The 72089-nt window shown below is 44.7% G+C and overlaps 3 protein-coding genes across 6 annotated transcripts in view; all 3 read left to right on the forward strand.

Annotated features, from left to right (window-relative positions):
- Nucleotides 1-5452, forward strand: part of thumpd3 (THUMP domain containing 3) — an 8749-nt gene extending 3297 nt beyond the window's left edge. For all 4 annotated transcript variants that reach the window (XM_076268167.1, XM_076268166.1, XM_076268164.1 and 1 more), the window contains 8 exons: nt 1210-1287; nt 1373-1813; nt 2595-2725; nt 2883-2952; nt 3043-3158; nt 3716-3820; nt 3994-4117; nt 4568-5452. In XM_076268167.1, coding sequence (XP_076124282.1) covers nt 1210-1287; nt 1373-1813; nt 2595-2725; nt 2883-2952; nt 3043-3158; nt 3716-3820; nt 3994-4117; nt 4568-4750 — 1248 coding nt within the window. In that variant the 3' untranslated portion in view covers nt 4751-5452. The remainder of the gene's footprint in view (nt 1-1209; nt 1288-1372; nt 1814-2594; nt 2726-2882; nt 2953-3042; nt 3159-3715; nt 3821-3993; nt 4118-4567) is intronic.
- A 491-nt stretch (nt 5453-5943) lies between these two features.
- Nucleotides 5944-18313, forward strand: LOC143103848 (prostacyclin synthase-like). Its single transcript, XM_076267691.1, has 10 exons — nt 5944-6037; nt 6689-6812; nt 7079-7254; nt 7955-8098; nt 8741-8868; nt 12643-12818; nt 14964-15120; nt 15722-15903; nt 17054-17205; nt 17900-18313. Exons 1-10 carry the CDS (start codon nt 5970-5972, stop codon nt 18057-18059), a joined length of 1467 nt encoding a protein of 488 aa, XP_076123806.1. The 5' UTR covers nt 5944-5969; the 3' UTR covers nt 18060-18313.
- Nucleotides 18314-20436: 2123 nt separating this feature from the next.
- On the forward strand, nt 20437-56431 carry LOC143104897 (potassium voltage-gated channel subfamily B member 1-like). Its single transcript, XM_076269229.1, has 2 exons — nt 20437-21009; nt 54515-56431. Exons 1-2 carry the CDS (start codon nt 20455-20457, stop codon nt 56429-56431), a joined length of 2472 nt encoding a protein of 823 aa, XP_076125344.1. The 5' UTR covers nt 20437-20454.
- Nucleotides 56432-72089: the final 15658 nt, after the last annotated feature.

Genomic DNA, 72089 nt, shown 5'->3' on the forward strand with positions numbered 1-72089 from the left:
ATATAACAATATAAAAGAATTCCGAAGTGCAGTAAGCATTGCGAAAGCTAAAAAGAAAATTCCCACCAAGTTTATGCACCGGGAACAGCTGTTTCAATCAGTTGCTGTGCTGCTCGTGTTTTGCCAAAAAATGGAGGACAACGCGATCAACCTGTGCGACATGTAGAGAGACGAGTGATAGGCCCTAATAACTTGAGGAGTTCGATGGAAGTACTTTTTTGGATTTTTGGTATATCAAACTATGGAGAAGAAAGCGGTAGGCTACGCAAACACAGACACAACTAGTTGAAGCCTGCAGTCATGTCACTGATGTAATGGCAGTCCACTCGGCTTACTGGTTTTCGAGAATGTTGCACTTCTGTTTGTCATTGTGCACGCCCTCTTTACGTTCGTCCTAATGCCTGTTAGTTGTTTGTGGATTGGCCTATATTTGGCGTTGAAAATGAAAACGACTTTAGACATAAAAAATCGATTTTACAATCGATTCAATGAACACTTATGTCTCAAAAATCGAACAGGATTTTTTCACAAAAGTGACAGCCCTAGTAGTGGTTAAGGTAACCACTATACTATGATGCCACCATGACCCATCATGAAGGTGTTGGGGTTAAGTGTCTTGCGCAAGGGCACAATGGACCCACAAACCACATGCTATCACTGCTCTGAAATAAACCTACTCTATACGTACTTGTGTTTTCCTTGGGGTGTTATAGTTGTCTTTTCCTTGGAACAAGTATGATGTGTTTTCTTAGAATGGCATTGCGGATTAAATTACAGTGTTTAACAACCATTGGACTGTGCATTGGCGTGTAAGTAGGCTATTGTGTAATCAAATCATTATGTATCGTAAATGGAAAAAAAATGGTTAGACCTGTTCCGTGTGGTTTGGTTTCCTCTCCTGTCTCCCTTGAAAATCATTTAGATTTTTCCAAGTGAATGAAAGTTTATTTATGTGTTGCCAATTTGATTTGAGATTAACAGAGTACGGAGTTTGAACCACCATGAACAATACTCTTAAAACATAGTAGTGTGTATGTGGCACATACTCAAGGATACAATATTGACTTTGGGGAAAGTAGCCAATAGTCAAAGTATTAGTTATAGAACAACTGAGTGGGCATTCAATGTTTGGGTACACCGTTTTCTCGTCCCTTCAGAGCACTTTGTGTTGCAACTAAGACTGAAATGAATGTATTATATCACTTATAGGTGCATCATTTGAAGTCAGTGGACAACCTCTTTGTTATTGTCAAGGAGTTTGACAATTACCAGTTCAAAGACTCAAAGGTAGGAAGTACATTACTTTTTTGAGTTAAAGAATCTGTGAAGTTTACATTGTGTTTGGTAAGTTTATTATGGTCACCCTTGACAGGAGGAGGCCATGTCTGACCTTCAGCAGCTGGCATCACAGTTACCCTGGGCCAACGCCTTGGAGGTCTGGAGAATGAACAACTCCCTGAAGAAACGCAGGGGACGACGGAGAGGAGGGAATGCCACAAAACCCAAGCCAGTCAAGGGAGAAGATGCTCCTGTCCCTGCCATGGGTGAAGGGGATGCAGTAGTCACGACAACCGAGAAGGTCCAGCAGGATCCAGATGCCCCTCAGGGAGAGGAAGGAGAAGGTGTCCGAGGAAGCAGTCAGGAGGAAGAGGAGCTGGAGGACGAGGCCAGTAAGCCACTCAAGTTTCGGGTCACCTGCAACCGGGCAGGTGATAAACACAGTTTCACGTCCAATGATGCTGCCAGAGACTTTGGTGGGGCAGTGCAGGAGTTTTTCCAGTGGAAGGCCGACATGACCAAGTTTGACGTGGAGGTATGACTGCAAGGAATTTCTCTTAAATTCATACATATCAGTGGTAAGAATTGATAGGGCTGGGTACATGTATTTACTTTCCTTGGGCATTGAGTGGCACCCATGTTGACAATTTGTAAATTGTACTACAAAGATATATTTGCGTCTTAGGGGAAAAAAACAAAACAAAGGGATCGATTGTATAATCCAGGACTTTTTGAGAAACTCCAAACTGCGCTCCTGCTGCCTCCATCTCAGTCTGATTCACGCACCTACATGCGACCAGACAACTCCCTAGGTGTATGGAGTGTGATTGTGCAAGTGTGCCTTCTAAACTCATGAGCCTCCCTAACACCATATTGTACAGTGTACCAGAAATATTGAATGAAGACTGAGGATACCATGTGGAATATTAAGAGGGATATATCTGCAAAAGAAACAATTGAATCATCTGTAACTGCAAATTGTTTTGTTTTTGTTAGAATAGAATGAGCCCTTCATATCTAGGGAGTTGTCCGCTTTCATGGAGACCGCCACGTTTTGCCAACATGTTTCTACAGAATAGTTTGGACAGTGGTTGCTTGTTTCATGTCATCTCACCTGGCAGTTGAAAATCATTCTACACTGTGCACATTTCTGTGAGAGGGCATCACAAACATTACTCATATTGTGATCATATTGAGCACAGTTATGCTGACAATGTAGGCATTGTCTGTCATGTCTGTTTGATTTTCTAATATTAATATTTGTCTAATATTTTTTTTCCTTCCTTGCCCATGTTTGCTCATTTGGTTCACCCCAGGTTTTGTTGAATATCCACAACAGTGAGGTGGTGATAGGCATCGCCCTGACAGAGGAGAGTCTGCACAGGAGGAACATCACCCACTTCGGCCCCACCACCCTGCGCTCCACTCTGGCCTACGGCATGCTCAGGTCACCTGCTCTCCAATGACGTCACTGCACACATGTTATGTTATGACTGTTATCATAGTGTAGAGCCTCCCGGAAGGTAAATGTAAGTGCTAGAGTGGTGTGCACTCTGCTCCCCCAAATAGCCCTCAAATGTTTGGTTTCTGTGGCCTCTACACAGGCTGTGTAAACCCCAGGTATCTGACGTCATTATTGATCCAATGTGTGGAACTGGAGCAATACCAGTGGAGGTTAGCTTGTTACCATGTTTTTTTTTTATCATTTGGAGTCTGATTCCTCTCAGCAGCTGGCCCAAATCAAATTATGTTTCATTTATTTAGGGATCCATTGAATGGCAGCATTCCTTTTTCATTGCGGGAGACAATAATGACATGGCTGTCAGTCGCACTGTCAATAACATCAATCACATTCAGAAGAAGAAACAAGATGGTGGCAGGTGAGCTTTACAGTGGATATGCATAGTCATTTGCTGTATACAGTAGATATTCCCATAAACACAAGGGCACATGGCAGTCTGACAAATTCTATCAAGGAGGCTTATTGTATGTGTGAATAAAATGTCATCTAGAGCTGCAATAATTAATCAATCAATCTACAACTATTTTGGTAATCAGTTAATCAGGTTTGTGTCATTTTTGTTTAAAGAAAATACCTGAAATTTTTTTAATTGCGGCCTTTCAAACTTCAGCTGTATTTATACTCTTCTATTACAGTAAACTTAATATATTTGGTGTGTAGACAAAACAAGGCATTTTAAGGCATGATCTCTAGCTATGTGATACACTGATCAACATTTCTTCGCCATTTTCTAAAATGTTATCGATTAAACAACTACAAGATTAATCAAGAAAATAATTGTCAAATTAATAGACTATGAAAATAATTGTTAGTTGCAGCCGTAGTGTCATCCAATTTCATTTTTTGTACATACGTGGCTTTGGTTTGTTTCTATCACATGACTTAATGGGTTTTTTTTTGTCTGAACTTGAGCAGTGCCCCAGGTTTGCCTGTGGACACTGTGCAGTGGGATTTGTGCCATCTTCCCATGAGAACCAACTCGGTGGACATCATTGTCACTGACATGCCATTTGGAAAGAGGTATTTTCCTGTGGCTTGGCCACAGCTTCCTGCTTCATAGCTCAACTCAGAATAAGCTGCTGACTTAGTCCTGAATCACACTGTATGTTTAGGGAGTTAGGCCAGTGCCGCAACACTGCATTGTTTGCGGAGTAACTTGAGGCTCTTCTAAAACATTCTTGTACTCACTGCAGGATGGGGTCAAGGAAGAAGAACTGGGACCTTTACCCATCATGTCTCAGAGAGATGGCCCGCGTGTGTAGACCCGGAACAGGGAAGGCCGTTTTGCTCACCCAAGACAAGAAATGCTTTTCAAAAGTAAGAAAGTATTTGTATCCTGCTTCTTTTTCTTGGCCAGGCTTGTTCTGACCCACCTAGTAATTTGGCCATATCATTTCTGGTCACCACACAATGATGTTTTTGTTTTTATTTCCTCCTTCAACAATACATCTGAAAATCACTGCTGGGAACAGAGCAGTCCTGTCAGTGAATCAATATTAACACAAAAGAGGCTTGTCACTACTGGGCTGATTTCCGTGAAAAAAACATGATTTTGATATGTCGCTTAGGAGCCTTATCTTTTGAGTGCAGTTTCTACTCAAAGGGAAAGAAAGACCTCCAGTCTTCTCTCCGCTGTGACACACCAAATGTAGGTTAGAATGGGCTCTGTAGGGGAAAATGTCAACAGTAAAAGAACCGAGTCAGTAAAAAGTAAAAAAAAATAGTAAAACCTCCCCCTGGATCTGCTCTGTGTGTCACCCATGGCAGGCTCTATCCCGGATGGGTGGGCTGTGGAGGAAGGTGCACACCGTCTGGGTAAATGTGGGTGGGCTCCACGCTGGAGTGTTTGTCCTGAAGCGCACGGCCTCAGAATACGGCACGACACCCGAAGATGTCCGACCCCCTCGGGAAGCCCCTGAAGCGCCAAACAACAACAAAGAGGAGCAGTGACCAGACCAGTGACCCTTGCAATTCAAAAGCATTTTAAAGTCTAGAATAACCAAGTTTACTCTTTTACAGAGAGTTGCCAATGTGATGTTGATTTATGAGTGTTTGTGTACAAGGTATGCTCAGTACCCTGTGTTTTTAGTCACAGTTAAGTCAAAGAGTCGCTTCCTTTTCTCAGGATCCTGGCATACCATATCATACTTGGAGTATACAGGATATAGGATCAAAAAGGATTTTTCTGGTCTTTGTGTGCTTTAACGTCACTATTGTTTATAGTTGAAAGTGGAAAACAGCTGTTCAAATATAAGCCACAGCACAGATATCTTTGTGATTGGGCTTCAGGTGTTACAAAAAGCATTGTAAGTTTTTTATCAGGTTTGAAAATGTCTGGCTGAATATCTTGTCTTGTCTTGACTTGGCTATCAGCATACTTTTATGTATTTCTTTACCATAAGCACAAAAAGAAAAAAAACTTGAGTGCACAACTGAAGTTTCTTGGGTTTGTTATATAGAAGATTACATTTGTTATTTCTTTAAAACCATTTGTGTCCATTGTTCTTATGGACACTGGGTTATAAAGTATTTCTGTTGAGAGTTGGTGGTGACAGTTGACACTCCTTTATAAATGCTCATGTTATTGACTGGAAACTTGTACTGTGGTATTTTCAATGCTCAATCTAAAATAAAGTTCATTGTTCATTCAGAGATTGGGTTTCATTGTTTATTTATAATATAATTTCAATAACGACCTACAGCTGTGCAATACTTTTTGAAGACCATGTTATTTAGGATGCAAATGTCCTCTTACATCCTCAGGTGGTTTAAAGAATCTGAAAATGCATTTAGTAACTAAGTGTGTTTACTACTATAATTTACCCTCTGATATATAGTCACTTGGGGGGGGGGGGGGGTCACCATATAGAAAGAATATAAATATCTAGAAAGAGTACATCTGTCGATTTGTGTAAACGGTGTATTATAAGTGTATCAAACAGAGTAATCATCTCAACATGATACAACAGGTCTTATTTATTAAATTATATTTAATATAATCAATCTAGTAGCCTACTCCGGGCTGAGCATCATCCACTGATCTATAAAGAAGTGGCATCATCTCACGCATCTACGATGACGTAGGTCTTGTGCTGCTGCATTTAAAAAGCGACACTCAAAGCCAGCCTTCACTACCACGCGCGGTCTATTTGTTGCTACAGTGAACACGATGATCTGGACTGTACTGCTTCTCGTAAATGGAATTCTCTTCTTTCTTTTGCTTTCAACCAGATCGAGGTGAGTCGGAGTGTTTAATTGTTTGCTTTCTGTGTTTCTTTTCTGACTATTCTATTTTTATATTAGCAGACAACTCTTTTCATCTTTTTTTCTCTATAGATACTTGCAGGTCATTGGTTCATTTTAAGAATGTTTTATTAAATATTATTCAATTGTACGCTATAGCTACTAAACACAAATGTATAGACTAGGCTATATTATAAAATTTAAATATTCAAAAAACACTCTTAAGTCAGTGTAGCCTACCTCTCCACAAATCAAAACTGAAATATGTGTAAATTAATTTTTTGTAGCCTAATTAAGTGGGGTTCTGAGTTATGCCTCTGCGTTTCTGCATGTATGCGCGCGCGTACGTGCAGAATAGAGTCTGGATTTAAACATCTATGAGGTTGGAGGCAGACTACCTTAGACGGTAGACAAACTGTAAACTGACGAAGAGGACATTACTTCAGCCCTGACGCGACCATGAGTAACACGTCTGGTCCCTTGTTATATCGGAAGTCTGCCTCATCCTTCTATAAACACTGCCTTTTAGGAAATTGTCGTGTGATTGATTCTAACAATATGTCATCTCAAACTCAGTGGAAAGCTTTTACAGAAATGTTATATGATATGTTAACGGGCAATCGGCTCATTCTTTTTGTCATGCAGGTCAAAGAGAGAGCCCCCCTTAGATAAAGGTTGTATTCCATGGTTGGGACATGCCCTGGAATTTGGGAAAGATGCTGCTAAGTTTTTAACACGCATGAAGAAGAAACATGGTGACATTTTTACAGTAAGGATGTGAATTATATAATTTATATTGATCATAATAGACATATAGCACTTCATTTTTAGTAAAATGATGTGTGTTTGTATGTATTTTCCCCTTTCATTTGTTTATTTTGTGTCAGGCATATGATGTGACATGAATATAATGTACCAGAAGACACTGCACTGTGACTGTCGTCCTGTTAATCTCTTAAAATGGACACTGTAACGGTGACTATTGACTCTGTGTTAACCTGTCATCCTCTGTGTGCCATGGATCTGTTGTTGCAGGTGCGAGTGGCAGGGCACTACGTCACCGTCCTGTTGGACCCACACTCGTACGACGCCGTCCTCCAGGACTCTGGATCTCTGGACTTCTCCCGCTATGCCCAGGTGTTGATGGACAGAATCTTTAAGCTGCGTCTCCCCAGCCACAACCCTGCAGTGGAGAGAGCCATCATGAAGCAGTATGTCTTAAGTTGTTTTAACTTTGCGCATGACCAGTTCTCTTTAGGGTAACTGTGTATGGGTGATGGAGGGCCACACTGAGCAAAGAGTAAATCCAAACTGATTGTAGGAAGGGGCCTTTATAACTCTTTTCATGCCGAAGGGCATGTCCAGTATGACTGCTTCTACTGTCATAATATTCATATGGATATGTAGTAATAATTCAGTCCTACTCTTGGATGTGATTTTCTTTTTCATGCAGTGCTAGTGTGATAAGGGTCACTGTTCAGAGATATTTGTATATTTGATTTATGAAAGCAATTTAAAAGAATGTTTGTATAGCTTATTCTAAAACATTGTGATTATTTTTCAGTTAAAGCATCTTTGATAGACACCATAAAGTAGTATATAGTACATGACTCTGCTGTACATAAATGCTGTTACACTCGAGAGTCATTTTGCACGTAAAGTACACTTTACATCAAAAAGCACTTTGTGCAACTTTGCAGCATGAAACATTGGAGGTCACTTGAGAAACCAGGTGATATTTTGGATTTCACAACAGCTATAAATCCTGTACTTGGTAATAACTGTGCTAGAATGACTCCCCGGTAACATCCTGTCACCTAAATCAGTGTGTTTGACTGAGTTTGTGTAAAGGTAATGTTCGTGGAGGCTCCGCACCTCTCCTGACCCCTGGCCTTTTTTTTATGCTCACAGACACTTCCAGGGCAAGAATCTCACTTGCCTGAGCAGCACCATGCACAGCAACCTCCACACTTTGCTGACATCTGAGATGCCTCACAACCAGACGAACTGGAAGAGCAGCGGGCTGTTCAACTTCTGCTATGGTCTTTTATTCCGGTATGCATCTCCAGTGTTATCTATGGCATACACTCAGGCCTTTTGAAGGCAGTAGCCACCCGTAAACAATTTACGCATGGACCTTTTTTCCATCAGTCACTGTTTGTAAATAAACCGCCACACAGGGAGGAAAGGAATGTGGCATGACCTCTAAGAGCAGCGTTATAAGGAAAAGCCATTTCGTTTTTTTACGTCATGTGAGATCATGACATGGGCGGCACACACGCAGGTGCACTATACACACACACACAAACACACACACACACACACACACACACACACACACACACACACAAAGGCATACACACAAACACATAGGGACAATGGTGGATGGTCACACCCACAACTCTGGTGCCTGGTTTGTTGTGAATAGTACAATAAGTTCTCCAGTGCTTTATGAATGTTTTATATTTGTGATTTGTGACTACATATATTTTGCCACTGACCACAGACCATGTTTGATGGTAGGGTAAAGCAACTTGAGGTAAACCATCAAAGGCAATGAGTAGCATAGACATGCCTGTGTTTGCTATGTCTTCATTATCTGGACAGGGCATCGGGGTTACTGGTATCCATCATCTTGATAACTACTGTGACCTACAGTCCTCAGGCACAGCGGATGTTAATTCTCTTTGTGCACAGGGCGGGATACCTCACGCTTTTTGGAGGGGAGCAAAACAACAATGGCACAGATGCCAAGCAGATCTACAAAGAGTACCGGAAATTTGATGGCCTCCTGACGAAAATGGCAAGGACCACTTTGAATTCAGGTTTGCCATGTTTTTTTTATGTATACAGTTTCTCAAACAAGAACTTGAGCCTAGCTCCTCATTCAGATACAATGCCTCTGATTGGCAGTAGTGCTAGTCCAAATTGTCAGGTCAAACTGATGCAATAGTAACACCAACCATTGAAATGTTTGCCAGTGACTTTGTATGTACGACTTTATGAATGAATTTGCTTCTGAATCATCACATTGTAAAGTCATTTTATAGATGAATTTGATTAAAGATCGGCTATGTCTCATAACGCACTGCTTTCTAATGGATGGGTGTGAGGGAAGTTACATCATTCTGACATCACAATGGCGGGGTGATGTAGCATTTACAAATAAAAAAAATGCCGGATTGCATCCAAGGCGTGCCATCATAACATCAGCCAGCCATTATGTCACTAGAGAAAGTGTTTTTGTGTTTTCTTTTGTTACCTAGCTGTTGCTATAGTGACCTCAATGAGTCTTGTGTTACATGGCAGACTATCCACTAGCTGTTAGTATGTCACCTCTCACCTGTCTCAACAAGAGACTGTCAACTCATTACACAATCAGTGCTGTTCCAGTGATCCAAGCCTAGTAGTTATTCACCTGTGCACTCTAGTGCGTTCTGCTCCACTTCCCCTCCTCCTTCCTTCATGTGGGGATTCACTCGCTCTCCAAAACATTCTCCCTCTTACCTCCCCGTGCGTCACCTGTGTCTGGGGAATTCAATGTCTAATGAGTCGAGTGAGGCTCTGTCTCACTTTCTCTCAGTCACACACACACACACACACACACACACACACAAACACGCACACGTGCACACACACAAACACGCACGCGTGCACACACACACACACACACACACACACACACACACACACACATGAGCTAGCCCCACCTCCCACCCACTCTAAGCCCCTGTCTTATCTATCTGACATTTTTCCACTCAGGTGACAACACAATTCACCTGTCAGTCAGTGTCTCTCGTTCTACCTCCCCTGGCGCCTCTCCCTTCACCCCCCCCCCCCTCTCTTTTCTCCTCCCTTGCTCTGAGAGGTCCTCATTGTGCGCCTGTGTGTTCTGGTGTGTGTCTGGGCGTGTGTGCTACAGCAGGGTACCCGCGGAGTCTTAAAAGTATTAAAAAGTATTACATTTCATTTTCCTAAATTAAGGCCTTAAAAAGTATTGAATTTCACCTCAAAGTCTGGAATTTTTTCACGGAGGTCTTAATTTTTCAAATGATCAGTAGATTTAGTCTAATATCCTCACGTAGCATAAATCACAAGGATTAAAGTTCTCCATCGTACGACGGATTTCCGTCAGTTTGATTTTAGAAATGTCATATTTGAGATCGATGCAGATCCGGTGAGAAAAAAAAGGAGGGGGGGGTCTATCACCTTTTCTTTTCCTTTTTTTAAGGCAACTACAAATATTAGGTCCGATGAATGAATGTGTGTGATGGTAAATGTTTAAAGACCTAATAGTGTTCTTGAGAACTTTCTGTGTCTCAAGAAGATAAGTCAGCCATGAGTTTCGCTTTGTTTATGTTGTAGCTCTACACGCTTGTCTCATTGGCCTGGGGCGGTTGCTTAAAAAAAAAGAACACGTCTGGAGGACGGTCTAAAAGATGGATTACAGTGACAATCGAGACAGATGATGAGGTTGCCCAATCCGTTTAACTTTTTTGGATATGCTTTTGTGAGCTCTATGTGCGAATTCGGAGGCTGTGTTCTTTCCATGCATCAATGTAGGCAATTTCTTACTATCGCGAACTCTTGTCAGGGGAGGTCATTCATTTTGGGTGTCACCTATGACTTGAACAGATAGCGTGCTATGCCACCCGATGTAGGCTACTATTATTGTTACAGTTTTTAATAAATGCAACTAACATTATGTGTAAAGCGACGCAATATAATCCGTAGCCTATGCCTCCCGTCTGTTATGACATGTAGCCTACAACAATGTTTTTCACAATTTCCGACGGAAGGTTTTGACTGAGCGTGTTCAGTTCAGAGCGTGAACAGTTCGCGACATTATTATTTTATGTTAAGTAAGGGGGTCAGTCGTGTTTATGACGTACAGACAGCCTTGTAGCCTATTTTGCTTAGGCCTCACTTTTAACGACAGTAGGTTGTGAGCGTATGTTGACAAAAAATAACCATGCAATTAAAATAGTCAACTTAAAATTTTGCTATTATTAATGTATAGCACAAAACCATAACCAGTAGGCCTACCAGAACCTCGCATATTAGCGTCATGATTTGTGTACGTTTATCTATGGCTGACCGTTTTTGCGCTAAGTAGGCTACGCATGTTCTTTCGTAGCGCAACACGACCTGTCCCTCACCATATCGCAACCTCTTGTCAACCTTATACAATCTGTTGCTGAAGACAAAAGCGCCCTCTCCAGATTGTCGTTATCAGATGCGCAGACCTCCTGCATGAGCACAGTATTGCTGCTCATTGGAAAACTGAGTTGTCTGTAAAACTCGAAATTACCATGTTTTCATTAAATGCGGATGAGGCAACAAATGGAAATATGAACAGTATCTAGACTGTTCTGATTCATTACTTTGATGAGGAAATGTGAAGTCTTGCAAACTTGATTTTATAGATTTTACTTGGTGTTGAATTGCATATTAAGAAAAAAAAATCTCCCCTTTAAATACTTCTGGTCTGAAGTAATTAAATAAGAGTTTAAGTTAAAGCCTTACAATATTGCTGCAGTAGAAAAGAACAGCAATGGCTAATCAGCAATGGTCAGGGATGGTATTGAAATATTGTTTTGTTCATCAGGAAAACTCAATCTCAATCAAGAACACTCTCAATTCGCCTTATTCACATGGCGGCCATTGGCGGCTAAAACGAGGCTACAGGGTATCACAAACCATAGGATTGTTATGTTCTATGCATTCACCTGTAGGTGGCATTAATTATATAGTAACTTAAGAGTACCCTGTAGCCTCGTTTTGGTGTTTATTTGGTGCTTTACTTTGCTGTTTGCATGTTTTTGTACATTAAAAACCAATAGGTCGCGACCGCAAAAGGGGTGCTATCTCTATAGGTAGATATGAACAACGTATGACTTATGGCCTGAAAAAAGTTTTTTTTTTCACTTTAATCCCTGAAATCAACTAGGTTCTATTCCGTGTAAATTTGTCCATGAAGCAGGACATTCAGTCACGTTACTACCACGACAAATCTTTGCGTTGTCACTGCACTGCTGTCATGTTCATGTTGGCATGTTCAAACACTTGTAAATAGTAATTATTTGAGGTTTAAAGGAACCATATGTAAGAAATGTATTTCAATTAATCATAAAATGGCCCTGATATGTCACTAGACATTAAGAAATCATGTTCATTTCAAATACTTATATCACTGACAACAGTAGTCCGGCCAGGATATTACCATTTAAAAAGTGAAGTTGCAGCCCTCAACTGATGTTGATGTTGTGTTTTGTCATGTCATGTTGTGTTTTGGCCTGATGCGCCACCCTCTACCTATCTACTAATCACAAAGTCAGTAGTGTTTTGGCATCCAGGTTGGCAACCTCGAGTCAGGGGGGGAGGAGGAGGGGATACACCGCTCTACAGTAATTTGAAAGTGATTGCAGTACCAGTTTTGGCCACAATCTTACATATGGTTCCTTTAATCTTACCTTTAATATTATTTATTCTATCCGAATGGGTGCGATGTAGGTATTAAATTTCATCTGAAGTGGTATTAAAAAGGTCTTAAAAAGTCTTAAATTTAGGTCTGACAATTCTGGGGGTACCCTGTACAGGAGAGAAGCGGGTGGCCGGTGGGACGCGTGAGCGGCTGTGGGAGCTGCTGTGTCCGGCGAGCCTCGGCGAGAGTTCCAGCCCGTGGCTGCGACACTACCTCCAGCACCTGCAGGAGGGCGGCGCCGACGCCGACACCAAGACCAGAGCCATGCTGCTCCAGCTGTGGGCCACACAGGTGAGACACACACACACACACACACACATAGACACACACACACATAGACAGACATCCATACAGACGCACTCAAGCTGTCATCATACACCCCCGTCATGCTTGTCGTACACCCATGCCTACACACATGCCCGTCCTTGCCTCGCCATCACTTCCATGAATTGTGTGCACAACAAGCTATTTTTAAACCAAGCTCTGGCATCTACATCTCTGCCATAAGTCACTACAAAGAGCCTGCAGCCAAATGCCAGCTGTTATTGTTTTTTTTGCGGACAATGCGCTGCAATGTGATTGTCCCACGCCCTCAGCGGCGAGGGCCTGGACCTGGGCACGGGCCAGCGTCAACACGACGCTCTCCAACACAAGCACCCGAGTGTCACCAGAGCTCTCCGCAGGTGACGCATTAACGGAGTTTAGACTTGACAGGCTGATATGGGTTAGCCTTGCTTTCACGGTTCAGGGAGTTCCCTCAAAACAAAGAATGTGTTAATCTGATTTACAAGGGGAACGTGGGTGTACTCCTACAATATCATTGTGTTGATTCTAATGTCATGTAAAAGGTTCTTTTAGAATACTGAGGCCTGAGCATATCAGATGTTGCGCAGTTGTGGGTAGACCTGCCCAAACAAGGCAAATATGTTCAGTCTGTGTGTATCAGTCCCCTACTTGTGCTAATGCAAAGCTGACACTGACAGTTCCAATAGACTTATCAAGTATAGGATAGGCGGCAGCAGAATCTTGCACACTTGCAGATGTATATTTGTACAGATCAAGCAATAGGTTGTTTACTTCAAATATAGGTAGAGAAACGCTCTTCCCATCTCAACCACATGAGTGCGCCAGAGGTTCACTGGCAGCTGGCCACAATCCTCCAATGCAATGCAACATAACAAAGAAAACAGATGTTGGTGAAATTACATAAAGCTGTGATTTCTAGCTCCTATAAGTACAGCTCACTGGCACTGTCACTGCTGCAGTGTCATTATGCGGGACGACTTGAGTTCATCTCCACATGAATAAGCACAGTTCTGTTTATGGAATGTGCCGATGAGAATGAGATAAGCAGCTTGGTGGTGACGTTTTAAAGCCATTCCAAATGGGTTTCTGTGGTTGCGGTTAGAGTTTTTAAAGGCAGTTTGATACTTCTAAGGTATGTCACTGGGTACAGAGGAACATTAGAGATGTGGGTCCTGGCAACGTCTTTTAGCCCTTTCTGTATACATGCTTTTGGAACCATCAACTGACCTGAATGAAGTGTAGTTTCCACTCTCTTACCTTTGTATAAACTCTTCTGAATACATGCCACGTGTCCCATGACGAGATTCAACCACAGTCTAGTTGTACTGCATCGGGCTGATGTCGTGTCCTCTCAGGGCTCAAACACTCTTGTGAGCTCCTTTAGTCTTTATACAAAGTCCTCCAGAATGCCCCCCTTTGGTTCTCCTTTTTTAGTAAGCCCTTCAGGACTTCCTTTTGCTAAGCTAAACAGAACATGGCTGTGTATTATGAGAACGGGCAAGAGCCATTTTGAGGACACATACCATCACTGCATTTGTCATGCTGCTCTTCCGCTCTATGGCTCCACTCTGTGTGATTTACAGGTGTTGCTGTGAGCCAGTGGGCTCAGTCGGACCTAATAATGCAAACATCACTAAAAAATGAAGTAATGTTAGCGTACAGTTCCTTGTTCCACACTCGAAAAGCTGTTTATGGAGGTGGGATACTGTGACAGAGAAGCTGATGTTGCTATAGCCCGCAGCTTGTATACTTTTGTAGTATTTATCTGTGAGCCCCCCTTTCAGAATTCTCCGTATTTACTTAAAGGCTAAATAAATCACTGCAATGCAGTCAACAGATCTGAAGGAGACACTTGTTAGAGCACGTAGGCTGGGACGAAAATGGGATTGGATACTGTGAGTGTTGGTTGTACTGTGTTTATTATTAGTTATATTACGGCATACTTTATCTCTGATCATGCTCCTCTATGGCAAACAGACACACACCTTAAACGTGATACACCCTCAAACACGAATATATGAAGTCAGTGGGTGTGAGGACTGATTTGACTGATTACACTGTTTTGGTAGATGACGCAGCGCAACAGTGTGTATGATGTGTTGATAATGTAAAATGCCAATCTGTTGCCAGGGTAACGTGGGACCTGCAGCGTTTTGGCTCCTGGCATTTCTGCTTAGTACTCCAGAGGCCATGAAGGCAGTGAGGACGGAGTTCAGCAGGGTCTCGCTGACCACAGACACAGCACAGGCCCCAGCTCTGGACCCCAGACAGCCAACCCCTGTGTTCGGTAAGACCGAAGTTAAAAAAAAAAAACATGTAAATGTCTAAAAGTGTATATTTCTTTCTGTAGCCTAATGATGACCATCCTTTTGTCTTTGCTATTGGGAAAGTGGAAAACAAATATTTTGGTTAAAACTAAGAGAGAAAGAAAAAGTGGTTGCACTGTTCCTTTACTGTTTTACTTTTTCAGCAGTGGTAATGAGCTTGCTGAAAAAGACCTACGCAGAAGAGGCATGGCAATGGCTCCAAATGAACAAATCACTTAAGACATTGCAATTTTAGATTCCCATCTAAAAACAACTGCAGTGAAGCCTCATTTCATTCAAACCTTTCTTATGTGTATCTATTATACATTTGACTGGATGTTCAGCATGCACATACCCATACAGAGAGAGAGAGAGAAAGTACAGGTTAATCAATATCTATACCTGACCAGTGGAATACACTGTATTTGGACACATGACCTGGCCTGATGCACTCCCTCTTTGTTCAGAGTAACAATAAGAAATCATCTGCAGTGAATCTGTCACTGCGGCTCTGCTATGATATCCAGCGTGCCTCCCTAGTAGTGCCTTCGTAACTCAAACTCTGTCTTTTTTTCTCTCCAGATAGTGCCCTTGAGGAGGCATTACGTCTCACTGCTGCCCCCTTCATCACCAGGGAGGTACTGCAGAACAAGACTCTGTGCATGGCCGACGGACAGGAGTATGACCTCAGGCAGGGCGACCGCGTGTGTCTCTTCCCCTTCATCAGCCCACAGATGGACCCTGAAATCTACCACGAGCCCGAGGTTTGTCCCAACTCTCTCACCGTCCATCACCTGCATGGCTCAACACAGCCCTTAATTGCAATCTAAAGTGTTTCTGGTCAGGTGTGGAGAGTGTTGATGACTGCTAGATAATAAAAAATAGAATAATAAAAATAGGCGTATAGGTGATAGTCTGATAGTACACTCAAAGGAGAGAAAGACAGAGAGACATCACAACTAATCTTGCTGGTGTCATTCTGCTGCTTAAATTATGGTTCTGATTATTTGCAACACAAGGGAATGTGTTTAGTACAGATGTCCCTGTGACATCAAAAGATTGAAAAATGTTTGCATGAATTTTAGACTGAATCAAATGCGCTAATTATCAACTGAAAATAACAATAATCAGTCAGTGGATAATCATATATGTCTAAGGACATGTCCTTTGTGTCCCCACTGTTAGTTGCAACCTTTCCAAACTATTCAGCCGTCCTTAAGGTCAGGCCACTGCCGTACTTGCCTAATGTTCCCTGATAAAAGGTTTGAAACAGGCTCAAGTGTTGAAAGCCTATTGTGTCTGCACTCAGCCTACCTCCATGGTATTTCTGGCTGTTTGATGCCAATGAAGAAGCCTGTAAGTGGATTGCCTTCTTATATAAAAGAAGGGTGGCGTACTCTCTCTCTCTCCCTGGCTCTCTCGATTACACACCGGCACACAGGCACACACACAGTCACACACATACACACACACCACACACACACACACACACACACACACACACACACACACACACACACAGATACACACAGATATACAGGTATTTAAATTCACCCCAGATTACACATGGAAAGGTTTAACCTACTGACAAGCGCAATGGAAACACAGCTAAGTAGCGTGGGAAGGTGGTTGGAGGAGGACAGGGCTATCAGATGTGTCCTCAGGATTGTCACCAAAAATCGCATTTGGGGGACCTGGGGTCAAATTGGACCTGTCCACTGCCCATTCATATAGCCAAATAGCCAAAATGTAAAAACAAGAAGTGTCACACATCAGAAAAGCATGGAACCATAGTGTTATTAGGGTGGACTACTGTCTTGATATCTATCTCCCCTGGTGTATAGAACAGCATGATGGAAAATGTGATTAGTTGAAACCTGCAGTTGTAACCGGATCTTGTTTTTCCGAACACAGAAATTCCTGTATGACAGATTCCTGAATGCGGACGGGACTCCGAAAAGGCTGTTTTACAAAGGTGGCCAGAGGCTGAAGTACTACACCATGCCCTGGGGAGCAGGCAGCAACGCGTGCGTGGGAAAGCCTTTCGCTATAGATGCCATTAGACAGTGAGTACCCCATCAGGAGCTTATGCAGGAAATTCCCTTGTGGAAGTGACACACACACACACACACACACACACACACACTCATAGAGACAAATCACCTATACTGTACAGTCATCCTATATAGAGCAGACAGGAAAGCACTAACTTAAGCCCTGACAATGCAATTCCTGCATTATAGAAGATGAGTCCAGGCTATTTAAAGCAATGGAGGCCCATTTTTAGCCCCTTGCAGGCTTCCCTTTCTTTTCTCTCCATCTTAAGCTTCAGATGGCACACATTTTACCTTGTGCTTGGTCTCGTCATTATGAAAAGAACTGCTATTATTATAACTAATTATGCACTCTAATTTGAAAGATATTACTCATTATGGTCTCCGAGTGAGGTTTGAGTTAGTGAGACTGCTTTGTTGGTGCAGAGGTCAGTATTTCCATTTTAAAGCTGACCTAAACATTTCTCCAAATCAAGTAGAACAGAAAGCGTTCATTCCATGTTTTAAGACGGCCCAAAACCTTAAACTCCTGGCTTCACCAGCCTTTGGAGACTATATATAGATAGATTATATTAGTCTTTTCTGCTGGAGGACCTTAAAACACTCAACACTGGACATTAGTCTGTGTTAGTGTCTGTCTGAAAACTGGATGTAAAATTGTGAATTCTGACCCTTGATTTCCACCACTCTTCCATGCCTACTGTAGGTTTGTCTACTTGGTGCTGACTCATCTGGAAGTGGAGCTGTGTGAACCAGAGGCTGGGCTGCCAGCAGTGAACACCAGTCGTTATGGATTTGGAATGGTGCAGCCTGAAGGGGACATGTTCATCAGATACAGACAGAGAGTTTGCCACAATATCTTATAATGTATTGCTTATTATTTATTATGATAACAGTGTTTTTTGTTTATGAAGTACCACTTCTATAGAATTATTTGATATATTTTACAAATATAGTAATGTATAAGTAATATGTATCTGTACAGTATGCATAAAATGAGATATATATTTATGTTGAATTAGAATAAATTCAAAATGTATTGTTGCACAACTTTTTTATGACTTTGTACCATATGTATATTAATTTAATTTTGTATTCAGTAAAGTAAAGCTTTTAAAAATAGTGCTGACTGAGAGTCTTGTGTTTTCTTTATTTAAAAAGTCAGCCTCTGCTTTCCCCAGCAGCAAAACAAATGCAATAGTTTGTTGCATTTGTATGACTGTTCAGTCTAACAGAGGACTCTATTGTTATACCAGCATAGGTGTATTAAATATATAGGCATCATGTCCTCTAAACTCCTCTCATGTCCTTGAATTTCCCATTGGGGCTCAAAAAAGTATCTATCTATCTATCTAAAGAGAAATGCATTTGAGTCTTGTGAGTTACACACAGGAGTAACAGTGCGCCACTGTATTTCATAGCTTATGTGCTGCCAGTGTCTGCACATGCTCCCCTTGTGTTGTTGCCTTCACTGCCTGATCTGTAGTTCCTATTCCAGCTGCTGTACAATGTAAACTATGAGAGTGGCAACTGCGCAATGCTTTTCCACAACATAAACTCAGCCAGGACTTTTAAAAGGGCACAGCAATGGTATGCCTTGTGCAAATGTTGTGCAGTGTTTTTGTTGTACCAGAGAAATGGAAATGTTCGAATGATGCTCAGTAGTGTTGCAGATACTCAGTGTTGTACCTTACAATACTCATGCAGTCGACGTCTTGGGAACATGCCTTTCTTGGCAAATAAAACAGACACGACAATGCGGTTTTAGATGATTCAATCTCAACAGACAGTCGAGGGCACTATGAAAGCGAATACACCAGGCTGGTGGTGGTCTGTCTGATGGATTTTATGCAGCTTCGGCCCAGCCCCTAAATTCTGATAGGGTTCTGGAGGGACTAACACGTCGGCAGCATGCTAGAGCCAGTTGGTGGAGCAGCGCGAAATCATCCCGTTCTGCAGAACCGCGCTAGAGCGTCGCCTGTCACGCTCAGGCACAGTCACCCAAATCAGGTGAAGAAAATTGCGTGAATTTTCTGCGTACTTGTTGATCTTCACCCAGCCGAAGCAGGCAGGAATGGACAGTAGAATCTACCGACTCCACGTCTCTGGTGAAATATGCCAACCACAGACGCAGGCTAATCACGAGAGTGGCACCATTTAAGAGAGGGAGAGGGGTGTATCAAGTAAAACCACAGGCGGCTGTTTGTCTATTTAAACCAATTTGGGCGCCTTTTGGACTGGATCTTACCAGGAAGATATGTAAGTATCCGAATGCGCCGATGATAAGTTTAATAGTGTTAATGTAAGCAATGTCTTTCACTTATTGATTGAGATCCTATGGGAATTAATAGAGGGTATTTCTTTGACGCGCGTATAGTTACAGTAGCCAAGTCTCAGTTGTTTCATGTTTTTTTTTACATATAATTTTGCAGACTTTAAAAGAGGATTTTTGTCTATCAGGTTGCAGGGGTCAGACATAATGTAGCCTACGCTCCCAAAAATATGATTATGAGTACAAAAGTCTATTCTAGAGAAAAGCAAAATGGTAGTGGGCTATTGCACATCTCGAGGAGTCGTGGTATAGCCTACTCTTTCACACAATAAACTTAGCTACGAAACGTGTGACCACTGTAGCTTATTATTATCATGGCTATGTTTATCGAATTCGCCGTTTTATATTAGCAGGCTATTCGCAGACCTTCCTTTAGGCTACTGTTGATTAATTGTGTCTTTGAAGAGAGTAGATAGATAAAATAATAATTCAGTATCGCAATCGAATGGCCAAATATGCCAAACAAGTGACAAATGGCATTCAATAACTTTATGGAAGGAACAGTTTGACAGTAAGAGGGGAAACTGATGGACAGACAGAGAGGTGGTTTCAGCACTGACTCACTGGACAGCGCTCGAGACAAGAACCGTTTTATGCCAATGCTTCCTCATTCAGTTAGTCAATAGGGTAAGCCTGCTGTGCTTCTTAGAGCAGATCTCTTTGGCCTTTCTAGTTAATTGGATAAACCATTTAGGCTACTAATGAGGGTGAGATGTTCGCTGACAATGGCTTGTCACATGAATATCCACTATCCACTCTATCATCAGGAGTAAATTATGATCTTTTCTCCTTTTCGTCCCGCAGGTGCAAATATGGATGAAAGCAAATCCTAATGTAGGCGCCACTGAAGCTTGGTCGGTGTTGTCTTCTCAGAGAAGAGTCTCCCAAGTGTTAATCATTCTCATTTTAAGTACAGAACTGAAGTGAGAATGAATCAAACTGGCTCCCGCTCCACCTCCTCACTGCCGCCGGAGCCGGTGGAAATCATCCGGAGCAAAGCAGCTTCCCGCCGAGTGAGACTGAATGTAGGAGGACTCCTGCACGAGGTGTTATGGAGAACGCTAGACAGGTTACCCCGCACGAGGCTAGGGAAATTGCAAGACTGCAACACACACGATTCAATAATTGAAATATGCGATGACTACAGCCTGGATGACAACGAATACTTCTTCGACAGGCACCCTGGAGCTTTCACTTCAATCCTTAACTTTTACCGGACGGGGAAGTTGCACATGATGGAGGAGATGTGCGCTTTGTCTTTTAGCCAGGAACTAGACTTTTGGGGGATTGACGAAATCTACCTGGAGTCTTGCTGCCAAGCACGATACCATCAGAAAAAAGAACAGATGAACGAGGAACTCAAGCGAGAAGCAGAGACTCTGAGGGACAGAGAGGGCGATGAATTTGACAACACATGCTGCTCCGAGAAGAGGAGGAAACTTTGGGACCTCTTAGAGAAGCCGAGCTCATCACTCGCAGCAAAGGTAAATAAAGGGTATACAGCCATTTCAAGCCCATAGCTTATGCCCTTCGTTTGTTAATGGGTTTATTTTCTGACACTGAAACAAGGCTCCATGGGATCATGGCGCCGCCATCTCCCTTTAATTGGATGAGGCTTGGATATTTGGTACACGAGCCAATTCAAATCTGTCTAGGTTGAGGCAGTTGTGGCCTTGTAATAGGTTGTATAATGAGAGGTTTATGTGAATGGTGACCCAAAATCTGTAGGCCTATGGAGTGGGCAATAGACCCAATATCCAACAGTACATAAAAACAACCCACATCATGTGGTAGATTTTGTTTAACAAGTTGCTGATAATCACTCTCACCATACAGTATACACATCCCCATTGGTTAAACAAGTAAGTGATGGTAATGATTAAGGAAGAATTGCAATTTTCTATGCAAACATACAGTATATCACCAGGCAGAACTAATCTGATTCAAATGCTATTCTCTTAGGTTTGTAGCATATTTATTATCTGTAGAAGCCATTTGAATTTTAAATGAACCTTTACATACCAGAGCAAATTCACTCTGAGACTGACAGACCACTTATATTAAGAACACATAGCGCTGCTACACAGTGTTGGACTGATGAAAGGGACATGCATGCCACAACAAAATGTTGTCATGATTCACAAACAGCTAGGGCAACATTTGAACTGCTGCGTAGCACCATGCAAATATGTTAAAGGCAAGACACATTCTAGAGTAGCCTTAGTGCAACAATGCAGTGACGAGGGTGCTACGTAATGAACTTATGCCCGTAATGAGATCTCATTGCAGACATTGGAATAATTGCAAATGTAAACAATCATCAGAGTGGCTTGAAATGGGAGGCCAAATGAGAGCTGGAGTGTCTGAAAATTCAAGTAGCTGTAACAGGCTCTAACAGTAATGGAGGGCCCATCACAAGTCACAAGATGTTTAACAATGAGCTTCAGTGCAATCAAATGCTTGTACAACTGCCATGGCTTAGAGACTAAAGAGAAAGACCGAGAGGGAGAGAGAGAGAGGGAGCAAAAGAGACACACCTACACACACACACACACACACACACACACACACACACACTTATCCAGCAGAAGTGTTTGACAGTAAGAGTGAGAGAGTGCAGAAGAGGGAGAAGCAGAAAAACAAGGCAAGATGAGCGAATGAGGGAGAGAGGGAGGGAGGGAGGGAGAGAGAGAGAGAGAGAGCATGAGATTTATCATCGGTGATGGATGAGGCTCAGTCCTCCTCAGGCTCCACAGCCTTTTACATGGAACATGAGCAGCACGCTTTACCCAAAGCAGCACGGAACCAAGTCTCTTGTTTCTCCTGTGCGCAGCCATATGTTCTCTCCTCCTGAAGTCATTTTAAACATGGTCTCATCTCTCTTTTTCTCTCCCTCCCTCTCTCTCTCTATCTATCTCTTTCTCTCTCTCCTCCTTCCCCACACAGCCCTGTGTATGACTCAAGACATTCTCAGGCACAATCTGTCGGGGTGTTACTTGGTGCCAAAGGGCTGTTCGGGGGTTGCATGAATCCCAGCTGAACTTGTGATTCGATCAGCACTCTTGCTGTGTAATTAGAGACCGTTTGTTGTTCCGGGGATGAAAAAAAAAAAAAACACAGGATGAACATCTCCTTTGGTAGTACCACCCACCCTGTGGAAAAAAAGAACAGCCGGGCGCCCATGCACTGAAGAGATTCACCGTCTGGTGGTTTATGTCATCAGCTTTAAGAGGTGAAGATTGGGAGGCTGGTGAGATGGGGAGGTATAGGAAAGCAGGATCTGTGATGGGAGAGCGCCACCGCTCTCTGCCGTGCCATTCAGGTGACTAATAGGGCCCTAGCGGCATGTTTTCTCGGCATAATCGCACGGAGGAACAATAAAAGTGTCACCGCTTGTTTTAAAGGCTGACGGTGGCCGCCAGCTTGTTTTTCCCGTGCTTAATTGAAGGGTGGCATCGCCAAAATAGGTTTCTCCCATACACAGATTCCATTGCATTCATATTTCAGCGCCAATGAATTTTTAATTGCACATTAATAATGCTTGACTTTATGCCTGGCAAGGGAAGGTGCACGCCGGCATATCCATAACTCCAGATGTCAGCCCCTCCACCCAGGCCCTCCAGAGTTATCACCTCCCCAAAAATACATTTCCAGGGAGGCAGGGACCTCAGCAAAGGGGTGATTTTTCACCATCACACAACCTGCTCCTGCTCCTGCTCCTTGTACACCATGCACAGCCATGAGGTTGTGCTCAGTGACGTGGAGTTGTAGCGCTGCGTTTTCTAGGATAATATGCTGGTCATCTTCAATTATTCAACAATGAGAAATATGCCACCCTTGGAAACCCAAACAAATATCTGAGACTATACATCCATCAATTATAAATGAGGCATTTTATATGACATATGTAATGGTTAGGTCTCAACAAAGAGCACTCTTTTGCTTTGCTTTTTTTAACAAATCCCACCAAGCTGAGTTAAATCGACTTCAGCAGCCCTACCTCTAGACTTGTGATCTTTCTTAAGGAATGGAGACGTCAGCTCTTTCTTTGGAGACCTCCTGCTTCCAATTGGCCGGAATCACAGGGCCATTACATTAGGCTAATACAAACTCCACTCAGCCATGTATTCCTCTAATGTGCTGCGATCAGCAAACAAACAAGCCTTGGAGAGTACGCTCACACTCAGGTGACACTATAGAGTGCTGTCCGTGCCATTGATTTTACATTTTCAATTGCCACAGAGAGGATCAAGCACTCTTCTTGGATACTGTGTCATACTCATCCGTCAGAGCAGCATATAATCACACACACACACACACACACACACACACATACCTATCCACTACCTCCTGCCGACTTTCTAAACATACGCTAGCAGGAGGACAGGGCTAACATTTCACAGACATCTTAGACTCTTGATCTCAGAGCAACAAATCCACAATAGAAATAAGTTGAGTCTTTCTCTGTCCTCTCAAAGTCAAGTGCTGGAATCTAAAACCACTGCATGGCTGGCTCAGAGATGGTCTCCATGCCGACGGGAGCGATGCTTAACACTCTCAGCCCATCCGCAGTACGCTAACACTCATCACTCAGCTGCCAATCATGGGCTTAAGCCGATCACCGCCCAATCAGATCAATACCAATCAGCCACCCATGTCCAAAAGACTGTCAGCAGTGACATGCCCCCTAGGAACTGTACATAGAATCATGTCATCACACTCAAAACAAAGCCGAGCTGTTGAGGAAGTGATCAGACCGTTCCACAAATCTGAATTGAGATTATATTTTCTCTCCACTGCCTTGTGACTTCAGAGTCATTTTAAGCTGCCAGAAATCAATGGCAATAGCATTATAAGATCTAAGGCAAGTCAGGTCAAGCAAGGACGAGGGCCTGTGATAGTGCATTAGCAGGGTTTCTCTTGGGGACTCTGGCACGTTCCCTGTTGCTGAACCAAAACTCCACTCAGCGGCCATAACTCCGGGAATATTTCCCATGTTAAAATCCCACACAGACACTGACCCAGGGGGTCAGGGAATGGCTAAGTCTCTTTTGCCCTCCCAAGTCCCTGAGAAAACCACTGTGTCCTGGTGTTTGTGCTTGTGTGTCCTGGTGTTTGTGTGTATGCGTGTGAGTGTGTGTGTGCGTGTGTGTTTGTGTGTGTGTGTGTGTGTGTGTGTGTGCAGTGCATGCTGTATGTGCATGTGACTATGTGCTGTTTAGCTGAAGTGCCTCTCCAATAGCAATCAATCTACTGCACACTGCGGCTTCCTCTGCCAGACTGATTCAATGCACATATATCACAGAGAGGAGCGCTCCATTTGGCAAATGGTGGGAGGAAGGGGCTGTGCCTGTGTGTGTCTCTCTCTCTCTCTTTCTCTCTCTTTCTTTCTGTCACTCTCTCACCTTTATACCCTGCATGAACACATTCGCTCTATCTAGTCCTTTCCCATGCTGATTTATCATAACCAAATTACTTTTTAATCTGGAATTGGAACCTACAATGAAATGAAAAGATTATTTATTCCATCAAACTTTATTCAGTGTGCTTCCTATATGAACTCCATGTAAATATGTAGCTTTCCCAATCCTCTCTGGGGAAATACAAACATGCCAAACATTTGAATTTAAACTCTCTTTATATCGTCATACTAAAGCTTTTAATCAGCAAAGTAATTAAATTAATTCAATTATATGTTTAATTTGAGTAAAACAACTGAACATCTGGTTTTAGATATATAAAATGTCGAGTCATAATTCATGCTTCATGTCTTTAATATTATTGATTACATCAATGCACTGACTCTATTTCTAACCATAGGTGTATGTAGGCTGGAGTTGCTAAAAACTGCCGTTAGATCAACTAGTCAATACTTCCAATCTTCCTCTCTCGGTAGGGCGCTGAAATAAGGATTAAGTTGTTTGTGATGCTGCCAGAATTTGCTCCTTGTGTCACATTTGCTAAGCCTAAATTATTTCTTTCCACACTTCAAAGGCCCTTTAATCCAGAGTAGGAAAAGATATATCAGAAGCTTTCACAGACTTTCAACACACTGTCCCTTGACACATTTTGTCCAAAAGAAGAATTGATGTGTAGTTCTCCCAAGAAAGATGTTTAGTTGTGTGTGGAAAAAATACATTTCCATATATTGTATTGTATTTTTTTTAATCTTACAGTATGCTAGAAAGGCTCTTGCTGTGGAGTGATATTTCAGACTAGAGAAACAGAGAAGGCCAATGGCCACTCAGTTCATGCGCTCTATAAATGACTTCCCTCATTGATGCTGGTGCTCTGTTACAAACGTTACTATTCCCAATGCAGTCCTTGAGGTGGCATTAGACCTTTCCCCTGATCTGGATCAGATGTACTGTACTTATTAATAAGTAAATATTGGTATTCCTCACCAGTGTCACAAGCAAATGACCCTTCTGCCTGTATTGATAGGAGAGTGTTATTAATTATTAGTTATATCAGTTATTATTGCCTCTTGTCATGGTGTTAAAAAACTGAAGTCATGACCTGTGGTCTGGATGTATAGTTGTTGAATTTGTGTTCAACGAAGCGCATTTATTTACCCTTCCCCTCAGGTTTCTATCTTTAAGGGTATTTTGATTTGGTATAAATCTGCCTTTAATGTGTGCAAGTAAGCTAGAATTTGTGTGAAAATATAAACAGGTAATGATGATAAATATTGTGGTTTGACTTCAAAGTTAATCTAATTTGACCACAGGGGCAGTGTGTGGAGTTCTCAGGCGCAGCGCACACACAGCGGCTTGCCTGGGGCTGCTTGACCTGTTCGATTTCATGCAGAAGTGGGCGGCCCTGGCAGCGGAGCCTGTTCCATTTGCTCCGTGTTGCTAGGGAGACAGGTGATTTCCATAAGCTCATTACTTTAAGGGAGGAGCTCAGACAAACAGAGCTAAATGACAGGACTCCACCAGCCGCTCAGGCATGAGCCTGTCACCTGATGACCCCTCCTGCTCCCTCCCATGAGCTGGGCACACACATGAGTGCCTCCAAAACACACTCACACATGCAAGCACACATGCACATCCTCGCTGTTGAAGATTCCCCATCTCTTCATATTTCTCTCTCTCCCTGTTAAAGATTCCCCATCTCTTTATCTTTTTCTCTCTCCCTGTTAAAGATTCCCCATCTCTTCATCTTTCACTCTCTCCCTGCCTCTGTCTCTCTCTTTCTCGCTGCCTCCCTCGCTGTTTCTTGCTCACACAAACGCACACACACACCTCAGATAGATGCTGTCAGAGAGTTAGTGACACATGCTTCCTGCAGAGCAAAGGGGGGTTGGAAACTCGGCACTTGGTAGCGATGTGACAGACATCCCAAGCACTGTCTAGGATTTACAGTCTGTGTTAGAGATGTGGTGGCAACTTGATGTTGAGCACCTTGACTGAAATTGGAGGTGGAACTCAGATGGCAGTAATCATCACCACTCGCCCAGGTGTGTGTGTATATATGTGTGTGTGTGTGAAGGTCAGAGAAGGCACCCCATTCTCTTTAGTTGCTGGTTTAAGGGGCGAGAGGTCACACATGGTGAAAGCAACGTGAGAACTCAGAGGGCGCCCGCTCGTTATTCAGCGAGCTGCAGACACCTGGAGCTGCGGTCATCACTCAGCAGCAGCCAGTGGGAGCGAGCGCAGCTGGCGGCCAGGAGAGTGGGACAGGACCCAGTGGTGCACTTAGGACTCCGCCTTCACTCTCTGACAGGCTGTCTGGAGGGGCTCACCTGGCTCGGAAAAACACATCTGAAAATGGAGCAGAAAAAAATTGATCACAAGTATTGGTTCGATGTGTGTTGAACTGCTCTAAAAGCAGCAGTGTAGTTTATAAAGAATGAAGCAGCACCTCATCTCAGCACCAGTTCATGTTTGAGCAGTCACATAAATTCCTGAAATCATGTCTATGGGAAGAGGCTAATGTCACCATGTCTTGCTTGTCATCTCAGCCTCTTTATTGACGTCCATCAGGTCAGAAATCTACTGACGTCCATCTATCTCAAAAATATGCCTGCAAATGCCGACCTATGTGCATCATACAGAAGGACCACAGGAGTTTCTCTGCATATTAATGGAAATGATTTGTTTATAATTGCCTCCCTAATTGCCTCCCTCCCTAAAAAAAAAAATATATGTATATATATTGTAACGATTTGATAGCGACACACACAGTTGTCCAATCAAAAGGTTTATTAGCTGAGAACGAGAGCAGGGACACAGACATACCAAGACCCCATTACATAGGAAACACAAGGTAAGTCAATAAAACAAGCACGATACACGAACAGGGTAGTCACATACAATACACCGGGTAATATACATGAGGTACAATGTAAAGAAAGACTACACAAGCTAACACATACATGACATGGTAAACGCAATTACACTCACTAAAACCGACATTACACAAACCAGCATTCACACACATTGCATTCTGGGAGGCTAGCACTCAGTCCAAACGACACCGACTTTACAATATATAAGGGATAATGCCCAACGAGATGTCCATTTATATATGGAACGGCGATTAAACTTTTTTTTACCAGATCTACTTTATAGGTGTAGTATATCACTTTTTAAACAACATATTATTAATATATATATAATTGGCTCCCTAATCATAACAAGGCTGTCAGTGATTTGTTTCCATAAAGCACATGGAATGTAACCCACTTGTCATCTGTCCCTGTGTCACTGGAACAACACCAACAGCCGCCATCATGCATTATTCATGGACACAGTGGACACCCAGAGCTCTGCTCCGCTCTGTCCTCTCATGGCGGTCATCCCATACCACTGACGACAGACAGTAGACTTCACTGCTGTGCATTTCTTTTGTCCAGCACTGTGCATAGAATATTCTCAATGGACACTTTGTACTCTTGAGAATGAGCCCTATGGAGGGCAATGGAGTCCTAGAGCCCCTCTGCTCTGTCAGTGAGCTCAGCTGATGCTTTGAAAGGCCTACTAGTAAGACATGAGACAACTCAGTCTGCTGAGATTGCAGTCGCGGGGTTAATCCAACCCCTCAGCGAGACAGATTCCACCCCCAAGACTCAAGGACAAGCTGGCAAGCACGCCGGCGATTTGAAGAAAGGCTCCCTCATGTGGGGCAGCCGTGGCCTACTGGTTAGCGCTTCGGACTTGTAACCGGAGGGTTGCCGGTTCGACCCCCGACCAGTAGGCACGGCTGAAGTGCCCTTGAGCAAGGCACCTAACCCCTCACTGCCCTCTGAGCGCCGCTGTTGTTGCAGGCAGCTCACTGCGCCGGGATTAGTGTGTGCTTCACTTGGGATGAACGCAGAGAATTTCCCACACGGCATTTCCTGCAAAAGAGTATATATACTTATATACTTATACTATCTGAGGCTGCTCTCCCACTCAGTAGTGGTGGGCAGCAGTAGTGGTCAGTCAGGGGGTTAATAAACGCCACAGGGGCGCTGGGCTCCACTCGCTCCACTCTCAGTTCTGCACCTCCGCCCATGAAGGTCACACGCAGTGTACGGTTGCAGCGGAGGCTGAGCGCACAGCCATGTGAGAGCCGCGACTCTGTCGCCACTCGCCTCCTCTCCACCGCTCCATTAACTCCATTCTGAGGGCCTGAAATCACAAATAAAGCACATGGCAGCCCTGTCCTGGCCCAGGGTTTACGGCTTCTGCCACCGGGCTGCCAGGCTGCCAGAGGTAATTACCTGAAAGAGGATACAGCGGGACAACACCGGCGAGCTCTCCACACGAGCAGTCAACAACGCCTTCGATTAATAAAAGATCGCTTGAACTAATGTTGCCCCGAGTCGTCTACCTGCATGCCGCCATAGTAACTCAAGCATTAAGTAAAGCAATGACCAGCAAGTGGAATCGTTTAATCAGAGCGGTGGCAAAGCACAGCGGCGTGCTGGTTGGACGCTAGGGTGTCCCAGCAGGCCTGCGAGCTGGTGAAAGTGCAAAATGATCCGAGATCACCAAGAGCTATTCTAGTGTCCCTCATGCGTTCAGAGCACTCCAGCTTTTGTTAATCGGTCCTTTTCATCTTTATTTCATTATTTCACGAAAATAATTAAAGGATTAATTTTGCATTAAAGAATACTCTTTTGTCACCCCATGTGTTTGGGAGTGAGAGCACACAATGCCAACATTCCTTTCATTCTTTGAGGATGGTTCATAACAAATGAACCTGAGCCTCAAACAAATGAGCATGATAGGGCAAGTGAGATGTATTCACCTGCATGTCTGTGAGCTCCTGATTGACAGCCGAGGCAGGGCGGAGAGAGGACCCAGCCAGGAGGCTCAGACACAAGCAGGTGGAGACGCAGCATGGACCGCACCTCCTCCTGTTCCGAAGAGGCCTTTTCACATCGATCAGTCATCAGTTAGTCAGAAGAATCTTGCATGAAATTACAGTAATACTGCGGCAGCTTTTTAAAACTCGCCTCAGGAAACCGCAGCACAAGTGGATGATTAACTTTGACTTCTTTTTGTTTGTTTGCTTTTGGTTTTGCTCAATATTGCAGGTGCTGCCGAGTCCCAGCAGACTCACAGAGAGGCAGATGGGCTGGGTTGCTGGGTGGGAAGGTGACAGAAAGAAAACAACAGCCCTGTTGCCATCCAGATGGGGGGAGGTTTTCTTTAGGTTCTGCTGCTAGACAAACAGAGGCAGCACGCTGGGCAAACAACAGTGGCCATTTCACCAGCGCCGCCCAGTGCAGTCAAACAGGAGCAGGCCCCAGGAGACCATCTCAAATTACTATGTATAAGGCCGCCGTTGTGTGTGTATGTGTGTGTGTGTGTGTGTGTGCGCGTTGTGTGTGCGCGTTGTGTGTGTGCGCGCGCTGTGTGTGTGTGTGTGCGCGTTGTGTGTGTGCGTAGGTGTGTGTGTGTGTGTGTGTGTGCGCGCGCGCGTGCGTGCAAAAGAGAGAGAGGACCACACAGCCACCCGTGACAAATGAGGGAGCGAGCAGGCAGGCTGGCTGGAAACGGGGGCTCTTGCGTTTTAATGTGCAGTGTCTATTTTGAGGACAGACACATGTATCCCCAACATGCAGGAAAGGGGAAAAACCAAAACACAACAACTAGAGATGGCCGATAATTAGTGTGAAGCTAAATAAAACTGCAGAGAGAATGAGGCTTTTGAGAGACTATTGCTAAGCCTTGCAGCCAGAGGAATTAAGGGATGATCGTGAGGCTTTCTCATGCTGATATTGACTATTAGTGCATGTGTGTGTGTGTCTTTGATGTGGGTTTATGGGAAGGGTTCCTACAGAGGTCAGTTCAGAACCATTGCCCAAGTCCGATCCCCTGCAGGTGGGCTTGGGGTGAGCCCAAGTGTGGGTCCCATTGATCCGCTGTCTTCCCATTCACCTACACAGCCCTGAGACTGGAGCTGCGGTTGCCATAGAGATGGGAGCACATGTTTCCAAGGCGATGCCGAGCCGGCTGGAGTCGGGGAGGTGGGGATCAGTCAGTGAGGGAGCTGAACTGGATTTTTGAATCAATGTTGCCGCCCACCCACCTAGCAGCCCAGCACACCTCCTCTGAGGACCCCTCTATTCAGTCTGAGTGTGCACACCAGCCAGCCAAGCCCCAGCCAAACAGCCTACCAGCCAGGCCCAGAGGAGACCTCTGCTAAATAGACGACCGCCCAGAACAGAAGGCTCAGCCCCTGAAGCCTTGCTCAGTGCGGTCCATGTGCTAGACATTGGTGCTTGTGAACAAGACAGTGGATGTGGCTGTTGTGTGTTGTTTCTCTTGGTGGTTTGGAAGGGGGTGGGGGGGACTCCTGTTGTTTCTGCACAGGGCTATTTGGGGAGACAGAGCAGGGGAGCCATGGTAAACATTACACTGGGTGCTGCTCATCCTAATTAGGAAGAGACAGTGACGAAGACCGGAGTGAGCCAGGCGGGACCGAAAAGGTTCTCTACCTGAGAGGCTTCATCGGGCTGTGGGTGTGTTTGTTGTGACAAACTCTCCCCTGGGGTGTCTAAAATTGTCTCTCACGCAGACACGCATGTGCGTGAGCACACACACACACACTCTCACACACTTGAAGAGACACATCCAGGTTATGCTTTCACTGATTTGCACTGACAGGAGCCAAGTCTTTTGATCACGCCGAGCGTTGAGCCGCTGAACAATCACATGATTTCCCTGAGGTAGACCATCAGTCTAAAACTAAATAGCATAGAAAAGGCTGCATGGTCTCTGTTGAAGACGTAGCGGCAGCTTTTGTCTTCAGCATGACACCTTAAAGAGCACAAGAAAGGGAGTGAGCTGGTTGGAGATAGGGAGCCAGAGAAGAGAACAGGAGGGAGCCTGGCTGTTCCTTGAAGACAGCCAGCCCCGGCAGTTTGGGCCATTGTTGATTGCTGCGACAGAACCGTGACCATGGAGACGCCGAAGCAGGAGACGTTCCACAGCGGAGTGCTCTGAGTTTCCTCAGGGCCCTGTGGCAGGGAAAGCACTAGGAAAAAAAGGAAGAGAGAGAGAGAGCGAGAGATATCGACGGAGAGCGAGAAGTACATCAACTCACAGAGACAGTATATATTATGCAGAGCTAAAGCGGTGACGCTACGCGCCGGAGACGTGGAGAACCCTCTCATGTGAATCACACTGTGGGGTATTTAAATGCCGCTGTGCCGGAACACGTGTCTGCTAGATCAGGGAATGTGAGAGTGATTTTATTTCACAGACACGCGGGGTTTGAAATAATGGAATAGATGACATAGCAAAACAGAAGTCAGAAATGTCCTCCTTCGCACATACTGTCCCTCCATAACAATCACAATCCAAAGAATTGCATGACAACAATACAGTATATGCCTGGTTTATTATATAACTGGCATAAAGTGTCTCAGACATGATGCCAGTCCATTATTAGGCTTTCCTGTTTCTTAACAAATGTGATCATTCTGCCATTCACCTCAAATCTGCATAGCAATAGAGACTGTATGGGCAGCTGGGCAGTGCAGCACGATATGTGTTATCTAACAGAATGACAGACAGAAATGGTCCCTTTCACTCCCATAGAAAAGAAAAAAAAGTACTGATTGTGACTGTCTAGCTGCCTTTGTGTTCTCCAAAAAAATGAAACCAAATAGAGTTTCACTGGTGTGAGGTGGAGTAGATAATGGGCGACCTGTCCCTTTAATCTCACATGTGCTCTCTGCTGTAGTGTATTACTACAGGCCCAGTCCTAAGAGACTGCCAAATGTGTTAGTGGCAGCCATTACAAAAATGCCCCCTAGAGAAGCCTGAACACATCCCAGGGTCTGCCCCACCAATTAGCGGCTAGTGTAATGTGGTCTCTCGCCTTGATTAATGCAGCGTTTGCTTGTGTCTGCTGGTCTGCGATCTTTGATTAGGAAAGTACAGATGGTGGCCCTGGGTTGGGCTGTGTGTGCTGGAGGCTTTCTGACTGGACTGGGCTGGACTGGGGTCTGTGGTCCTCAGGCAGCCAAGTGGAGCCTATCAGCAGGGAGGCTGGTGCTTGCTCTGGCAGAGACGGGTTTGTTTTTTACACTCACCAAAAAGGTGACAATAGGAAACATCCCATAATCGAACAATGCAGGGCTTTAAAAATGTATGTCTGTGTGAAATAACAGGGGAGAATTTGTCTGTGTGTGTGAGTGGGAGAGCGAGAGCAAGAGAAAGAAAGGGCGACAAAAGAAACGAGAGAAAGCGACTTTTCTAGGTCACTGCGAGCACTGTTGCATCTGGTACAGTTTCTATTTTAAACCAAGCTCAGGGGAAATATTTCCATCTACATTTATGTTTCAAAATAGAAGTAAAATCTCTTTATCACAAAAGCTCTTAATTTAGAGGATTGTGGATGCTTTTTGAAACTACAAGGGGCTAAGACGGCCTTTTTAGCAGTGTGAGCAGATAATGACCCTGGTCAAAAGTCAATTAGATCTCTCGGGTATAGACCTCTGCTCAGCAGTGAAACCACCAATTGAGATACAGACCAAAGCCCAGCGCAGGCAGCAAAGAAACCACTCTGGACACAAGCATCTGCTGCCTAATGAAAGATAATGATCTCTTAGCACTTCTCCACCGGTGACACTCCCATTGAGTTTTCAAACAGCAATAATCTCTGCTTATACCACTTGTCAACTAGATGTTCAATTCAGTTTAAATGGAATAGAGGCAATGGCATTTATAGGCAGCTCGCCTCAATGAAATGTCTTTTCTTCTTGGTCTATTCTCGTTCTACGGGAGACGTTGTTGCTCTAGACATTTAAAGAGCAGCCGTCCGTGATGCCCCGGGAGGCCACTGGAGGCAAATGTTGATGCTCTTCTTTTTTTCCCTCCCATCGTCCTTCAGTGGTGCCTTGAGTGTCTGGCTGCAGTAAGTGGGGCTGCATTCGAGAGTCAGTCAGTGAGCTCCAGCCGGAGATAGAGATGGAGATGGAGGCAGCACGCTGCCTATCTGATGCATCCCGAGCCCTGCGGTTCCCAGCAGTCCCCAGCCTCTTCTCTGGCAGACGCGTGATGGAGAGCCTTCATCTGCTCTCCACAGGGGGTTAGAGGAGGTGTGCTGGCTGGGACCGGTTTTGAGTTAAAGGGCTTCTATAAGACCATGTGGGAGGACATTTAAGTGGGCCAGCATCAACACTGCTGTGGTTCGGTCGATATGGACAGTCTCTCCAGAGAGAAAGAAAGAAAGTGAGAGAGTGAGTGGGGGGTGAGGAAAAAGAGATTGACCAAGAGAGCAAAAAGCCCTGACGCCCTGGGGATATCTTCCCACATGGTGCCCCTTCACCATAGATCCAGTAACAGAGAAGGTCTGCACTTGCTCTCCGTTTTTTTTTATTTTTTTTATTTGACTTCAATCCCCCACACACATGACGTTTCGAGCCCTTCGGCTCTTCATCAGACTTGACTGATGAAGACCAAGTGTGGTGAAGAGCCGAAGGGCTCGAAACGTCATGTGTGTGGGGGATTGAAGTCAAATAAAATTAAAAAAACGGAGAGCAAGTGTGTGGACCTTCTCTGTTACTGGATCTTGGACTGGAAAATACGGCCCCTTCACCATAGACTCCATAGACTGCTCCAGTGCCTCCTCTCTGTCCCTTGTTCATACATTGCCCTCTCTCCCTCACGCTTCATCCCTCTCTTCTTGTGTTCATACATCGCTCTCTCTCTCTCTCACGCTTCATCCCTCTCTTCTTGTGTTCATACATCGCTCTCTCTCTCTCTCTCTCACGCTTCATCCCTCTCTTCTTGTGTTCATACATTGCTCTCTCTCTCTCACGCTTCATCCCTCTCTTCTTGTGTTCATACATTGCTCTCTCTCTCTCTCTCTCTCACGCTTCATCCCTCTCTTCTTGTGTTCATATATTGCTCTCTCTCTCTCTCTCTCTCACGCTTCATCCCTCTCTTCTTGTGTTCATACATTGCTCTCTCTCTCTCTCTCTCACGCTTCATCCCTCTCTTTCTCTCCCACGGTCTCTCGCCTGCTCTGCTCACATCTCCCTGCATATCTGCATGCCAGCTGTGCGTCCTCCCACAGTCAGGATATTCCTCTTCCTGTCTCCTCTTCCTCTCTTTTAATCTATCTGGATAATGATCAAATGGGAGTGTTCCACTGCTGACTCATGGATAGATATTACATATTACCTCCTTTGCAGACATTTCTCTTGCGATGCACACAGGTGGGAGGGAATCGTGAATCAATCTGATTTTCTTGTGTGATGGTATCATAAATGACCCAGAATCCATTGTCGGGCTCCTTGCTGCCTTTGGAATGTCATCTTCGGGGGCTTTGACGAGTGTTGAGTGGAAGAGATGGTCTCGAGAAATGGGTCACACTGTGGGTAAATTGAGCTGCGAGAGGTAAATTGAAAGGGTTAGTGATCTGCGGGGAAACTCTAGCCCCGTCCTCACTGCATTAGCCTCTGTGTGGCTTCTGATGCGTAACCCTGAGAGGACTGGGTCAGCGCAACCAACTAAGGCCTTAGAGGATAGCCTGATTGTGGGAGTGTGTTTGTGTGTGTGTGTGTGTGTGTGTGCGTGCGTGCGTGTGCGTGCGTGCGTGCGCGTGTGTGTGTGTGTGTGTGTGTGTGTGCGTGCGTGTATGTGTGTGTGTGTGTCGAAGGGGGCTGCACTGGTGACAAATCACACTGCAATTCAATTGGAGACCTTATCTGTGTCCAGGGGCCCTGAGTAAAGGTTAGGTGGATCGAGCTTCAAGTTGGTTGATTAATGAGCCTTGTTGGGGTTCCATAGGAAGCGCTCAGTCACCAAAGCCCCCAGAGTCACCTGATACTTCAACACAATGAGCTTATGATGTCTGTCACATCCAGAGTGCACTGCTTCATATACGTGTGTATATATATACTGTATGTGCTTCTGTCCGTGCTTCCCTTACAACCTTAGAAGATGCCTGAGGCCTATAAATAGCAGTGAGCCAGCAGGAGGGGGCCTTAATCAAGACTGTGATTGTGTGAGCGCTCACCAGGGGAGAGGTGAGGTAGTGCTTCGCCTCATCACAGGGAGGAGAGCTCACCCAGCGCCTGATGAACTGAGCGCACGCACGCACGCACGCACACACACACACACACACACACACACACACACACACACACATACACACACACACACCACAGCTCCGTAGAATAAGTGCACACAGCAGAATAGAATACACTGTAGGCTGGGAAGCGTAGACTTACTCAGCCCTTTTGACCACATTCATTTATCCACATCACGTCTGTGGGAGAGTAGAGAGCTCAGAGAGGATGAGAAATCAAAAGACAAGGATCGCCATTACATCTGGAGGACTGCAATGTGGAAGTGATGTATGTGGATTAAGACCACCACAGGATTTGTTTACTAATCGTTGTCTGAGTGTAGGATCTGCAGTCTAAAAGTTCAGTCCCTCCATATCACTCCTGACTTATGAACAGTATAGACTTCTCCCTATATGGAAAACACTGGCTCGGTACTTCATGTTACGCTGGGTAGAATACTTAAACAGAAACAACTGTCCTATCAAAGTAAAAGATACAGGGAGGTGGCAAGCAGTTTGTCAGGGGTGCTTAGCAACAGCAAGGAAAACAGGAGGTTGTTAAGAAGATAAGTGAATGCTGTTGTTCATAGCTTTCCATAAAACACTGGAGAGTGTTCCTGTCCGAGCACAAAGGGACAGGTTTGTAGATGTGATCGGTGTTTTGTTTTTCTCCGTTAAGGGGAGGCTGCACAGAGCTGGGTGGTGTCCCAAATGATGGCATGAGAGCTGACCGCTGGGTAGTCTGTGTGGCTGTTTGGACAGATCAGCGCTAGCCATCAGGGTGCTTGCAATGGACTTTTCTCCCCCTTTTACTGTTTGATGTTTGATTGAAACTTTTTGGACATTTGTGTCCACTTGTCTCTTTGTTGTGTGTCTTCGCTTGCACACTTGCATTGCCACGCCAATGTAGCCCTGCAATATCAACCTATCCAAGGAGAAGCGCACGGGAAAATGCTGCTAACATCACATTAGTCTCAGTCTCTGATGTTTCTCTGACCCCCCCCCCCCCCCCTCAGCGGACTGGACTGAGTGGTAAGCCTGGAGGGGGGTTGGGATGAGGGGTTTAGGCACACAGATAAGCAGCGCAAATTAAAAATCACCATGAGGGGCGCTGATTGATCCACTTCATTAAAAGCTGCCGCTGCAGCTCACTGGTCGGGAAAAGAGAGAGAATGAGAGAGAGGGAAAAAGAGAGAGGGGGGGGGGCAGAAAGAAGGAGTCTGTGATTGGAGAGTGTGGTTGTGGGAAAGGCGTGGGAAGGGAGCCCGGTGCCACAGACAGGTCAGCCTGACCATGTTTGGCCCAGGCCTGGCCGGCCAGAGAGGAGCGGAGCGGCATGCCTGAGTGACTGGCTGTTTGCACAGTGCTGGATGGATGTGGGCAGTATGCTGTGTGTCATCCTCACGCCGACATCTGTTTGGCATCCCCCTGGCTGAGCAGCGCTGCGGCGCGGAGAGGAGAGGAGAGTGCGAGGAGAGAGGCGAGAGCAGTGTGGTGGAGTGCAGGGAAGCCCCTCTCCATTCCCTTCCTCCTCTCTGTTTACAGACACGGCTGCTGACGCAAAAGCAGCCCACTGGCAGTAATGCTGATCAAAAGGTTGAGATTAAAATGTTTAATACATTTTTAGCATTTCCTGTAAATGCACTCCTCTCATTCTCCCCCAATATTACTGCATCTCTCTCTTTCTATCTATCTGTCGGTTCCTGGATTGTAAACAGCTGGAGCATATTTTGGGCTGCCAAGCACATTACACACATCGTTGTGTAATTGATGATTTCGTTCCACTTGTAAATTACACTTAGTGTCACCTCCACTTTACACAACTGATGGTGACGTACGACTTATGGACGACTGCCACTCTCTTTCCCCGAGGCAAGCCGGGCCGCAACCCTTTAGGCACATCACAGCTTACAACCCAGGAACCGACAGAGATAGATAGAAAGAAAGAGAGAAAGAGAGAGATGCAGTAATATTGGGGGAGAACGAGAGGAGTGCATTTACAGGAAATGCTAAAGATTTACTACCTTTAGCATTTCCTGTAAATTTTGATCAGCATTACTGCCAGTGGGCTGCTTTTGCGTCAGCAGCTGTGTCTGTAAACAGAGAGGAGGAGGGGAATGGAGAGGGGCTTCCCTGCACTCTCGCCTCTCTCCTCTTTCTCTCTCTCTCTCTCTCTCTCTCTCTCTCTCTCTCTCTCTCTCACTCACTCAACCTTTCTATCTGTCTCTTCTTGTCTCCATACCCCTGCTGTGGAATGACATGCAGAGAGCTGTCAGTTATGAGTTGACAGAAAAGCATTAGTGTGTGTGTGTGTGTGTGTGTGTGTGTGTGTGTGTGTGTGTGTACATTCATGCATTTGAGTGTGCTTTTCCTTCAACTCCCACCTTGGTTTTCCCTTACTCCTCAAGAATTAATTATTCAATCGAGGCCACAGCTTGACTCGAGTTGAGGAACCAAATCCCTCTCCGGGCTGGATGGCTGGCTTTTTTCTCTGGGTTTCCCAGATTTAGAGAATAGATGGAGCCAGCCGATGGACACAGGGCACTGCCCGGCCACACACACCCCCTCCAGTGACCTCAGTGGCCACACACCGCCGCCAGTGACTCCAGGGCTGGCAGGGGATGGCTTTGTATTTCCAGACATTGATGGTGCAACTCTGGACAGAGAGATGAGTCTGCATTCCTCTCTGCTGTTCCGCCCCCGACTCCTTCCCACCGGAACGGACTGATGTCATTTCCTCAGCCTGTCAGCCTCTCTTTACCATTTTTTCCCTTTCCTGTCAAAAAAGAGGAAGAAGTCGAGGAATTTCAAATCACCAAGGCAACCCTCAAAATATGCACCAAAGTAACTGCTGTCGTCTTGCTGGTATGAGCCTGAACTGTGTAAGCGCAAGCGTGCATGTGTGTGTGTGTGTGTGTGTGTGTGTGCACGTGCGCTTGTATGTGTGTGTGTGTGTGTGTGCAATGCATACATAACTAGCATGTCCTGTTCCTAGGTAACCATAATGCACTGCTATTAATTACTGCTCGTGTCAGTGGTTTCTCTCCACACAGTCTTGCGGCTTGTTTACCATCAGGGCTGTGGGGCTACATGTGGAGCGCTGTGTGCTGCTGCACTGCTGATATGACACTGCCCAGCTGCTTTTGGTCCATTTCAAAGCTATCCTGTCTGCTTTCAGGACCACACGCAGGCGCTGAAGCTCTGCTCGACTCACCTCTGACATACTCATGAGCACACATCCTATAGGATTCTATAGGCCATATATAAGGAGACTTATAATAGCAACATTTGTGGTAACTGAAAGTCTGTTTGTGCGGTTATATCTGCTGATCAAATGCTGCTGTATGCTAATGTGACACATTAGCTTTATGACTGGATTAGTTTAATCCCTCTTTTACACTACCGGTTTAATTAAGGGAGACATCTTGTTTGTGAGCGCTTGTTTGTGTGTGTGTGTGCGTAGTGAGAGGTGTATGTGTGTGTGTGTGGGGAGGTGGCTTTCATGCCAACACCTAGGCTACAATCTCCTCTCTTAAGAGCCACCACAAGCCATCTGTTCATTCATTAGATACAAAGCTGCTGAGGCGGCAGCCTCCAACCAAACAGGACGGCTAATCTGCACATCCAGGACTGCCCTTCATGGCCTTAAATATTCAGGGCTCTAGTGGCATCAGACTGACATTGCGCGACTCGTCTTGGAGCAGCAAGCATTCACCCTGCTTCTGCTTCCCCCCCCTCTGTCTTCCCCTGACACTTTCATCAATGTTATCCAAGAGAAGAAATATGGCCGTGTGTTGTGAATGGTGGACTACAGTCGTCCATTCCAGCTCTCAGCCAGGATGCAGGACATATTTTTAAAGGTTATACCGTATCCCTCTAAACTCTTTCCTGTTAAATGTCAGTTTGTAATACTGTTTGAATCCGTCTAGTCTTTTTTAAAGCATAGAAACCCCTTGGAGGACTTTGGGGAAATACTTGAAAGAGCATTTTTGTTTGTTTTCATTATAAAGCCCTCCGGGTTGGTAATTGCCAAAAAGCAGTCCACCATCAGAGGATGTCTCATCCTTCCCTGTGTTGTGCTAGGGCTGGTAATTATTTAAAAAGTAGCTTTTCAAATTTTCATTGAAAATGTTTGGAAAAATAGGTCACTTCCTAGAGATGCTGCTCCTCACGTCTGTCAACGTGAACCTGACAACGAGCACATGCGCACAGACGCAGGTACACAGCGCATAAATATAGCAGCTGTCTTACAGATGTGGTGTTGCCAGAAATGTCTGTGATGCAGCCATATGTCCTTTTATTTACTCATGTATCTGTGGCTGCTGATTTGAGCTGGAGATAGAGGCCTTAAATATAGCCCTTGCCCAGATGCAGAGCATGCAGCCGGCTGGCCATCCAGTCCCACTGACAAATCCTGGGCAGGGGCACTCTCGGACGCTCTGGCCACCGTCTACAGATGTCGTGTGAATAAATGCACAGTCAGGACGTCCGACATCCTCATGAGGCCCGGTGGAGAAACTGAATCTCTGCTCGTCTCACCCCTGCCCAGACGGATCTCTCTGTGTGGCCCGCAAGAGCAGTCAGCCGTCTCAGACGGATCCAGATCCGCAAAAGCCTTTTTTTCTCCTTTTCTATTTCAGGGTGTCTGGTAGGCGGAAGGCACTCCGATTTAGCCATAAAGCCGAGGTTCCACTGGTCCTCTCTGGTCTGCCTGCCATGAATTATTGAGTGTCCGACTGTGGTGCGGGGGGTGGACACCCCTCCCCTGCTTCCCCCTGAATCAAATAATGAAATAAGGCTCGGAATGGTGCAGGGGCTGGGGAGCTGCTGTTGTGTGGTTTTGTATGAGAAGAGGCAGAGAGAGACGGCAAGACGGCAGACACTGTCTCTCACACAGGAAAGTGAGAGCAACAAGGTGGACCAGTGTGGACAGACTGTACGACAACGTTTTGGAAGGGAAATGAGAGACGAAAGATATTGTAAGACAGGGAGATATGGAGATATCAGCCAGAGGGGGAAGGCAGCACGCGAATGCAAAAGGGAAATGTTTTTGGCCAGCGTAATGATTCTGCAGTTCAGTACGCCTGATTTAACCGAGGGCCTGGTAAATTGTATCTACCCACAGAGTGTAAAGAGAACGACCCGAGGTATTCTGCGTGCTGCACCGGATGAATGGGTAATTTTCCGTGGGAGAGGGTCATCAGCGCTCGTCGGTGGCAGCTCTGAAACTCCAGGCAGTTCTGTGCTTCTGCTTCCCACTTCTCGACATCCAAGTTTTTTTTTATTTTATTTTTTTTAAGAGTGAGCTCAGCACTTGTTAAAACGCGTTTGTTCTAGTGGTTAAAAAAGAGAGAGAGAAGCATGACAGGAAGTCTTCTAGTGAGTGGGGAAAACTAGAGACAAGTACGCTTTAGACAGAGCAACGGAGGGCTGTGGAGGCTAATCAGAGATGAAAAAGAGAGGAAGTATGGAAGAGAGGGAGTGAAAGAAAAGAGAAAAAGAGTGAGCAGAAGTGTTAAAGAGAGTGATAGACTTTCTGGAAGACTGGTGATTTCCTATTATCACCACCTGGAGTGGAGTGAGGGGTTGTCATGGTTACACTGGGAGACAGGCCCTGCACAGATAACTCAGTTTGAGTTTTCACTGTTTAGCTCAATTACTAGGACTTCCAAAGGCCACCCTACATTTTGTTGAGAGCCTGGCAGGTCATGAGGTAGCCTGCAAACAAACCAAGCTACATTTTGAGTGTGCCCCGTCGATCATCCTTGACACTCGTTTGCCGTTAATTGTAATCGTGGAAAACCACCAAAATAGAACAGAAATCGTTGTGCCTTGTATTGTTTTACATTTGCTGAAGTTATACTTTCAAGACTGGTGCTTTTTTTGGCAGTATTATCCACTTACTCGGCCTTGTATTGACCCTTAAAAAATCATTCAGAAATTCAGGACAGTCATCTGATCTTGAGAGAAGAGTTGGGGCCATATCTGCATTTGTAAGACTCAGCAATTAGTGCTGTGGGATACTCGATCTGGACGAATCCGTATGAATAGATGCTCACGAGGACTGACCCAGTGTGGCGGTCATCTTGTTTTTGACCCTCACGAAACAAGCGCCGCAAACATACCGGCAGGTCACCTGATCTAACGGGGGGAGATGAGGCCTGTCTTATGTTTCAGGAAAACAGGCCATGGGTCCGACGTCAGTGGAAGGCCCGGGGCAGGAACCCCAGGGGCATCGAGTGACACGCGCGTGTCTTTAGAAACTGGACAGGTCTGCCGCAGTGGTCAGGGACACATTAGTGAGTGTTAATTAGCTGTCGACAGAAACCAGATCAGCTGGAGACTCTTCTAGTTTTTCATGTACCGCGTCTCGTTGTCTCTGGTATCAAGCTTCACCTGCCAGCGGGGCAGGATTACGCCGACATATACCCCATCCTCCCATCCACCAGAAAAACAAGCCCTGTACAGTACAAACCACTGACAGAGAGAGGGGCAGACAGGGCCCATTCCAGAAACACACACACTGCCAGGCTCGTTTTTTAAGGCTAAACACATCTTTTGCTTAATTATTTAGTTACTAGAAAGCCCACAGGTCATGCTTGAGTGCTATAAGCTCTGTGTAATCTCTTACTTTGACCAGGCTTATGGTATGTACAACACCAAAAAGTCTGGTCTTTCAGAGCCAGATACACAGCTGATAATGAAGGTCCTCTTTGATCTTCTCGTAATCCCACACCCATCTCCTTCAAACAACACAGAGGACAGCTGGGCAATGCAAAACAAGGATGTACAGAGTGACCGCCCCCAGACAGTGGCCTGTATGAACTGTAAAGACTCCTGGGAGCGAGCTATATGCGGTCATCCATCAGTCCATACCAGTGGTCCTCATTGTTCTTGGATGTGTTGTGATTTGAGGCACATGAAGACAACGAGATAGAGTTAATGTATGCAACACTGAATTAGTCCATGGGTTAGGAGATTTTAATTAGAGGTGAAAATATGCAGGGAAGGCATTTGTTTTTAATCAGAGTGAGAAATGTATGGGAAAGCAAATCCCCTTTCTCTCATTTAACACACACATAGACACACACCCACACACACATAGATAAGGCTCCCAGGCTTACACATGCACACCCCCACACCACATTCACACAGCATCCACTGCAACTGTGCTGTACTTATTCCATGAAGTGTTTGTCTGCATCTAGCAATCTGTCTGTTTTCCTCTGTGCTAGGGGAGAGTGGGTCTGTGGATGTTGTGTCTCTGGACCCTTCAGGGCTCTCATCATCTTTCCAAGTTATAACCACCCACTCATGCCCACACCCCAACACACATTTTCCCATTGCAGATTCCATTTAACCTCCAAATACAGATCTGCGGGGCACCACAGCAATGACTCACTCCATTTTCTTCTCTGTGCTGACAAACAGCAGCCATTTGCAAAGACTTGAACTGACTTACTGACTTACAGATAGTACGATGGCCTCAGTACCCACAGGGCACGGGCACCTTGGTGTCACCACCCTCAGAGCCCTGCCGTGATTCATATGGAGGTCCTGCGGAAAGGCTGTGGCAGAGGCCTGACCCTCAACCCACTCCCCAGTGGTAGAAAGAACCTGGGGCTATTCACTTGATAGGGCCATCCATCAAAGAGACAAACACCCAGATCACCCCAGCAACCTTGAAGAGTTATGAATCCTGAGTTATACACATTGGACGTCTCCTTCACACATTTACAACACAGCTGTCATACACACACACACACAGAAACAAGTACTAGTGGGCTTTCACACACACACACACACACACACACACACACACTGTACGCACACACTGTACACACACTGAGACCCACATACACACACCAAAACACACATAGAGACACACACACACAAATCTAGGACATACCAAACTTGAAAGATGGCATTGTTTTAGATGAAAAACTGTCTGAGAGCTCCTAACAGACCATAAAGTTGGGAACAGATGTTGCAGATGTGCACCCTGACAAAGAGAAAGTTTCCTCTCAGAGGTCCTGGGAGACAGCCCGGTGGCTAACAGATGTTAGAGTTGGAGCCAGTACTGTAAACAAACAAACAGCCACACAGACAAAAACACACACACACACACAGGCTGGGCTCATGAGATACAGAGTTCTCTAACCTGCCTGTCCTTGTTAATGAGAAAGCAGGGAGCTTCAAACAACCTGACAAACATACACACACACACACACACCTGTGTGTACTTGTACCCCTCTCTGGGCCCCATCATGAGGAAGGAAACCTTTTCACCTGCAGAGGACACAGCCCCAGGTCTGAATGACAAGTTATTTATCTCTCTCTTTCTCTCTCTCTCCCACGACTCTGTCCTGACAGCACAGAGACAAACCTGCCCCAGACACACCGGCTCATGTGCCAGGGCTGCCACAGAGAGAGAGAGAGAGAGAGAGAGAGAGAGAGAGAGAGAGAGAGAGAAAAAGAAAGAAAGAGGGGGCTGTGTCATCCACATCCACAGGGCACAAAAGGCATTTCTCAGTGCATATGTCTATGTGTATGTTGTGTGTGTGTGTGTGTGTGGGTGGGTGTGTGTGTGTGTGTGTGTATGTGTGTGTGTGCGTGCGTGTGCATGTGTGCGTGTGTGTGTGTGCGTGTGTGTGTGGGATAGGGGCACACTTGTGTGCGTGGGCACCATGCTTTGTCACTACCACCCGGGATGATAGCGTAATTAATGTCAGGCCCAGCATGTGAAGGGGAGTGGGAGATTGATGGAGGAGCTCGCCGCCGGGCTATCCATTATAATGGAGACAGGAAGACATGCATTACCACAGACAGGCCTGCCACGGAAGTCAACCCTATAACATTCCACACTTCACTGGCTCCCCTTCTCCACAGGGCAGGTTACAGTAAGAGGGCATTGCTAACACTAAAACTAGCCAGCCATCTAACACTAAAACTAGCCAGCCCTCTGAAATCACAGGAGATAATGGCTAAGATTCCAAATGTGTGCTACATCAAAATTAAATCTAGGAAATGTCATGAAAATGGTAGACCTACGATGCAACAGAGAACATTACTGTTTGTTCCTGTGCCGTTTTTGTCTGTAATAGCCTTTTTAAGAACCCTGGATGATGTGCCTGTGATCCTATATGACAAGCCTATTTTATGCCTGTCAGGTTGATGAATTATTTCCCCTCTTGTGACTCTCTCCTGGCTGCCATTCTCTGTGCCTGCCGGTCTCACCCTCTCCGTCCGTCTTCCCACCAACATTCCCTTCCTTGGAGCTCAAATTCTTTCCTTCTTTTGTTGAATTTCCTGCTTCCATACATCTATCTGATCCGGGGCTGTTGAGTTTGGAACACCAAGCCTTCTAATGGCCACCAAGGGAAGGGGGACTGTTGACACAAGGGAGTGGAAAGGAGACGGAGAGAGCAGGGAGAGGGAGGAGGAAGAGGAAGATGACGTGTCAACAGTACCCTGCAAACAGTGAACTTTTCCTACAGCCTGCCACCCTGGGGCCAGCTTGTTTACATCCTTCCTTCTGCTCCAGTGCCTCACTCTCTCCCTCTCTCCCTCTCTCCCTCTCTCGCTCTCCCTCAGCATACCCACTGCAAAGGTGAGCCAGAGAGCCAGTCCTTCCCGCTCCCCACCATTCATCTGGGTCGCTAACAGCACACATCTGACCTGTCGCAGGGGAGCGCCAGGTCATCAGTTATTCTCTTTGGAAACACATCAAAGAGTGATTACACAGATAGGCTTTCTCCAGTCAGATCAGTGGGCCCTCATGTGCAATGCTCCACAACAACATAATGGGAGTCCACACGGGAGTGCAGAATTCCCTCCTTGGGACAGTGGTGGTGGTGGTGGGGGGTTGTCAGGGGTAAAGTGAAGGTGAACTGAAGGTAATGGAGTTTACGATGCAATGGCCTAAGAGACTGCCGTCTCCAAAGGGAAACACTTCCTTCCTGTCTAAGGAGGCTTTATATAGAGCAGCAATCCTATTATATTTATCCTCTGCTGTCCTCAGCTGCAGGTGACAGTCATGTTTATTGAGTGTAATTTCCCTCTCGGTTTCTTGCTCACCGTGCAGCTCCATCCACACCACCTGCCAGCCAACCCCCCCCCCCCACCACCACCACCCATATCTCATATTTTTAGCGTCTCTCTCTCTCTCCTTTGCCATCCTGCCACTCTCCTGTGCTGTAAATATCTGCGTGTGTCTGTCTGCTTCCCCATGCGAGATCAGAACAGCCTCCATGGTGCTCCTGTCTCTGGTGGAGCAGCAGTGCATCTGGCCCGTGTCCTCCCTCCTGAGCCACATGGCAGCAGAGTCTGTGCCGCACATGGGCCAGATCAGAGCCAGACCTGCAACACAGGCAGCTGCTCTGTGGGGAGACGTGTGGGGATCTTCTGACTCTCACTGGAGTTCATTAGCTCCACACACATGGCCCAGAGTAGCACAGGCTCATGCTACTCTCACCATTACCACACACACACACACACGCACACACATGCAGGCACCACACACAACCATACATATACACATGTGCCTGTACCAGTATCTACAGACACACACACACACACGCACACCACACACACACACACACACACACAAAATGCAGGGCATGATGGAAAACAGATAAAGGTGCAACACACACACACTGTACCAGTATCTACAGACACATACGTCCAAACCCACAAACTGTACACACACACACACACGCACACACACATGCAGGCACCACACACAACCATACATATACACATGTGCCTGTACCAGTATCTACAGACACACACACATACGTCCAAACCCACAAACTGTACACACACACGCACACACCACACACACACAGACACACACACCACTCACAGAGGGAGAGAGTGTTCCACATACTCTGTAGCCCTGATCTGAACAGTATCTCTCATTCGACCAGGGAGCTTCAGATAAGGGGGAAACAGGCTTATTATTCTTCTCCACCTGAAACATGGTTCCATTCCAGCTCGCTCTCTCCCCAACCACACACACACACACACACACACACACACAAAATGCAGGGCATGATGGAAAACAGATAAAGGTGCAAGCTGTCATCCTCTGGGAGGGTATGTTCTGCAGAAGGGAGTTAGTGTCTGAGCCCCGAGAGCTGCCTGTCCTCCAGCACCCCACCCCACCCCTCCCCTCCTCTGGTGCCCACAGATGGGGCTAACCTTGCGGAGAGAGAGAGAGAGAAAGAGAGAGAGAGAGAGAGAGAGAGAGGGGTGAAAGTGGGCCAGGGCTGCTGCTGCTGCTGGTGCTGCCAGTGCTGCTGCCCTGGGGTCCTTCATGCTTGGCTGAGCCGCCCCCACGCTCAGGCACCTCACACGGGAGAGAGCAGGCTAGCCTAGCGCTCCCACAAGGCATGAAATATTCAGTCGGCCTCAGAGGAGAAGATGGGAAGACAAGAGGATTCAAGGTTTGCTAATTGTTGGAGGACTTTGACTTGGAGGCAGGAGGGGGGTGGGTGTGTGTGAGTGTGTGGGCGGTGGAAGTGTGAAAAACCAGGGTGCAATGCACCTGCCACTTAGCACCTCACCCAATTAGCAGCATAGTCTACCAAGGATTTGGCTGTGATTTGGAGTTGAATCAGCGGAAGAGGTGTTTCAGAGTCTTCCACTAACTGCTGCTGGGGTCAGAATGACCGTGTACCATCCACCTCTACTTGAATAACACCCCCCACACACACACACACACACTCGATCGTGGCACAGAACATCATATGTCCAAATGTACACAAACGCACAAACATGCACTTTGTGTTCACAAACGTTCAGCTTCCTGATTTAACGTGTAGAACACAGATGAACAGCGGAGGGGCTCAGGGGCAGTGTGTGTGTCCCCCCATCTGTGTCCTGTGTGAGGTCACGTTCACGAAAATTGAGCAGGATACTCTAGGTGGATATGCGTCGGGTGCTAGGTCATCCTGTTAATTGCACATAACACCGTGGGTATGTTCTAATGGCGCGGGTGCTTGAGAGCAGAGTGTAACCTTGGTAGATGTAGTTTTTTTCCACCGGCTGTGCGTTGAGTAGTTTCTGTCAGTTTAGCAGTTGGTGGAGATTAGTCCTTTATGTGCGGGCGCACTGAGCTGTCACAGGCTTTGTTAGCGGGCGAGGCAAGGGTAGGGCAGGGCTGTTGTAGGGGGAGTCCATGTTGCATCTCTGTAATCTCTCCACTCACTGTGAATGGCGCGCTGCCCAGAGTGGGATGAGGAAGCCAGTTAGTGAAGATGAGGCCGGGCAGCAGCTGAGGCTGAGGTGGCCGAGATCCAGTCGTCTCCCTGGGTCTGCTGCTGTCCAAGAGCACTGCTGGACTCAGGAGTTACACACACCTGTGCAGCCCTGTACACGTGATAGTCGAGGTCTCATGCACATTTTACCACTGTCTTTCTGCCTCAGTGTTTGCGTGCTATATTAGCACATATGCATAACCCCTCCCCCCATGCCACAGCCGAACTGTGGCCACACTTATACCTTTTATTAATATTAGGGCTGTCAAAATAACTGATTAATTTTGATTAATTAATTTGAGAAAAAATAACTGATTAAAAAAAATAACGCAGATTAATCGATTCTGTATGACCTTGACCCCAAGCCGTTCTAGTCAGTAACCATTAGACTGTAAAATGAAGAAGAGAAAAAAAATGTGCTGCCTAGATCATTGATTGGAACATTTACTTTTAAAAAACGTCCTGATGGTGTTGATAAAAATAAAGTGTTCTGCAATGTCTGCAGCAAGGAATTTGCATATCACCCATATATGCATATATACATATGCAGATACACATCAATGCAAAAAAAATAGTGTTGACATTGAGGGGAGTGTTAATTTATTTTCATTGTGTCCCCTAGGTTTTATCTGTGGCCTGAAATGCCTTGTATGTGAAAAAAAACTTCTTCCCGAAGCACTTTTGAATTCATTTCCTCAGAATATTAGGTCATATCATAGATTATTATGGCCATTATTTGAACAGTGAAAATAATAATACAAGAGTTTTTGAATTTTCAATGTCACTAATGCTGATTTTTTCAATGACTCATTTGAATTTAAATATTTAAAATACTTTCACAGCAAAAATTATATATACCATTAATTTAGATTAATTAATCACAGAGTATGTAATTAATTTGATTATTTTTTTTAATCGATTGACAGCCCTACTTAATATAGTTATATATATGGATATATAGATATATATTTACTTTATTCTTGCACTGTTGTACTGTTGGACTTACTCATTTGCACCAACACCATGACACTCACTCACACAGAGCACCTTACCTTACCTTACTATGCACAGAGAATCACAGGCTCAGTCCCTGCCTCAGTCATTGCAAGCGCCTCTTTATTAATTAATCACCCACTATGTGGATACTGTTTTTAGAATTCATTTAGATTAAGTGTTATTTAGTATAATTTGTATTTTAGTATATTTAGTATATTCTTTATCTTTTACTGTCCTTATTGCTTAGTTGTGTTTTTTATATTACATACTTTTAATTACTTTTTTCTGCTGTTAGTGAATGTGTGTGTGATGTCTGTATGCTACTGAGACCTTGAATTTCCCCTGGGGATCAATAAAGTATCTATCTATCTATCTATCTATCTATCTATCTATCTATCTATCTACATATAGTACACACACACATTTAGAGACATATAGAGCTCTGAGACTGGCGTGCGTAGACACAAATCTACCGGCATACAGATCCACCACCGCAGGGTACCCAGGAGAATAGAGGCGTATGCACACACACACCCACACACATGCGCATATGCACACACACACACACACACACACCCATGCGCATACACACACACACACACATGCGCGTATACACACACACACCCACACACATGAGCATATGCACACACACACCCATGCGCATACACACACACACCCACACACATGCGCATATACACACCCACACACATGCGCATATACACACACCCACACCCACACACATGCGCATATACACACCCACACACATGCGCATATACATGCACACACCCACACACATGCGCATATGCACACACACACCCACACACATGCGCACACCCACACACATGCGCAGATGCACACACACACCCACACACATGGGCATATGCACACCCACACACATGTGCATATACACACCCACACACATGGGCATATGCACACACACACACATGCGCACACCCACACACATGCCCATATACACACACCCATGCGCATATACACACCCACAAACATGCGCACACCCACGCGCATATACACACACACACGCGCATATACACACCCACACACATGCGCATATACACACCCACACGCATATACACACCCACACACATGCGCATATATACACACACACATGCGCATATGCACACACCCACACACATGTGCATATGCACACCCACACACATGCCCATATACACACACCCATGCGCATATACACACCCACAAACATGCGCACACCCACGCGCATATACACACACACACGCGCATATACACACCCACACACATGCGCATATACACACCCACACGCATATACACACCCACACACATGCGCATATATACACACACACATGCGCATATGCACACACCCACACACATGTGCATATGCACACCCACACACATGCGCATATACACACACACACACATGCGCATATACACACACACACACATGCGCATATACACACACACACACATGCGCATATACACACCCACATGCGCATATGCACACACACACCCACACACATGCGCATATGCACACCCACACACATGCGCATATACACACACACACACGCCCACACACATGCGCATATACACACACACACCCATGCGCATATACACACACACATGCGCATATACACACCCACACACATGCGCATATACACACACACACACATGCACACACCCACACACATGCGCATATACACACATGCGCACACCCACACACATGCGCATATACACACACACACATGCGCATATACACACACCCATGCGCATATACACACCCACAAACATGCGCACACCCAAGCGCATATACACACACATGCACATATACACACCCACACACATGCGCATATACACACCCACACGCATATACACACCCACACACATGCGCATATATACACACACACATGCGCATATGCACACACCCACACACATGTGCATATGCACACCCACACACATGCGCATATGCACACACCCACACACATATGCATATACACACCCACACACATGCGCATATACACACACACACACATTCGCATATACACACACATGAGCATATGCACACACCCACACACATGCGCATATGCACACCCACACACATGCGCATACACACACACACATACGCATATGCACACCCACACACATATACACACACACACACACATGCGCATATACACACACACACACATGCACATATACACACACACACACATGCGCACACACACACACACACATGCGCATATACACACACACATGTGCATACACACACACACACGTGCATATACACACCCACACATGCGCATATGCACACACACACACACACACATGTGCATACACACACACACACGTGCATATACACACCCACACATGGGGGCATCACTGCTGCCACTGCCACTACTTTAGTCTTTTTTAAAGTCACAGTTTGTAGCAGAAGTTTGAGACCCATCTGTGTGTCAAGCTGAATTACTCATGATTTGATGAATGTGAAGCCTCTTCAAAGGCCACGCTGATCGTCAGCTCACGCCAAATGTTCTAATCAGAAACTCAGCATCCCAATCTCCGCTGACCCACTAACGGGGGGTAAACAAGCACGATGCACCAGGGCGTGACTGAAACGCGCATCATTCAGCAGCAGGATGACACGCACATGAACAACAGCACTGCAGCCTTTCTTCTCATCACACACAGCCTCTATTCATCCATGGGAATGAAAGTGAATATGAGTGATATACAGCTCTGGAAAAATGAAGAGACCAGTTTTTTCCAGTAATTTTTTCCAGACCTGTATTACTATGCTGCATCAAGCACAGTCCAGTCCAGGTGTTTGAAAGGGAGACATTGGGGTGATGTCAATCATGTCAAGTTGCTTTTGTGGGATTTTTAACTCTCTTTTCACAGCTTGTGTGTATAGAAGTCTCCCACTTACATGTGAGTTTGTGCTTAATACTTCATGGAGTGAAGGAGTGAAGAGCCTTTCACATGAGAAACAGCACCCGCCAGTATTTAGTTAATTGTCAATGAGAAGCGGGCAAAGCAACGATTTGAGTGTCGGTGCAGCTGGCGGGCGCAGTCCCGAGATTCTTGCCGCCTGCGTGCACGAATCAAGAACACACCCCCAAGATAAAAAATCAGTAAAAAATTTCAGTCTTTCAATGACAGGCAGGGCGGGAGGGGGCGGGACAGAAATTGGGGACTGCTTCCCATCTGAAAAGCCCTTGATCTGTAGTGAAGGACACAGAGCACTGTTGTGTGGACACCAAGTTTAGGATGTCCTTTTAGTTAATCTGGTGATGAGAGAGCTTCTCTTAAGAGAGGGAACTCGGGGGTGAGAGGGTTTTATGTCAATTAACAACACATTTTTAAGTACCCACATTCTAATTGGAAAGAGAAATTGCCTTTTTAAAGCTTTCTCTCAGAAATACATGAAATCAACGCTTTACAAATCATGAGGTGACTATGTGGCCTCCTCTTTAGAGATTTCTTTTGATGAGGTCAGTTGTCTCTCAGACCCCCTTTCCTGAAATATCCTCAGGTCAGTCACCTTTTTTGGGGCAGAGAGAAAGAAGTTTTAATTGACACGCCATCTCACCCCTGCCCTCCAGGTCACCTTTACACAGCGTGTGTGGGCGGGGGGGGGAGAGCCTCTCGGTACCCCCAGCGTTCAAAGGCCACAGTGGGGTTCTCAGCCACCTGCCAGGATTAATGAGACATAATGAGGAGTGAGGGAACGGAATAATCCTGCAATTCAGCGCCCTCATTCGCCACCCCGGTGACCTTGCTATGGATTGATGGTGAGAGGGACGAGATCCATATTCCTGCCCCATCAGCCAAAACATCCCTCTGCACCCCACTGGAGTCTCAGACCCTCTTGTGCTGCGCAGGCCTCCTAATCACAGTGGGCATTATTACAGAATGAGGAGGCTGTGCTTTGTTATGGAACTGCCGAGTGTTTTCCGATGTAATCTTTGCCAGCGTGTTTGCAATTCTGTAAGAACGCGGGTTTTTCCCTCTTTCCAAGATTTGCTCGTCCTTTGTTGAATACAAATGGCAACAGGGAAGAGGGAGTTTGGAGGAGGCTTCAGTTGGAGAAAGGAGGACAAGGTGCCGCAGAGAGAGTAAAAAAGGGAGGGAGAGAGAAAAGAAAGACTGAGACGGGAGAAATAAAAAAAACAGAAATGAGGGTGGATGTGGGAGGGTGGCAACACGAGAGGAAACTAAAGCTTGCTAGAGAGAGAGAGAGAGAGAGAGATGGAGGTGGAGGTGGAGGAACAGATAGACAGAGTGAGAGAACAGACAGAGTGCTTCTGTAAACATGTGAGAAGGAAAGAGATTGTGGGGAGAAAGAGTGTGGCAGAGACTCGTGGGGGCATGTCGGGCTGAGATATGGCTCGTGTCTGCGCCGAGGAGAAGCAGTCAGCTCTCACAGCCTCCTGCTGGCATGTCAATCACCAGTGACTGCTGTCAGTCCCGTCCACTCCCCCGTCCAGTGCTGCCCCACCTGCTCGGCAGGCTCAGGCTCCGAGACCCAGAGACGGCACACTGAGCTACAAAACGGTTGCTGGGGAAACCGAAGAGAGTGAAATTGACTCATTGGGGGGCTTCACATCTCATTGCTCCATCAGAGATCAGAAACACTTCATTCATTGTAGTTCTCTCAAGCTCTGTGGAAAATATAATGGCATAATTTTCAACAGTGAAGACTGCTTTAATAAGATAAATGATCACTGATGGATGTTAATTCATTTAAGTATACAATCTTATCAATTTGTATTAGAATTGATGTGGTCATCTTTTCTTTCACATTACCCTTTTCAGCACAACTTGGCATTAATCAGAATATATACATGCATATTTTTTGTGTAAATGTCATACAGGCATAATACAATTTATACACCAAATGCCACAGACAGGTTCTTTCATCCACACTGGGTCCTTACCAGTAAGGAGGAATTAGTGCAATAACTGGGTCATAAATGAGTAATACATGCATCAGACACACAAAAGACTGTTATGATTAATTCCTGCCCACTTATTAATGTAATTTTACATCCCCACTGCATAAGGAGCAGAGAGATCCTCTGTCGTGTGGATTTGTGTCTAATGCCCTCTTTGTTCTTTAATCCACAAAATACCTTGGCAGTGAAAGCGACAACGAAAGGATCTTCACTTTAGTACTTTCAATGTCAAGCCGTGCTAATTGGCTGCTGTTGTTTTTTTGCAGGTTCTTGCCATCATCTCCATCCTGTTTATAGTGCTGTCCACCATCGCCTTGTCCCTGAACACCCTGCCAGAGCTCCAGGACCTGGACGAGTTCGGCCAGGCCACCGACAACCCTGAGCTGGCACACGTGGAAGCCGTGTGCATCGCCTGGTTCACCATGGAGTACCTGCTGCGCTTCCTCTCCTCGCCCAGCAAGTGGAAGTTCTTCAAGGGCCCGCTGAACGTGATCGACCTGCTGGCCATCCTGCCCTACTACGTCACCATCTTCCTGACCGAGTCCAACAAGAGCGTGCTGCAGTTCCAGAACGTGCGGCGCGTGGTGCAGATCTTCCGCATCATGCGCATCCTGCGCATCCTCAAGCTGGCGCGCCACTCCACGGGCCTGCAGTCGCTGGGCTTCACGCTGCGGCGCAGCTACAACGAGCTGGGCCTGCTCATCCTCTTCCTCGCCATGGGCATCATGATCTTCTCCAGCCTGGTGTTCTTCGCCGAGAAGGACGAGGAGGACACCAAGTTCAAGAGCATCCCGGCCTCGTTCTGGTGGGCCACCATCACCATGACAACTGTAGGCTACGGAGACATCTACCCAAAGACATTATTAGGAAAGATCGTTGGAGGTCTGTGTTGTATAGCGGGAGTGCTGGTGATTGCCTTGCCTATCCCCATCATAGTCAATAACTTCTCTGAATTCTACAAGGAGCAGAAGCGACAGGAGAAGGCCATCAAGCGTCGTGAGGCTCTGGAGAGGGCCAAGAGGAACGGCAGCATTGTGTCCATGAACATGAAAGAGAACTTCTCCCACAGCATGGAGCTCATGGATGTGGTGGTGGAGAAGACTGCAGAGGCCACAGGAGAGAAAGAGAAAGTCCACGATAACCATCTGTCGCATACACGGTGGAAGTCAGCCACCTCAGAGACCAGCTCCAATAAGTCCTTTGATGGAAAGGAACGAGGCTCCCCTGAAAAGATTCGCCAGGCCAGCCCACAGCACCTCAATGTGAAGAAGCTGGAGGAGATGTACAACAAGATGGCCAAGACCCAATCTCAGCCCAACCTGAATAGCAAAGAGAGACAGCCCTTATCCAGAGCGGCGAAGCTGAAGGATGAGATTGAGCTGGGAACTATGCCGACCGAGCGAGTTCCCACCTGCGCCGAGGGCGTTACCGACATGCGGAGCATGTCCAGCATCGACAGCTTCATAAGCTGTGCCACCGACTTCCTGGAGAGCTCGCGGTTCTCCCACAGCCCCACCAACAACCTGCCTGGGAGGATAAGCGCCAACCCTGGACTTGAGACCACCTTGGAGCACCATGCGGAGACCACGGCAAGCCCAGCTGCCACGTCCAAGCAGCATGGCACCAAGTCCGGGAGCAGCCGGCACGGCCTGTTCTCAGACAGCCCTCGAGGCATCCGCTTGCTCAATCCACTCAAGTCACGCTCACTCAAGGTCAACTTCCACGGCGTGGACAGTGGTCCATCCTCCACGCCGACTCCGGGGGTTGCCGCCCTCTCAGATAGCTCGGCCATGTCCGACCGCTCCCTCCTTAGCCCAGAGGTGTCTGTGTACACCACTGCCAGTAGCAAGACCCCTCCAAAGACCCCCGAGGTCCTGGCGCCCAGCGTCTTCACATTCCATGACGCGTCCATCAGCAAGTACATCGACGCCGACACTGACGATGACGAGCACCTGCACGACGGGCCCGACCCCAGCCCCTCCGAACGTCTCCTTGGCAACAAAAGCCCCAAGTTCAGCAGCAATAGCAGCCACCAGCGTGCATCCAATCACCTGGAGATGTCCCAGCGGGCACTGGCCCAGAAGAGTGTGTTCCCTCTGGAGGGCCGCTCGGGGGGCGGACAAGAGAACCACGTGACTCAGAGGGAAAAAGCCCGCTCCAACACCTACAACGAGGCTAGCTAAAGCAGGGGAGAGCTGCTGCTACTGCCGCCCACCGAGACAAAACTGGAACAAGAGGGTCAGACATGATTTAAAAAGGGAATCTGTGGGAAAATATATAAGCTAAATGCAATGATGTTGGAGCAAAATAATACATTTGGAAAGGTTTGTGGTTGTCATGGCAATTCTACAAAATGTTGCGAAATACAGAGGTTTGATCAGTTTGTCCTTTGCAGTACTTTTGCATTAAATACCACAATATTTGGGTATATCCTAAACCAAGATTGTGTAGAAAAGGGTATTTTGGGTCATATGTAATTGTATGTGACACATGGTAGGTTTAGATATTACTGAATCAACTTTGTGTTAGGAGCAATTTGCTGTTTACTTTCTAGTGTTTTCTTCCTCAGAACTGGCCTTAGTTATATGCACCTAAACTACAGTGTGTCTGTTTGTCTGGGTGAGTGCATGTGTGTGTATGTGTGTGTATTAGTAATATAAAGTCCCCTATACACATACACAATGTACTGTATGAGTGTCCTCTTTGTTATTATGAGTGTCCTCTTTTTCAAAAACAAAAGTAATTATTACTAATTATTATTAATTATTAATAATGTTTCTTTTGCCTGATGAACATTCCTCTGAGAATACATGTAACATGACATTTTTGTTCAGGAAGGTGAATTCAGAGACTTTCTGGTGGACACACAGCCACTGTGACTCCCTGTTTGTGTCTTTTGTCCAGATCATTTCCAGTCCGAGCACAAAGGCGCACCTCAATGTGATTTTTTATAATCTGCATTCTTTGTTTGTTCTATGTGTTTGTAAATTAATTTGTTTATTTGTTTGCTTTAGATTGTCCAGTTCTGTGCATCATATCATTCTTGTAAACCCCCTTTCAAACCTGTGAGATACTGAGACTACTGTTGACGAGGCACTGGCCTCAACAATCTCTTCAGTGTTTCCTATCGGCTGTGTTGAAGGGATTTACTCCTGGTGGGTTGGCATACTTCACAACACATCACCGTCAGCACTGAGACAAGCACAGCTGGCTGGAACTTGAAGCAGAGAGCAAAGCACTGAAACTACCATTCAACTGAAACACTCTGGGCTGATTTGGACAGTTCCATATTTGTATAAAGAAATGATCGATGATAATATTGTAATAGGATAAAGTTAGTTACTGTAGAACTGGGGGGACACCACACTCTGTTGTGAGTGGCAAATGAAAGAATCAGATTGTATATTTTTTAAATATTTTCTAAAGAATGGAAATTAGTCAAATAAATTATGATGATCTCGTAGTTTTGAATTTCAATACATATTTATTTTATTCTGAAGGGATTGTATTTACTAGAGAATTTGGCAAGGTGACCACTTTGTATTGTTTGCTACTGTCTCTTGGTCTGTGTAAATGTTGTGGACTTCTTCATCTACTACCCTTATCTCTCAAATAATGTGAGGAGCCAAAGAGTTTTTGTTGCCCAACATTTTGATCAGCATAAATTGTCAGATTGTCCTAAATGTATTATTTCTTAGACTCTCACTGGGCAAGATTTGAGTAATATTGAAATATTTCAGGGAACTCTTTTGGATACAACAGTCAACCATCTATAATAAACCATTTAGAGCACTAGTAACTGCCACAGAAAGCTAACTCCAATGAAATGTGTACACAGCTAAACAAAAAGACGCTGACAGGGCATTAAAGTAGTGCAGGTAGTTCCGTAAGCACAGCACAAAAGCACTCTGTAGCACTGGCAAGCATCACCTGCCTCAATCTCAGGCCTGCAGAGATTTGCAGTCTGGATGGATACACGTCCACCACTGCAGACAGACTGAGTGAGCATGGAGGAGAGCTCCTTTAATGCACTCAGGAGCCACGGGGTGGCTGGGTGCTCTCCATTCACAGGTAGAGAGAAGGGGAGTCAGGGACAGACAGAGCTAGCCTGTCTGTCAGGGAGGACACAATCCCATGGCACTCCTTCAAATGACCGTTACACACCTTGAGTATGCAGCAGAGCAACACCTCTGCACATCCAGTGCCATTGCCATGTGCTGTAGCCTACATTTCCAGACACAGAGGAACAGCTCCCGTGCCCCATGTTCTCTACTCTCTCTCACACACACACACACACACACACACACAGAAGCACACACACTCACATATAAACACACGCACGCACACACACACGCACGCACACACACACAGAAGCACACACACTCACATATAAACACACAAACGCACGCACACTCACACACACAAACACTCACACACACACACACACAGAAGCACACACACTCACATATAAACACTCACACACACACACACTGCCAATGACTAGACCGACCTTGAGAGTCTCGTTCCTCTGAGACACGTCTGCAGACACATCATGCCCTACCTGTTGTGCTACATGACTGATTTAGGTCAATGCCATTTCAGCCCAGTGATATTATACCTTCATGCACTTTATCCATTTAACTCTTTCCTTTGTCTTATTTTTCCTTTAGAGAACTTGTTTTGCAGAGAATCTATTTACGTGCATCATCACCCAACATCCAAAAAGTACAAACTTGCTAAATTGAGGTTGCGATTTATGTGATTCCCATTGTTTCAATTTCTATCCGTTGCTGTCAACATTCTACATTAAAAGCGGTCGATATATGTGTGCCTTTGCCTGTAAATGAGTCGTCTCCCTCTGGCTCTCTTTATTTTGAAAGATCTGACACTGTAGCTGCTGCTCTTATCAGAGTGAACTTGAAAGAAGACTGAACAAATTTACCAGAAAATAAACAGACAACTGAATGAAAGATTTTGTGAGACTATTATGGAAATGCTTGAGAATTCACACACATACACACGCGCGGACACACACACACACACACACAAATACACACAGGTAAAGAAGCTCTCCAGTTTAAGATAACATGGTTTCCATGGTGATGACAGGTTGATTCTGGCAGACTAACTGGCCTAATAAGGGAGGGGGAGGGGGGTCTTTAAATACAGTTTAAAAATGAAACAAATGCTCTGACAGGTACACTCAACCAACAGCTTTTTCTGATGAATTTAGAGCAGTTCAAAGAGCTTGTTAATAAGCACCACCAGACCAATATGCAGTGGCAGTGGGAGACCCTGGATGCACACAAGAGATGCAGAGCAGACGGGTACTGGCAGGGCACTGTGCTGCAACGGCAGAGTGGTGCACATCCCTCTTCCCACTGCCATGTGAGATGAATAGTAAGAGACTGTGGAACTGCACCAGCATATCACAGGCCTCACATCTGTGACTAGACAAGATGCTCTGCAGACTAGACCCTACGGCAGGTTTCACTCACATGTAGTCTGGAAGCCCTTAGTCTGGAAGAGTACTTGGAAAAATGAGAAAGTGTTGTTGAGTGGTGTCCGTGCTATTGGAGGGTCTCCAGACCATGGTGTGAACACAATGAAATGTGTGACCTTCAGAATGTTGGGCTAATTGGTTAATGTTCCACCACAACAGGGGGCATGGAGTTTGAGAACAGGAGTGGGGAAATGAGATTATTTGAAAGGCACTCAAAACACTTCAGTGTATTTCCCACTGAAAAGACAATTCAATCTGAAAGACACCAAGACCGAACACCTGCTTCACCTATTAAGGTTTTGCACCTCCGTTCTAATGTTACGTCACCGTTTGTTTACAACTAGAGTGGTAGGTAAGAATGGTAGGCAAGGCACTGCAGAGTGGTGGGCAAGCCTACAACAGTCGGGTTGCATAGGCTACAAATAGTTACAAATAGCTTTAAAATTGAAATTTTAATATCAAATATTGACCGGGATGCCGACCACTTGTGTAGGCCCTAACAGTTGGTTTTACAATAAGAAGCAAAAAGGCGACGAACGACCGTTTAGCCTACCTATCCTCAGGGCCAGGTTAAGGTCATCTGGGGCCCGGGGCAGAGGCCTTTTCAATATATATTACTATTATTATCAATATACATAAGACAGAGAGAGAGAGAGAGATAGAGAGAGAGAGAGGCAATTAAATTATGACAGATAATGTAAAAATGAAATTTGCATTTATATTGTGGAACTGTTAACCAACATACAATTGTACCAACATACAAAAAACAAGTAGCCTACAAACATGGGGCAATGCACAAAAAAATCAAGCATGAAATATTATATTATTACCATTAATGAATTAGGCTTGAAAAAAACTGCCAGTGGTAACCAGGTCAGCCTAAAATGTGCAACTCCCGAACTCTGAACTCATAAAACATTGTAGCCTAGAGTTTGGCGCGTACGCACACAGCCACATCATGACCTCTCACTTCACTAGGTCGTTGTGTTAAGTTCAGTTGTGTGTGATCGCGAAACAATTCATAGGATCAAATCCGTTTTATTTTGACATACGGGAGTTAGCCTAACTGACCTGTACAGCACATACGCCTATTCTGTTTTCATTTATTAGCATTTGTTGTGATTATATAATCAAATGACACTCATGATAACTTTAAATAGGACAGAAGATAGGAATGACATGTGATTGATGTCCACAAGCACGAATTTCACGAGACAAATTAGAACAAACTGTTCCGGTAAAAATATTCTTGCCATGTTTAAATGCTGCAATTTTTCCCTTAATAGCTATCTCTGGCAATTCATTTTTGGATGACTGTAGTTATTTAGTCTAGCCTACGTCTTCGTAGATAGGCTAGCTAGGCTAGATTATTAAGCCACAGAATAAAACACTTCACAGCTGCTAACGATCATCCTCCACTACCATGAGGATCTAATGGTAAACGGCCGTTCGTCGCCTTTTTGCTTCTTAACGTTATTGTAAAACCAACTGTTAGGGCCTACACAAATGGTCGGCATATCTCGGTCAATATTTGATTCAATTTTGAAGCTATTTGTAACTATGTGTAGTCTATAGACTTGTAGTCAAGACCGCCTAAACCGAGACCAAGACACTACCAAGACCAGAGGGTATCAAGACCGAGACCAAGACGAGACCAAGGCCAAGACAGACTGAGTCAAGACCAAGACAAAGTCGAGACGAGACCGAGACCAAGACCGAGACCAAAAAAAAAAAAAAAAACAGCTAGCGAGCTAGTGTTACCAAAGTCCTTTTAGGCATGTCCCTCCACTCGGCGGCCATATTGCAACGCTTTTTGGGTACTCATCGGGCATCCTATTCAGCAGAAATGCGCGTGCGCAAGGCTTCACCACACCAACCGTGCTCCAGTGTCGAGTTCACAACACATGATTGGCACAATGTCTGCACAACACAGCACATAATTGGCTCAAAGTAGTCAACTCACACCACATGATTCGCTCAATGTATACACATGTCGACATTTTGCCGAGGAAGGGGTGGGATATGTGTAGACAACGGCCATATTGGCGTTGCAAACTAGCCCCATGCATTTCTATGGAGGATTTTTTTGAGTGCTGTGTCTCCACATAGAAAGTCTCTGGTGTTACACCATAACTTGCATCAATTGAATAAGAGCAGCATACTGGGGCAGGGTTCTCAAGTTTTGAGCTCAGCTTGGAGTGAGATTGGGGGGGGTGGGGGGGGTGCACTCACTCACTAATTATAAAAAAAATTTGGAAAAAAGCATTAACCCTTTGAGACCTTGAATTTGTCATTGTAATCTATACATCCTATATCTTGTTTTTGTCTGGGAAAGTATAATGCATAGCCTATGTCTCTTATGTCAGCCTTATCAAGGGAAAACATTTGTTTTTTTATGTCACCAGGAAGCATGTCAGTAGAAATAACTTTTCATATTTAGGTGGGATAGATTGGAATCTTGAAATATAATAATCGTGACGCTGGGATATTCTATGGCTCACCAATTTACGAGATGTAGGCCTATATGTACTGAGTGAGACAAATATTTTATTTATTAGGCTAATTGCTTTATTCACTTGAGTAGCCTATATTGTCACAGAATCATTAGACTAAGCATGTGCATGCCGAAACCGAGGACAGCAAGTTCATTATACATTATGGTGGTTGGCAGGTCATTGTCTGCAGCAGTCCTGTATGTTTAGAAATAAATGTAGGCCTATGTGTAGCATACTCGCTCAAATTGATAACACTCGTTAATAATAAGCTAATTTTCATTCATTGTTGACATGGTCCATGGAGGATCAGATGGGTGTCCCGGGACCTGATGAACACGGCGCTAAAAAGCACAAACGAGTGCGAAAGTTGCAGCCGTGACGACATTTAAAGTGCAGGCAGCCACGAGAGTGATTGGTCGTGTAAAATGAACGTTGCTGATGTCTGGCTTACACAAAGCTATAACGACACAATCATTAGGTTTTCTTAATGACCGACAGTTTAGTTTAGTTTATAGATAAGAAATAATTTTGCCATAAAGTAGGCTAGGCCAAATGTTCGTGAAAAGGCTTGATTTACACACCCTGTAAAGTACCATAAGTAGGCTGGTTTACCAAATGACAGACAGTTGAATTTCTAAATAAAAAGAATGTTGGTGCAGTTTTGAAATCTTAAACGTGTAACCCCACACAAGCATAACGTGGTTGTAGGGAGGGGATGTGCTATTTTGGAATTTTACCCGGATACAACGAAAAGCCTACTATTTTTTGATTGGATGTCGGTGGCTATTTCTTTTTTTGATTTTGCTGGTGAGTGGTGCGCTAGTTCTGAACCCTGCGAGAAATCCTCTCGTATCCCTGCGCCTCCTCTAATAATTATGCAGATGCCTTGACATCCCTAGTAATATTTCTGCGTGAGAAATGCAAGGTGTGGTGTGTGAGCGTGTGAACTTGTTGAATTGCGTGTGTCTCACGCCCATTGCGTGAGACTTGAGAACCCTGCTGGGGTAAGAGGTTCAGTCCCAGTTTAAATTTAAGAAGGTATTATTTCAACTACAGACAGCGACGAGCGACGAGTAAGAATGAACAGGTATTATAAGGGATCAGATTCCAAAAATAATTCCGTGGAAATGCATCGATTCCAGTTGTTGCTACTGGAAGAAACTGTAATCCATGCATTTCCACAGAATTATTTTTGGAATTTGATCCCTTATCATACCTGTTCATTCTTACTCGTCGCTTGACTTATCGTGACTAAATTCAAGATGGCTGCAAACGCTAAACTTCGTGAAGATACTGTCTGTATAAATCGTCTTGTAAGTAAACTACCAGTGCTTTTTCAAAGTTCTCAATGTCTCGTTTTAAATGTCAGGGCCCTCGGAAGTCTACCAATGAAGTGTGGAGATACATTGAGCCTCGTAAATGGTGTAAAACAGTGATTTATTTGCATGGCTATGCCGATGCCGAGGCACCACTATTGACCGCCTTGTTGGTAGCATCGGCTAACTAGCGCCAGATTTCGGAGTGCAGGGGACAAGCCGAGATGGGCTATGAGACATACGTTCACACTTGGTATCATGTTTCAAAACACTTTAGGTCAAAATCACACCGGAATTCTCCTTTAAATTATAGGGATTTGGCTTTAAAAACCATAGCATGTTACAAATAACCACATTTAAGGTCTATTTTTAATGGTAAATAGTTACATGGTTTTATAAAACAAGTGTCTATTTTTATTATTATAGACTTTTCTGCCAATGTATTACACTGAGCAAAACCTCCAGACTTTCCGTAATTTTGCACATCTGGAAAACAGTATTTCATAACTAGACCTACATATCTTCCCTGACTTCCCAGACCTAAATTTACATTTATTTACATTTACATTTATTAATTTAGCACTATTATCCAAAGTGACTTATATATTTAAATTATATTACAAAGTCCATTGTGCCCCCCCCAGTCAGAACAGCATTTATTGCACAACATTGCCAGTTAAAATGCTACATAGTACATACTGCTGCTATAAATGTGTCTGAGTAGGCGGCCTACATAGGCCTACTCTATTGTTCACATATGCCACCAACACCATCACAACCTCACATTTGCCACTAACGCCAATCAAGCAGACATTCCTTCCTCCGTTATTTTTTTAACCACCAGCCGCCACATATATATATATATATATCAGTGTTGCGCGGTCTGCCCGAAATTAAGCGGTCGCCCGCGGGTGACGTCATAAACAAAATATTTTAATGATATTCGGGTCATTTGCGGGCGGGTCAGTTAAAATCAATTTAATATATATTTTCTACAAATAAGCCTACTTAAAATATCACGAGAAGGCTAGCATCAATACAGTAAAGGATCAATACAGTAAAGTCAACAGTAGCAACAAGCAAGACGCGAGTTAAAATAATAAAGACACCCCTTCAGGAAAAGCGATATAGGCTATGGGAAATATTGGGAAAAGTTGTTAAAGAAGATGACAGTAGTACAAGTTATGGTCTAGGCCTACTTCTTGTGAAGCCATTTAAAAGTATGACAGCCAAAACGGGCAGCCTGCAGGAATAAATGTTATGGCACAGACTACACAGCCATATCTACCGGTATGTATAGGTTCGCGCATGCATAAAAGTTACCTTAGTTCGTTGTGTTTGTGACTTTAAACAGTGGACGTAGTAAAGCTTTGTGCTTCATTCAGCATTATAAACCAGTTCTTACGCTAACGTTTTGACCAGCAATGTATCTTACCTACCTTGCCTCACCATTTCTGTTTTCGAAAGAAAGATGTATGTCCATGGCCTTCAAATCTTATCCTGTTCTAATCCTTGGTGGTTGCGTGCGTGCTTGCGCTCTTATTCTCATTCTCTCTCCTGCGCAAACATTATGTCCTGCATGCCTACCGCGTGTAGTTCTACTGCATAAAGTTTCGCAAATAAATTCGTTTGTTTTACAGAAATGGGCCCACTTCCCCGATAACGACGGAGACACGCTCTTAAGAGGGTTTTCTACGATTCATCTTACGATCGTTCGTTTGATTTTTCCGACTGTTTCCCGAACATGCTCGTAGCGTGAACGCGCGTGCACTGCTCTTAAGATGCTCTTAAGGGGAGCTGTCCACGTTAATAGTTCTGAAATATCCTCTGATTTGACGGTGATGTCAGGTGACTGCACGTCACAGCTATAGGCCTACCATTTAAACTTCGGATCTACACATTAATTCACATCAATACGAAAATAAAACACTTTGACATCTGCATGTAAGCATCCCAAGTAGGTTATATACCACACAGAGACATAAATAATTGTAATTATTTTAAGATTAGATTGTTGCACCATGCAATAATTTTTCGCGGTGCCACTTATGAACACGTTTGAAGATAAGAAAGAAGTCGAGTAAGAAAGAGAGGAAATGTGTAGGCTTAGATTTTGATGCAGTAGGCTACAGACTAAACCACATGTTGCTTTCTCTGCTTTTTACCTCATAGGCCTAATAAAATATTCACTTAGCAAAGATAAGGTCAAACTATTCTGGCAACGTCTCGTTTCATAACTTGATTACATTTTTGTCCGCTTTTCATCACATTATTATGACCATTAAATGTAGGCTATTTTGCACGCTAAAATCTGATTCATCACAGGTAAACACAATAAAGAATGGGAACGTAAATTGGATTATGTATTCTAAGTTGTAATTCCTCTGTATGTCCTGTTGGTGACCTCAGTGAGAAGTACTGTTAAGACGCTCTTAGCCGGTAACGAGTACTCTGGAGCACTCGTAGATCTACGAGTGTTTTCACGACGCTCTTAAGCTACGATGGTTTCGGGAAACAGTCGGCAAATCTTAAGACGTTCGTAAGAGGGACTTTACGACGCTCTTAGGCTTAAGATGCTTTCGGGGAAGTGGGCCATGGCCTACTGTAACACTGCATGCAGGCTATAACCAAAAGCACACATTTTGTAAATAAGCGGGTCGGATCGCGGGTCGGGTATAATTTTGTCCTAATTAATATTCGCGGTCCGAGTTGCTGTCGGGTTGATTAAAATATCGGGCGACCGCGGGCCGCTTGTGACCAAACCCGCGCAACACTGATATATATATATACTAATTAAATCTAATAGCAAAGTATCTTCAAGAAAGCACTACCTTTGAATGAAATCTATAGTATCCAATTTTCCTTCCAATTTTGAATTTGCACTTTTCTTATCCTGTCCTGCATTGTCTTGTGTATTTTGTTATTGTTCTTCGATGTTACATTAGAAATTAACAAGTTGTTTTATTGCTCAATTTTGTTTTGTTTTGTTTTGAAAGCAATTTAAAATCAACATGGTTATGTCATATTTCGCATTACCTTTTCAATGTCCGCCTACATTCCATGTATGTTGAAGGATTGGTTTTTGCTACATACTCATAAAAAATGGTTAACTTATCACTTCATTGTATGGGCCAACTACCTGGGGACATACAGTCCAAATTTGGTGAGTTTCTGATCATTACTTCCAAAGATATATGTGTCAAAGCAAATAATGTCCTTTTTGCAGAATCCGGGATTTTCACAATTTCCGGTTTTGGGGAGGATTCAAATACCATCCAAAAACCAAAATACCACCGATCAACCCCCCTGGCTCATGGACTAACAGCTTCTAAGAAAGTCTATCGTCTTCGTATAAACCGAGTTTTGAACAGAAAAAAAGCAGGTTCTCCTAGAGCCATATAAAGGTAGAGTTGCGACAACTCCATTCATTGACGCTAATGTTCCATTTTTTTCCAACAATGGCAGCTAATGGAAGCCTCAAATAGTTCCCGGAAGTTAACAATTAATAATAGCAGCAGTGCAGTTACAGCAGTATAGACTGTTTGTAGCCAACATTTCAGACTCAGTTGTACATTCCTTTTTCCTCATCCGAATAATAATAATAATAATAACAGTAATAGTAGTAAAGTAATAGTAGGCTATCAATAGCCTAATTATAATAACTAGATGTACCGCGTAGCGGTACAAAATATGACCGCCGCTCAGTCCTGCACATCCATTCCGCGAAAATAAATCATATTAATGAATTTGTCTCCATCTTCTACTCCATCCCCCACTCTTGAAACTTTTGTGTATGCTTGTTTCGAATGTGTGTTTGCACACATTCCGCACACAAAGTAGCCTACTGGCGCTGCAAAGGTGAATAGATTTGTTTCTGGGCCAAAAAATCTGTAACATTGTTATAAAACCTTTAAAATCTCTAAACAATCACAAGTAGGGCAGTTCATCATAGTCCATCCATTGCAACTGGACTGATGAAAGGTACACCTGTAGGCTACATTGTATTTGGGAAAAGCAGAAGGTAGCAGCATAATGTATTTATTTATTTATTATTAAACTAAAACAATCCCTGTCAGTTCCATGCAGTTTTCAACAGCTATCAAGAAGAGAGGTCATGTCATGGATTTTTGTGAATGTTTCTTCTTCTACATATGCATAGGTTTAGTCATCTAGTTCAAATTATATTCAGCTTTATTGTCAATGCACAAATTAAATACCAGTAGTCTAAAACAAAATGTCGTTTTACCCAGTGGTGCAAATAACTGACATGTCCAAAAGGGCCTTCATGAAATGCGTTGCGAGACTGTTCATACACATTTTAACGGGCAAAGTTGAAGAGCTACTCTCCGTTATTGTTTGTGCAAATAATATGCTGATTCATGTTCCCTTGCATTTTGCAACCATGAGGTCCATGGTTAAGCTCAATCTTTTGACGCAATCTTTTGATTTTCACCCAGCCTAGTCCATGGTAGGCGCCCGATAGAAATATTGTTTAATTTTGCGATTGAGATATCCACGCACTGGCGCCCCCCCTGCGACGTGTTCGCCCCCCGGTTTTAGAGCTATTCTAAATGCAAAAATGCATAGACATTGCATGACAAAACCGTGACTGTTAACAAACTATAAGCTATATAAGGTAGGCCCTATGCTAGGCCTATTACACAACACAAATTGTCACCAGGCTATGCTGGCGACCCAAATAAAATCTCCGTTGGAACCAATGGCTTACACCTTACAGTATCAAGCTGCCACCTCTTGGCGAAAAGTTAATAGTTTTGCATATCAGTAGTAATACATTTCACGTAGCTGTGAATCACGGAAAGGGCGAATGAAGTGGACACTTCTAAATGGAACCCAACCCACTGTACAGTAACTCAAGGTCTGTGGCTAAAGCAGCCATAATGAAAGCGTTATCATTGTTTGGATACTTCACACACACGTGTTTTTTAATCGCATAGACTACAACTACCAAGCTGGAATCAAAGCACATCGACTCCCCTCTCACACCCTAAACACGCACTTCGAACAAACAAAAAGCGCCTCAGTCTCACGGAATAGCCATAGGCAAAACTGTATCTGACCGGTGTAACGTTGGTACTAAATCATCCATCGCAAAGAATGATTTTTGTAGCACGTGCAACAAATATGTGTAGGTACAGCCCTGCCCTGAATACATCTCAACGTGCGCTCTAAAACATCTGGTTTAAATGGAGATGTAGATCATCACGGGATCATAGACAGGTTATCTTTCAGGTAGCCTAGGCCTATATATTTTCCATTAAAAAACCATCACGTAGCGAACGTGTTGTGGCTAACTCACTTAGCTCCTGTTAGTAGCCTAGGTTATGGTCATAAGCAAATGAGATGACAGTCGAAAGATACAATTAGTGCTGTTATCGATTTGCTTGGTAGCCTATAAACGCATTTATGGTTTTCTACAAATACATCAATAATCAAATTGGCCTCCATCACTCAACCATGCTAACGGTAACATTATTTTACCTACGTTCTGCTATTGATAGGATTAACGTAGCCTACCTGCAGTAAAAAACAAGCATGTCCGATAAACATTCTCAGATTTATTTCGGCTTCAAGAGGAAATGGGAATTACATTTCATGCAGAAATCATCCTACCCTTAGACGTTCTCTGCGGTAAACTACTGTAGCCTACAGTCTTGTCCTTGTAGGAAGCATAGTGTCTTTCTAACCCACTTTAGATTAACTTCCAACAAAATTACGTCTCACTGCAACGATGCGCCATCTAGTGGACAAACGACTACTTATCGCCAATACTGGAAATGCAGCCATGATGATGATGATGAATATTTATTTTGGCTTTCTTTTAATCCTACTGAATTTGTAATTATGTATCAGCCGTTCTAATACCGATAGTATGTGGGTGCCTGTGTGTGTGTGTGCATGTGTATATGTGTGCACCACCATCTACAGGCCAATGAGTGTAGAGTCACTAAATGTACACATAACTTAATTTTTTAGACCCCCCCATGGATGAAATTCTACGAAACTTGGCATACCCCCAGAGAATGTCAGGTTAATCATACACATAAAATTTGGTGCAGTTCTGAACGTCTTTACTGAAGAGAGGGGCGATTAAAGCAGAATGATATTGCATTTTCATTTTTTACCGGGGGGGTGCAAATCACAAATGAGTGATTATGGGCTAAGTTGATGTGGGCCCTTGAGACCAACATACCATAAAAATTTCTTCATCCTCGGTGCCACGGTTCAGGTAGTTATTTAGGAAAAACTGCATTTTTTGGGTTTCGGGGGGCCCAGCGCGGAGGGGGAGTGGCCCCCGGGGACCAAACGAAATTTTTCCGTAAAAGTCTAGTGGGGCTACATACCCACCAAATTTCATGTGCCCCGGTGTTTCGGTGCCCCGGGTATCGTTGACCAAAATTTCAGGAAGTAGATGACGGGAAAAAAAAAATAAAAAAAAAAAAAAAAAAAACTTTGACAATCCCTATATGACCGCTTCGCTAGCTTCGCTAGCGGCGGTCATAATAAACAATTGATGTATCGACTATGACTTTTCTGCTGCTCAGTCTTTATCAGAATTCCTCATCAAATAAATTAAAAAGCCCAATAAATGTGCCACACTAATAGCCGAATATAAGATAACCTTCCCTATCCCATTTCAATTAGGCAGCACTACACCACCACGAACAAGCTGTCATTAAGTTTTTGCGTTTAGTAGGCCTACAACTTTTATGACGTGACGTTTCTTGGGCATTTAGCTTCACCATCACGTCAAGTTGTAACGTATGCGCAATGCTCATCTAGGCTATGGATTTAAGTGGCTTAAAGGCAGCAAAAGTGGGATATAGTGCTTCCCCAAAACAATTCTTCCATAACTGTGTATTTAATCGTTTGATATGTGGATAACTTTTAGTGGACTAAACAAAAGGTAAAGATTTTGTTATCACAAGGCTAGCTGGTTCGTTATATGGCGAAGCATATAGCCAACTTTGTTTGCAGCAGTGAAGCTGAGTTTGTTGTTAACATTGTTGGTAACTATCAGGGAATTTAACCCCAACATAGATACAAGAACCACAATACGTAGTATGGCTTTGCCCACAAACTCTGGTACCAAGAGGAGAGCCTGCTAATGTAAGGAAGAATTCCTCACACCATCAGTCTTTGACTCTGAAGCCCAAAAGTTGTGTCTTTTATTGTACAGATGCACACAGAAAAGAGGAAGCAAGACATAGCGACTTCATTGTGACATACTCTTATCTCACCCACACACACACACACACAGACAGGGTGCAGTTCCTGTCTGTCAGGGTGCACACTTAACTTGTAATCTCTGTTCTTAGAACGCAGCAGAACAACATTTAACTTGAACTCTCTGTTCTTAGAACTCAGCACAAAAATATTTCTGCTTACACAAATGGTTATACAATGAGAATAATAATTTCCTTACAGTAACGTAAACGTTTCTTCAGTTAGGAGCAGTAGCCTACTGTTTTTTTTTATGTTGCATTCATTTTCATTGGCAAAAGCTAGCCTAATATACAAAAAAAAACATAGTCCAGTCCATACAACTTCATTTCAATTTCAATGTTTTTTGTTGAAATTGTTCAATGTTTTTTTTTTTTTTTTAAATGGCAAGGAAATTGTGAATTTCTAGAGCGTGTTACTCCACACTTGGCAATCGACTCCTACGGACTTTCCCCTAAAGACGCCAGCTGCAGCAGCAACATTTCCGGAAAAGTACTGGCTTGATGAAATTCATTCTGGACTCTATCCGACCACATAAAGACCTCGGGATACTTCGGTTTGGCTTTAGGGACCCTCTACTCACTACCACGTAAGTGTAATGTTGTTTGGAACTGTAGAAGAGGTATAAAAATAGCGTTTTGTAGCGGCGAAATGACTTGCCCTGGTCACTTCCAGGCTAACGAGTTTTGACTAAAAACGGTAAAATCGAACTTTCTCAAAACACATCCGAATGACATGATTTTGATGTCAACTCAACGTATGTACTCCAAATCATCCATAAATTGATCTAAAGTGCATTTTACTCCAGATAATTCCTTTAAAGCAGTGCTCAGCCTGCCCGTGTCAAGCACACTCTACAACAGGAAGAGTTCACTGTCACTGTGGGGACTGAAATAGAAATGCATCTTAATCCTTGAGGAGAGTAATGAGCATGTCCTTTGATTTGCAAGTGATGAAAGTCTGTGAGAGTCAAAACAAAGAGAGAGAAAGAGAGAGAGAGAGAGAGAGAGAGAGAGAGAGAGAGAGAGAGAGGGGTCTGTGAAAGTTAGGGAGAGGAAATACATGCAGTTGCATGTCTGCATATTTTTTGTGAGTTCTCTATTTAGTAAGCCAGTGCATACCAGTGCCTGCTTGAAGTGCTTGAAACCAATACCTCTGTCTTTTTTGTCTGTCTATAAATACCTGCTCAGTTCTGGGAAAGAGAGAAAGAGAGAGAGAGAGAGAAATCAAAGTGCTTAGGAAGGTTCAGTTTCACCGGAGTCTTTGGCAGTGGGAGTCACAA

Source organism: Alosa pseudoharengus, unplaced genomic scaffold, assembly GCF_046254945.1.
Source record: "Alosa pseudoharengus isolate Yale_2024_CS ecotype anadromous, Long Island Sound unplaced genomic scaffold, YU_APseudo_1.1 YU_APseudo_1.1_scf_5, whole genome shotgun sequence".
NCBI lineage: Eukaryota > Metazoa > Chordata > Actinopteri > Clupeiformes > Clupeidae > Alosa > Alosa pseudoharengus.

Bases quoted from the DNA above. Each gene is read 5' to 3' on its own strand.
- LOC143103848 (XM_076267691.1), top strand. From the start codon at position 5,970: ATGATCTGGACTGTACTGCTTCTCGTAAATGGAATTCTCTTCTTTCTT. The intron at 7,255-7,954 runs GTATGTCTTAAG...TTATGCTCACAG, and splicing joins GAGAGAGCCATCATGAAGCA to ACACTTCCAGGGCAAGAATC. The intron at 8,869-12,642 runs GTTTGCCATGTT...TACCCTGTACAG, and splicing joins AAGGACCACTTTGAATTCAG to GAGAGAAGCGGGTGGCCGGT.
- LOC143104897 (XM_076269229.1), top strand. From the start codon at position 20,455: ATGAATCAAACTGGCTCCCGCTCCACCTCCTCACTGCCGCCGGAGCCG. The intron at 21,010-54,514 runs GTAAATAAAGGG...GTTTTTTTGCAG, and splicing joins GCTCATCACTCGCAGCAAAG to GTTCTTGCCATCATCTCCAT.